This window comes from Cibotium barometz, chromosome 52, assembly GCF_041138505.1.
Source record: "Cibotium barometz isolate CiBa-2024 chromosome 52, ASM4113850v1, whole genome shotgun sequence".
Lineage (NCBI taxonomy): Eukaryota > Viridiplantae > Streptophyta > Polypodiopsida > Cyatheales > Cibotiaceae > Cibotium > Cibotium barometz.
Genome location: NC_141097.1, coordinates 28,094,132 through 28,166,220, shown reverse-complemented (window position 1 = coordinate 28,166,220; position 72,089 = coordinate 28,094,132). Strand labels below are relative to the sequence as shown.

At 42.8% G+C, this 72,089-nt stretch overlaps 1 protein-coding gene across 2 annotated transcripts; it reads right to left on the bottom strand.

Annotated features, from left to right (window-relative positions):
* Positions 1-18,804: 18,804 nt before the first annotated feature.
* On the bottom strand, positions 18,805-41,897 carry LOC147609005 (katanin p60 ATPase-containing subunit A1-like). 2 transcript variants are annotated; one of them, XM_086788513.1, is made up of 7 exons: positions 41,258-41,897; positions 38,162-38,660; positions 37,195-37,395; positions 20,413-20,657; positions 20,137-20,301; positions 19,864-19,955; positions 18,805-19,337 (listed from the first exon to the last, which is right to left on the bottom strand). In XM_086788513.1, exons 1-6 carry the CDS (start codon positions 41,374-41,376, stop codon positions 19,901-19,903), a joined length of 1,284 nt encoding a protein of 427 aa, XP_086644639.1. In that variant the 5' UTR covers positions 41,377-41,897; the 3' UTR covers positions 18,805-19,337; positions 19,864-19,900. The 2 variants fall into 2 exon arrangements, with proteins under 2 accessions (XP_086644639.1, XP_086644638.1); XM_086788512.1 differs by having other exon boundaries at positions 19,864-19,951; positions 41,258-41,894.
* Between the last annotated feature and the right edge of the window lie 30,192 nt (positions 41,898-72,089).

Here is a 72,089-nt window from a genome sequence, read left to right as displayed (position 1 = left end):
GTGCGAGCACTACTATTATGGGAGAGTGGTTCTCAAGTGGTGAAATTTGACAAGAATTGGGCTCCTTATCCATCATTAGGATAGTTACCTATCTGGCAGGGTAACAGTCCATGAGTTGCAATCGATTTGACATTGATTGTGTCCCATCCATCCGTGTCCAAAAAACACTTCTTCATGCATGGTACCTATAAGCATGATATAGAACTTCGCTTCCAAGGGGTTATTCCCAATGTAAAAAGTATAGTAGTCAGATGATCCTATGTATGGGGTTTGGACTGTTGTGTCTACACCTTCGATTCGTGCATTGGTGGGTGCCAGCAATGGTTGTTACAATGTGCACCAAGTTGCGTGGGACATTAGGTTATGATGGCTCACACCTGTGTCGACGAGGGAAAGCTTGTGTTCTAGGGTAGTTTCTATGGTCATGCCCAGTTAGAGTTTGGCGAGCTTCACCTCCTAGTCATCTTCTTCTAGATCAATAACTTGGGCATGCTTATTAAAATGTGGCGATTGCACAACTTTTCTAAGCGAGCCTTAGCCTCTCACTAGGCCTCTCATTTTGGTATGGCTTCTTTTATTTTCCCTTCTTTTTTATGATGAATTACCTTTAAGGTATTTTCAGTCAAGGGGCTATAGTAGCATCTAAGTTTGCTCCCGTTAAAGAAGCCTTATATTTCAACACCACGTTTCAATGTGTGCTGATCCTTGTGGGGTGAGTTCATAGATAAGGAATGGTCCCATTCCCTTATACTTGATCTTGCGCTTTTGGTTTTCTATGCTATACAGGAGAACCATGTCTTTGACTTTGATGTCTTTGTCCTTGAGATTTTCATCGAACCATTCTTTGTGCTGCAGCTTTTCAACTATTATTCCTAGAGAGCATGTAGTCAAGCTTCATCCAAGCATTCAAGTTCAAATAATCTATCTCGCGGTCAGCACATTCCCTATGAACCTCTCCTTGATGGCAACTCTTAAGCTTGGTACCAAGAATTCCATGGGCATGGCAATATGTGTTCCATATGTTAAGTGGAAAGGCACCGTGTTAATGATAACTTTATAGGCCATCCTATAAGCCTGAAGAGCAACGTGTAACCTCTATTCCTAGTCATCACATGAGGCTTCTATCATTTTGGTCAAGATCACACAGACAATCTTATTGGTGCTTTCCGGCTCACCATTATCTTAGGGGTAGTAGGGTGAGGATTTGCGATGTACAACCATGGATTCACTCAGTAATAACTTGATTACATAATTGATGAAGTGGGTTTCCCTATCGCTTACTAGTTTGAGCAGACACCCAAATCTAGCAACTATGTTCTACTAAAGGAATTTGGTATTTTTCCCTTGCATCTGCCTTTCGAGTCACATGGGCCTCTACCCACTTTGGTACAATAGTCTATGGCAATGATGATAAATTATGCTTAAGTACCTCAAGCATAAGTTGTCGGACTAATTGGTCCAACACAGTCAATGCCCCACTTTTCAAACGGTTGAAGAGACACTATAGAGTCTAGGGGAATTTTATCACGGTTGTGAACACAAGCAAATCATTGACATTCATCGCAGCCTTTTATAAATTTGGTTTCATCTCTAAACAAAGTGGGCTCCAGCAGCCTATCAACAATAAAACTTTTTTGGCAATGGTGTCTACAAAGAAATGTCCTCCAGCTACCTCAAATACCACATGATTCTGTCTTGGCCCAGCTTGTACAGTTGTCTGGCAAATTAGTTTTTGGTAAGGGACTGCCTTTTTGATAAGGCATCATGTTGGGTTCTCTCCTGGGGAAGGCCATTAGCCAAATAATGGGTGATCTCTTTAGCCCATTTTGGAACAACAAAGAGTCTAAAGAGCAAGGCATCATGAAGTTCGTCCTCTACTCATACCGACGGTTCACAGTTCTCCATTGGGGATGCATGACAAGTGATTAGCATACACATGCTATGAGCCTTTCAGCATAGTCACCCCAATGAAATCAAACTCTAGAAGGATTAAGAGTCATTGGGTTATCCTTCTCATGGTGCTATTTATTGTCTAGGTAGAGACCATGTAGAGAAGTGCATGATGGTCTACAAAGAATACAAATTTGTTGGCTAAAAGGAAATGGCAGTGCTTCTTCATAGCATAGGCCATCAAAAGGCCTTCTCATTATGTGGTAGTGTAGTTTTGTTGAGCATCATTCAACTGGTAGCTAGCAAAGCTAACAAGAAAATCCATGTTATGCTCTCATGGTTGTACCCAAACATAGTCAATTGTGAAAGCCAAGACATCTATGTGCACATGGAAAATGATATCTTAGTTTGGGAGATCATAGAATTAGTACACTTGCTAGGACTTTCTTGAGAGTGTCATAGGCCTTTTAATGCTCATTCATCCATTCAAGGTGATAAGTAGCTAGTACAAGGGTCTTGTTATGTCAGCATATCGGATGATAAATCATCTGTAGTATCCGACATGTCCCATGAAATATTGGATACCCTTGAAGTTAGTGGGTGGTGGAAGCTAAAGAATTATCTTCACCTTGTTGTCATCAGTTTGGAGATGCCATGTTCGAAAACAATGTGGCCTGATATTATTCCATGTCCACCCCAAATTTGACATTTAATCGGGTTGAGAGAGATTCAATATAATATGCATTTTTTAGTACCTTCTTAGACACCAGAGATGTGCTTTCCATTTGGGATTGACACAAATGTCATCCATGAAAACTTCAAGGAACTCTTCCTTAAGGTATTCCTTATATACTATGCATATAAAAGTGCCTGGGGTGTTGGATAGGCCGAAAGGCACAACTCTATATGCATAAGTGTCCCACTCTGTGGTAAATGCAGTTTTATGTTGATAATTTGAGTCTATTTCCACTTGGTTATAGCCCAAGAACCCCTTAGGGAAGCTGTAGGCCTCCTTGCCTGCTACTTGTTCTAGCACATGCTTAGTGAATGGTAATAGGTAATGGTCCTTCACTGTGGTTACATTAACTTTTTTGAGGTTAATGATGCAAACCTAGATCTTCCCATTTTTCTTAGGTACTATGAGACTGTTGGGGATAACCATTCCATGTGTAAATGAATCCAGCTTCAATGAGTTTGTCAATTTTGTTCTTGACCATTCTAGAATACTTGGGGATTCATTTGGTAGGTTCTATGCCTGGATGGCTATGTCCCTTTCATAATTGAAATGGTGTGCTTGACCAACTTCGGGTATACACCCTTCATGTCTGTATATTTCCAAGCAAAACATTATTGGAATTCTATGAGTAGGTCAACGAGGTCTTTTTTTCCTTTAAGAGATAGGTCCTTCCCAATGTATACAAGTTTGGGATCCTCATCGGGCCTTACTATGTTGACCTCTTTAACCTTAGCCAGTCAGTCCATTGTAAGATATCCCAAGCTTCTTGGAAAGGGTTCTCTTTGCCTTTTCAAAGTGTACAAAGCAATCACACTTGTATGTCTTAAAATGCTCAAGCACCTATCTAAGGTCTTCCGTGTAGGTGCTTATAGGGTGCGCTTAGCTTCTTTTTTAGCTTCGGGGGTAATGCTTTGTTCTTTACCCTTCTTATGTAGCATGAGATTTTAATAGAATCACTCAATCTCCTGGGGGGGTCATCTCTCGTGACCCAGGTTATTCATGTTATCACTCTTTTGAAGTAGTGACCCAGCTTATTTATCAGTACCTTTGGAAAGGCTTTGTGTGAACGACCTGTTCCTTAGCGGGTTCATGACTTTTTTACCCATCCGAGGAGTTTAGAATCGGTTGATGTTCCATTCTTGCTTTTAACTTCCCATCCATCCAATCCTTTAAGTCCTTCCTTAGGCTTGGACTTCCTTGGAGAGTAAGGAGATAATCAAAATTTGCACTCGGGAGAGGAAAGGAAGGTGGAGTCCAACTATGTCTCTAGGTGTGTCCATTATCTCTTACATAGCTTTTGGGCCAAAAATGGTGTATGGAGGAGTTTAGAATCGGTTGATGTTCCATTCTTGCTTTTAACTTCCCATCCATCCAATCCTTTAAGTCCTTCCTTAGGCTTGGACTTCCTTGGAGAGTAAGGAGATAATCAAAATTTGCACTCGGGAGAGGAAAGGAAGGTGGAGTCCAGCTATGTCTCTAGGTGTGTCCATTATCTCTTACATAGCTTTTGGGCCAAAAATGGTATATGGAATGTATATGGATGTTATGGATCACCCTAACCCTCCTTGAAACACATCCAAAAAGAGATTACCTGGTGAACTGCAAAACTGTTATAAGGATCTTTCCAATGGCTGAGCTCGTAACCCTTGAGGTCTCCAAGCTCTACAACTCTTTGAGAAGCAATTCCACCATGCCTCCCCTGCGAGCATTGTCACACCGTCGCATTGCACTGCGGGAACTTGTCCCTCCTCTCACCTCACTTCGTTCACACACACTCACTTAGCATGCGTTAGGGAGAGAGATTAGCAAGAGCAAGACTCAATTGCATAATGGGAGAGTGTGTTGTATTATGAGAGAGATTCACTTATATACTTGGCCATTAGTATTGACACTCACTTAAATTATGCCTGACCGAGCACTTTAGGCTCATAAGAGGCCTAATGCAATTACAATGATTGCTCTCATAATATATCCATGAATTACATCACTTAGGACTTCATCCTAACTTGCTACCACATGCGCTCTTGAAGTAGGAATCGCCATAAATACTCTTGAATGTATGACTCTTTGGTGTATCTAACATGACTCCTTGATGTAAGATAATGGCAGTAGATCTTGTTAACCCTAGAATTGGGTTAACATCTCCCCCTTGATGGCAATCGCGTCCTCGTGTGATCGCGTTGAAGACTTTTGTATGGAGACAATGGACAATTGATGTTGATTAATGCTTAATGGTCTTTGTCCCTCCGAAATGATTAAGAAAAGCTAGTTAGTGAATGAAAAGGTTAGTGGTTTATTGGGAATTCCTAATGGGGTGGGCGGTGGGGGGTGGGGTTTTTTGCGCGAATGATTGCATATTTGTGTGAGCCTTTTTTTCTTTTCTTTTTTTTTTTTGGCTTTTTGCTCACTTTGTTTTTGGCAATCATAAGCAATGTTACATGTGATTTATGTTAGTGGGGACACTAAGGGATGTTAATAATGGGAGAGAAGATAGGGAAGGATCCGGAGGAACGTAGACTTAATCATCAGAAGGAGATGGTGATTCTTCGTTCCTCATTTGATTCATTGAAGCGACATTCATCATTTGAAGTAATCGGCCTTTGAATGATGTTCCTTTGTGTGGCACGATTCTTGTTGAATGTTGTTGAGAAGGACATGTTCTTGCTTTCTTCTGGCCATGTGCATTTTATTTTTATTTTTTTTATGTATATTTAAGTGTTCTTATAAAGCAGTATACATGGAGTAGTATAAGAATTGAGTCATATAGACTCTTATTGAACTGCTTTGGGTGGAAGTAGCCACTTGTTGGTGGTGAGGATTAAAAGAATTACGTGGACTTGTGAGGCTAATAGAGATATCTTCACTAAGGATTGAAGATCATTGATTTGTGAAGATGGTAGCGTCGTTTGTAGAGGTTGGTAATTTGAAGGGAAATTCCAAGCGATGGGTTGTACCATTGACCAGAGGCTTTCGCCCACCATGGCCCCCCATCCAGGGATGTACCTGGAAGTTATCGATGGTGAGACTTTGGTGCAAATGTTCTCGAGTGCATGAGTATGGATATGTACTCATGGAGCAACTACTACATTAATTTAGCCAAAAGAATAGTAAGCAATAAGCTTAACAAATATATAATGGCTATTGAAGATTGTTCGTGATGAGGCTTAAATCGTGAAAGTGTAGATTCTTAAGCTATGAGACTATAATTCGTGAGAAACTTGAACTCATGAGATTGCAGGTTTTTTTTCTTGCCCATGAAGGGATGTTCCGTGAGATGGAATTCCGTGAAAGTTCAAGCCGTGAGGAGATGGAATTCCGTGAAGTGTAGGCCATGAGGTGGAATTCCGTGAAGTGTAATTTCATGAGAAACTTAAACTCGTGAGATTGCAGGTTTTTTTTCTTGCCCATGAAGGGATGTTCTGTGAGATGGAATTCCGTGAAAGTTCAAGCCGTGAGGAGATGGAATTCCGTGAAGTGTAGGCCATGAGATGGAATTCCATGAGAGTTCAGGCCCTGAGATGGAATTTCGTGAAGTGTAATTCCATGAGATGGAATTCCATGAAATTGCAGGTTTTGACCTTGATAGTTTTTTTTATTTTAATTGATTTTTTAGGTCATCTAGGTCATGACTTGCGAGCAACAGCTTCTTTTGCACTTATTTCTCACATCCAGAGGGGCAACAAGAGCATTGTTATTTTGTCCTTGATGGGCTCATAAGTTTGCAGACATGGGCATTGATTCTTGAATTTGTTGTTCAAATGTTGTTGAGGCAGTAGGTAAGACTAATTGTTTGCTTGAACACACAAGCTCTTGTATTGGTGCTAAATGCATGAGAGTGATTGAGTGATTTTCTTGTTGGTTGCTTGGGCCTCCATTCTTGTTGAACTTTAGTTGAAGCCATTGGCGTTGAATTCGGTGGTGAGGTTTTCTTCACATTGTTTGATTTTGGCAACCATATGATGAAATGACCATCATAGTATCCTTGTTGTTGAAGCACATGCACAGGCACCTATCTTTGATGAACATTATAGACTGGTGGGTTGATGTGCGTGGTGCTAAGGCTTCCTTCTTTGCAAGCTTAGGGGACTGTGTGATGCACTTGGGGACCTAAGCTTTGGTATTTCTTTGGTAGTACCCTTGTGCCTACAGCAGTGTTTTTGGTACCCACACTCAATGACTTGGTGGAGTTTTTTTAGGAACTCACATAGGCTTTTGTGGACTATGTTGTGGAGTACTTTTCTTTTCTCTGAGTGTTGTGTACTTTTCTTTTCTTTTCTCTTGGCCTCTGAGTGTTGTGTTGAGGAAGAGGCTTTGACTATCGAGGCACCCAAATTTGATTGGCATCTTCATAGTAGCCTTGAGCTACAAGTAGCTGCTTTGCCACCCACATCTTAATATTATTAAGATACCTTGATTGTGGTTGTCTTGGTGGAGTTTTCTTTTGGGTTGATGTGGGAGGTTTGGGGCCCTCTTGGACTTTGGTTGGCGCTGAGGTTGCAGGTTTGAGACTCATGGGAATTGTTGAATGATGATGAGGGTAGAGTCTCTTGTGGAATGGATGATGGGGCTTTCGAGCATGTGGTTGTCTCCTTTGGTGAGGTTTGCCCACCGATGAAGATGCATAGGCTTCGGGGCTTTTCCTTTGAGTTTCTTGTTAGAGAGCTCTCGGAACTTCAAGAATAGTTGTTGATTGCGAGGTTTTGGCATCGAACTTCATAGTGAGGATGGGGTTGAAGGAGTAGATGCTCTAACAGATCCGGTTGTTGACGCAGATGGTAGGTCATTGTGTAGAGGAGCTTTTGTGAAAGAGGCTTGTATCCTTTTGCATTCAGCATCATAGAAATCCATTAAAGTTGGATCCTTTTCCTTGCAGTATGGTATTGTCAACTTTTTGTCGTTGACCATCATCTCTATCGCTATAGCAAAGCACAGTGGTGCTTGGGTAGTAATAGTCCATTTATGCCCCCCAAGATCAAATCTACTTCCAACACATACTCAACCACCACAAAAAACTTGCAAGTGAGGGGGTTAGTTTCAATATACATTGTATGTTCAAAGTACCCCAAACATGGCATGTTCAAGTCTTGTGGAAAGGTAATCCTTTCAGGATGATGTGCTGTTAGTGTTGATTGACCTAACAAATCTCATAGCTCAAGGATCATGAGATTGTGTTCTCGTGTTGGATAACGTTGTGCTTGAGCTCTGGTGATTTTATTTTAAATTTCCAATCCAGCCAGAATCCTAGGGATCTTTTCAGTAAGATATGTTGGAAGTTCCAACTCCTGCAAGGTCTCTTCCTCCCGTAATAGCAATTGTACATTGCTTGCAGGAGTGTTCAAGGTGACTGTCTACATGGATTCATCTATTGAATACAATGATTCACTTATCCAAGTTCCACAAAGGACGACATCATACTCAAGGGAATCTAGGGTAACATGGAATGTAAATTCTATATCGCCCATCAATTGTTTGAATAGTGTATTTGAAGTAGCCTCGAACTTCAATGTTTTTTCCATTAGCTCCTCTTGCAAGACTATTGTCTGTAGGAATGAGTTTAGGTTGTCCCAAATGACACCCAAGTGTCTATTTCCATGATGTTATGACTAGCTCTCAAGAGCTAATCAATGCGCGTTTATGCTTAACATCATTGCCTGTAGGGAACTCCAACCACACCATGATAGAATCGTGGTAATCAATGCGCGTTTATGCTTAACATCATTGCCTGTAGGGAACTCCAACCATACCATGATAGAATCGTCCAAAGGAACAATGGATGTTTCAGCTTCAGATCCTGTTTCTGTTTCATATTCCCATTCACTTTCATCCCCTGTTTGGCTCTCAGCTTTTTCAAGAGTGCCCAATGCATACACGGGCACACGTCCCTCTAACAATTCTTATTGAGATCTATTTAGAAACTCGTGCAAAAAAAGGAAAAAAAATCAAACTTTATAAAACACGTGAAGTCCGTCGGCGTGAAAAGGGGTCCGTCGGCCAAAAAGAAAAGAAAAGAAAAGAAAAGAAAAAGAAAAAGACTCTGGAAAATGTTGAGATATCGAGCTCACCTGGGTGATAGCTTCCGCATCTACACCACTGGCATGGTTGGTGAGATTATGGGTGATATGCGGCTAGTGGGATGACAAGCTGTGTGACAGTCATTTTGGATTACTAGAGACTGGCATAGTTATAGTGCTAGGTCATTTAGTCAGGTTCACATTATGAACCGATCCTTGCATGTTGTAGTAGTTGAGTAGTAACCCATATAGTGTGTACTCTTACCTTTATGTTATGTTGGTTAAGTAGAGAAGAAGATAGAAGAAAATTTAGCTATCCATCTCTCTCGTGTCTTGCTCTCTCTTGTGTGTGTGTGTTTGCTTGCTAGGGTTTGAAGCTCTTCCTCTCCCCCACATTCTCTTTATGGTATCAGAGCATGGTTCGTGTGAGAGATAAGGAAGCAAGCAAGAGGCAAGAACAAGCAAGGAAGAAATTGGTACTACACGGGTAAGAGCACCATCATCTTTTTCCCCTTCTTGGTTTAGGTACAACACCCCCTCAGTAGCTCTGGGAGCTACACATCTCCGATTAAGGAGCTGTCTTCCTAGGAGCGGAGGTGTTGGGTAGGTATACTATCCTATTGGACAATGAGTCCTATTGGACTATGTTTTTCACCTAGATTTGCGTTTCGGATGCGTTACGAGCCCCGTTTCATCACTGCAAAGGGTATTTTTTTGATAATTTTCTGAAAGTTCTGGTAGAGAACTATTTCTACTCAAAATCTGGTTATTGCAGTGCATCAGTGCATTTTGGAAGTGCAGACAGGGTTTGCACATGTATTATTGATAATGGGTGTATGTACATGTACTCTGATCACATTTGGTGACACACAGGCTGTGCTGAAGTACCGCTACAACAGTTGGAGATACTGCTGTATGACAGGTTGCATACAGAAGTTGTATGTTTGATTGCTGCAGGAAAACATGTATGACGAAATTAATCAGATTGTTAGTGAGAAGCTGGATAAGAATAACTTCCATGCTTAGAAGTTCAAAATGACTAATTTCCTAATGGGTAAAGGATTTTGGGATTATGTAGAAGGAGATAATGAGGAGCCTCCAGAGTTATCTAAGGAGAATGCCACTCCTGCAGATTTAAAGGCATTCAAGGATTGGAATCAGGGTGCAAGAAAAGTCATGTACTGGCTTTCAATTAGTATCACAGACACTATGATAGGACACATATAGGATGCAAACACTCTAGCAGTTGCATGTCAGAATTTGGTCCAGATGTTCCAGGACGCCGACGAGGACGTGAACCTTTTGGGCATGAACTCTATTTCCGTGAAGTTGTAGAAAATGGTTCATGTCGTGAACCGGACTTCATGGAATATTAAATTCAAATTATTTTTTTACATGGTTCTCAAGGACGTGAACCTTTTGGGCATGAACCCAAGTTCCGTGAAGTTGCAGAAAATGGTTCATGCCGTCATCAACTCCGCGGACTTCACCTAACTATTAAATTCAAAAAAAATTAGTCTAGTGGAAAATACCAATTTTCCTTTTTGGAGGGGCGGTATTTTTAAAATTCAAAATAAAAGAGATATGGGTATTTTTCCAAAAAGGTAAGTGGGAATCAAAAAAGTCAACCTTTTAATGACACCCCTTACACCCTTCATAAATGACCCCCAAAATGGACAAATTGACAACTCAAGAGCATCTACTCATTGAATGCTCATTAGCCTTAACAAGTTATGTAAAAAAAATGATTAAAAATTAATCCTTTCACTAATCTTTTTCTCTTTACACTAATCAAGGACTCTAATTAACCACTAATCCCTAATTAATTCACACAATTGAGCACATCATTGGATAGAGCAAGGGGATGCTAATCTTTGTGCATCAACAAATGTGTAAATTAATCTAAAATAGGAGATTAATTAGACTCTTAATTATGGTCTCCTCTTTTAAGGTAAAATTAAGTAAAGAGAGTCAAATTTCTCTAATTAATGAAAAAGTGATGTAATTAGGTGTCTTGATGCATCTAGATGCTCTCAAAACACTCAAAAACATCAATTTTAACTACTCATATAATCAATTTAGACCCCCAATTAACACATTTTCTTTCTTTTTTTTACCTCTTGAGGAGCAAGATTAATCACCCTTAATGACAAAAACCAGTCCATTAAGAGAAATTAGTCAAATTCAAGGGTTTTTTTTATGGTTTTATAATTTTTTTTGAAAGATTAAGCTACTCCTAATGCTTTCTAACGCTCTAATCCAAACAATTTCAACAACAACAAACACACAATTAAACTAAAATTAATGATCTTAGTTCTATGTTTAACACTAAAGAGAGCTAACATTCACTAAAAATTGCATTCTATTGCATTATTTGATGCAATGGATGCAAACTAAGCCTAATACAAACTATGTGCAAGCCCTAAGAACATGAAAAACCACAAAAACAATAACAAAAACAACAAATTAATCTAAAAATTAAGTAAAAATCATTCTTTTCAAAAACAAAAACGAGAGCTATTTTATCCCAAATCTCACACAAATCACCATTCAATCCACATATTTTTCTTGGGAAACCATTAATCAAGATAATGGGCAATGGGTGATGCGTAGATTAGAGGAAAAACAATAGAAAAAGCCAAGGAATGGTTCCCCAACAGTGGCGCCAAAAATGTTATGGCTCACCCTAACCCTCCTTTTAAAACACATCCAAAAAGAGATTACCTGGTGAACCGCAACTGTCATGAGGATCTTTCCAATGACCGAGCTCGTAACCCTTGAGGTCTCCAAGCTCTACAACTCCTTGAGAAGCAATTTCACACCGCCCCTGCCGTGAGCGTTATCATACCACCGTTGCACTACGGGTACTCGTCCCTCCTCTCACCTCACTTCACTCACACACACTCACTAGCATGCATTAGGGAGAGATATTAAAAAAGAGGATTAGCAAGAGCAAGATTCAATTGCACAATGGGACAGTGTGTTGTATTATGAGAGATATTCACTTATATACTTGGCCATAAGTGTTCACACTTAAACTGTGGCCAGTCGAGCACTTTAGGCTCATAAGAGGCCTAATGCAATTACAATGACTACTCTCATAATATATCCATGAAGGATATCACTTAGAACTTCATCCTAACTTGCTACCACACGCTCTTGCGGGAATCGCCATAAATACTCCTTCGTCACACCATTACGGGCACCCGTCCAAGTTGTAGCTTTGGACACTATTGGTTCATATCTTGAATGTATGACCCTTCGGTGTATCTAACATAACTCCTTGATGTAAGATAATGGCGGTAGATCTTGTTAACCCTAGAATTGGGTTAACAATGGGCGCCTTGTTGAGAGTGGTACTCTTCGATCACTATCCCAAAGTTTGGAGGCCGTAGCCTTGAAGCTTTTATTCTCATCCCCTAATCCTTGTTTTGAGTTTTATTTGATCATGGGATGGATTGATTCTTTCCCCAGTCTTCTCCTAAGCAAGGTGAAACTAGTTGCTGCATATTGGCATCTTCTCTAATGGTGGGGAGCACTAGAGGTTTAGCCTCCATGTGAGCTTGGCATGCTCTTACCAGTTCTTGGGCTTCTTCAAGCTGGTTTTTTCCTTGATAGGATTGGGATACTATGCCAGCTTGTTAGGCTGGTTGCTAGGGTCTATTGTTCCTCTAGGTCTCTGCTAGCGTAGGTTGGGGATTTACTTCTTCCTCCGAAGAGAATGAAGAGATGTTGGAAATATTGTCCTCAGCTAATCCCTCTTGAATTGTCATGTGGTCTTCCCCTTGTCCTATCTTATTGGTTCTTTGTCTTCTGTTCTTAGGGGCAAACCTAGTGTGTTTTGAAACTTCATGTTGGCAAGACTCGGGATAGCTCTGATGCACCCTTTGAGTACGGGAATATCTAAAGCCTATCTAGCTTCATGAGTAGCAGCTCTCCTATTTTACATTCTAGTCACAACATTGAGAGGAACCGTTTATAATAGCCCAATCATGATGCTTAGCAAGTTAAGGCTCGTACGTGGTTTGTGGCCATGGGCTGTGAACCAGGATTGGATGCTCCTTGTACATGTGGCCAATTGCACATCCTGTGTGTAGCAAAGTGGTACTAAAGGCTGGGGGTTGGTTGGTGTAGACAACACCGTATCCTTTTTGATGGGACACTCGGTGGGGTCCCTTGCAATGATAGCACTGTGATGGCATGTGGGATCTTAGGACATTGATGTCCCTTCCCCTATTTGATTGTATAGCGCAATATATACAATGTAGAAACTATCACCATCTTGAACATAGTGGCTTAGAATCTGACTTGGGAGACTCTCAGCCTCTAGTGGTTTCTAGGTAGTTAACATCCCCCACTATTCCCTCATCCTACCTCTCAAGAATTTGGTTCATGGGGGTCAATTGAGGAATGGGTGGTTTTGTTGTGGTAATATCGGAGGTGATAGGGGTAGCTCTAGGACACTTAAGATTCCCCTTTGGGGCATATACTATCCCAGGTGAGATGTGTTAGCAAGCATGGGTCTTATCGATGGAGCTGGCAAGATCATGTGTTGGCCGACGGGTTGGAGCTAGTACAACCATTAGGTGTTTGCTGCCTTTGAGGTTGACTCTTATAGAAATGAATAGTGTCATGGTTTCCCATCCTCTTTAGTATGCGCACCAAATACCTCCTTGCATCAGTCTTAGATGGGGGCATTCTATGCTTGTGTACTTGGCACAACATATTGCACACCAGACCAACTCACGTTTGGGGTAAAAATGTGGTTGGCCTATGTTATCTTTCATTAACCTGATCTTCCACTGCTTAGTCATTTGCCGCATGAGCGCATCCGCTAAATCTTCTATGGGCTTATGTGATCTGCCTCTTTCCCTTTGACGTCTATCTTGGAAGGTACTATGTCAAAGGATGCTTGCAAAGGGGTTCCTTTAGGCAGATTCCTTGAAGAAGTTCCCATGAAGTTATCATCAAAGTCTATGGAACTCCTACAACATGGCTTAAAGTTCTTATGCTTTTCAAAGCACAAGGCATTATGAAAAGTCGATTCAAGGATTCCTTCAAAGGGATCTCTAGTTAATTGTTCATCAAAGAACTTGTCACACTATCTGAGCATGTGAGTGAAGGTATTTCACTTTGTTGATATAGTCTTTGATGGATTCTTTCTCTTGCTGTTTGACATGGTAAAGTTGATCGATTGGGTTCCTTGGTGGGAGTACCCATTTGTGAAAGTGGTCTTCAAGGATTCAAAGTTAGCTTTGTCTTCTGGTTTTAGTGATCGAAACCACTATCCTGCCTTTTCTTCCATGGTAAGGCCGAATGCACTTACATGTATAAGGTTATCAAGCCGTCCACATCATGTGACACACATATGACAACTTCTAGGTGTGTAATGGGGTCTCTAGACCCATTGAGCTTAGACATCAACTTCATAATTTAAATGGGTTTAATAGTGGTTTGGTGCCTAGGATTCGGCCCTGCCTCTACAACTGTAGAGCTTGTAGAGGTGTTGTCGCTACCCCCTCCCTATTTAAGCTAAAATCCTCAAGATATCTTCAGTGGTGGCTGTGGGTGGTAGTATGGGTATGGGTAGGTTGGCAGAGGCATGGTATATATGCTGGGTGTTGTCCTTGTTCTCTCGAGTCAAGTTTGGGTACAATGGAGGATATCCATGCAAGGTGTTAAAAGTATGGATCGAGCTCTCCTAAAAAACTTCCTAATAACAAGACATTTATCTAATCACAAACTAATCCTACACTAATGACAACACTAATCTAAGATGAATAAAAATGAAGAAAATTTAAAATGAGTGTGTGCTAATTAAGATGCACTCAAGTACAATTACACACCATGATGAATTAGCTTGGATACATAAAGTACAATTAAGATGCACTTAAGTACAATTAAGATATACTCAAGTACAATCAGACACCAAGATGAATTAGCTTGGATACATAAAGAGACTTGAGATAAGTGCAAGTGATATACTTCATTGCTTGAAATGGCCCCCTTTTATATGAGGATGTACACCCTTAGTCTTGTACATCAATGTGGGATAAATCCCTTTGCTCATGTAGCTTCATACTAGGCTTTGCACTTTCTTGGCTACTCATTCTCACTCCTTGCCTCTTCCTTGTGCTCTTTGGCACTACATTTCTCAACACCCCCCCTTGGTAACAAATCTTTGGGCTACTCTGTGGTTGGATGTCGGTTTTTACAATAGATTTTAACCCCCCGCCTCATTTCTAACTTGGTTGGTGGATAACTCAGAGACTCTTTGGTTACTCTCTATAAGGATATGTGCAATAGGGCTCCATCTAGCAAGAATCCCACTATGAAAGTGTCTCAAGACCTCAAAGTTGGTCTTTTCAAGTGGATTTAGTGACCTAACCTAGTAGCTTGCTTTGCGGGATCATCAATTATGGCATCACAAATTTGATCAAACTTCTCTAGGTACTGAATGGGATCTCCAATTCTATATCAAGCTTGGTCATCATCCTTAAGATGTGGATTAGCTTGGTTTTGCCAACTCTGAGCTTCTAGATGCTATGTTGGTCACAACCCCACTTCCCATTTCAAATGTCATCCTAATCATGTCTTATGCATATTCATGTGGCAGTGGGACGTAAGGAAGTGGTTGCATGAGACCCTCTATTTCAGGGTACACTATCTCTTGACCTATGGGGTTGAGCTACGTGGTTTCCAATGACACTTGTCCTCTGTCATCGCTTGGCCTTGACACTTGTGTTCTATTGATCCCTTTGTGAAGAGTAAGTCCTTGACATTAGCTCTTTGCTCTTCCTCGTATTCTGTGTTCCTCGTCCAAGGAAGTTGGTTCCGTGGGGAAAGGCACTTCTAATTTCTTTTGGATCTTGCGCTGTGTGTGCTTGCTGCTGTCGGGTGTATTGTGAAACATTTATCTCTGGTGGTACAGGAAAAGAGACGTGTCTCATTTGTTGTAACTACAATTATTGGGCTACTTATTGGTTATGGTCTGCGTGGGATAAACCTAGCTTGAGATCAAGCGGGACTCTACTTCTTGCATTGTGCCTGCTTGATGCTATCTATACTGTGGAACATTTGTCTCTCGTTGTACATCAAAAGAGACATGTCTCATTTGTCGTAACTGCAATTGTTGGGCTACTTTTTGGTCATGGTTTGCTTGGGATAAACCGAGCTCATGAACAATATCAAATGTTTGAAACATTGTGGCATCGGACATGGTTTGACCGCTTCCTATGGGAGCGAACCTTGAGGTTCCAAGTCTTCTCCTGCTCCTTCATTGGAGCTACGTCTTCTTCATAAAATTTAAGGCGTTATTTAAAGAGTCAATTAGTGAATTCAGAGTTTGAAGAGTAGGACTCCTACTTGCACTGTGCACTTGTTTTGGGTGTATTGTGGAACATTTGTCTCTGGGGATATAGCAAAAGAGACATGTCCCATTTTCCATATGTGTGCAGTTTTTGGGCTACTTGTTGGTCATTGTCTACTTGGGATAAACCCAGCTCAGGATCGATATCAAATGTTTGAAACATTGTGGTATCGAACATATTTTGACTGCTTCCTATGGAAACGAACCTTGAGGTTCCAGGGCCTGCTCCCACTCCTTCACTGGAGTTGCATCCAAAGATAAGGCCATTGAATGCCTTCTTCATGAAATTTAAAGCACTATTCAAAGAGCCAATTGGTGAATCCAAAGTTCAGATGACCGTGATGGCTCCTATTTCGAAGTGTTTCACTCTTCCTCCACTAACATCTATGTTTCGTTGGCTCATTTCTTCCCAAAGCTCCTCACTTGAGATGGATCCAAAGGAGTCTAGCGTTATTAACTTGGGAGCACTCTATTAAGTGTTGGTCGTTTGATGGGACCGAAGACTTGGTGGGTTTAAGGAGGTGGGATTTAATGCACTATAATTAGCTATATTATCATTTTCAACAATTAGTCTAGATCAAGTTTGCATCAAAGGTCCCTGGTGTTTTTGGATCAAGTGTGAGAATGATTTCATACATTTTTATTTTTATTTTGTTTCTTCACTCACGTATATAGGTTCACGCTCTAAGCTCACATCTACAAGTTTACACATGTCTGGGCTCGTGTATGCGGGTTCATGTCTCTAGGCTCACGAATACAAGCTCACGTCTCTATGCTCATGTATGCAAGTTGACGTGTCCAAGTTCATGCCTCCTGACTCATATCTCTTGGCTCATGTATGTAAGTTTGCGTGTCTAGGTTCACGTATGCAAGCTTGTGTCTCTTGGCTCACATATATAGGTTCATATGTCCAAGTTTATGTATACAAGCTTATGTCTTTAAACCTAATTAGGATACGAAAATTAAGGAATTGGAGTTATGACTAGGTTGGTGTACACAATAGATGTACTTAATTTTCCAATAATTGAAAAAGAATTTTTCTTGAAAATTATAGCTAATACACATTGTATGTAACAAGAATATCGTCCAAGAACATGAGTATGTGTGTCTGTACAAATCTTTATGGTTGTAATAATTGATCCCTACTATATCAAGTATACCTACCTCCATGCTCACATCTATAAGCTCACATATCCAAGCTCACAGCTCACATCTGCGGACTCATGTGTCCAGATTCACGTCTTTTTGCATAGAACTATGGGCTCACATCCTTAAGAGCTATTTTGGCCTGATTTTTATGATTTTGTTGTAATGCAACTAATTAAGTATTTTTCTATTGTTTTTAGTGATTTTGCATGCTTCTACTCTACCAACTCAATAAGGCATATCAAATTATGAAAAAATTATAAAACGCATGAACAAAAACTGACAACTTCGCTCGAATTCAATCTAATGGAGCTCAATGCTTATGTTTTTGAAGTAGATTCCACTCCTAACCACAATTGGTAAGGTAATTTTTGGACCAACACAATGAAATCTAAGAATCTTGAGCTCCAATTTCATGCAAATCATCAAAAAATCAAGGTTTTGCCGTACCAATAGATGAACATGAATGGCCTAATGCAAAATTAACTCTAAATGAAAATCAAAATCAACAACCAAATAAGTCTAATGCTCCAAAACCATAAGTTTTTCAAAGTATGACCTCTTATTCAATACCGAGCAATATTGAGTGATCCTAACAACTTAGAATGAACGAAAAAACACAACTTAATCTAAGGCTAGTCCTTGGCAACTGCACAAAATGCTCCAAAACCGTAAGTTTTTCAAAGTATGACCTCTTAATCAACACCAAGCAATATTGAGTGATCCCAATAGCTTAAAATGAACGAAAAAACAAAGCTTAGTCCAAGGCTAGTCCTTGGCAACTGTGCAAAATATATTCAAGAGCTTAGATTAGTCTAAGCACGTGTCATCGGATCTTACCTTCGAATACAAATGCAACTTCCCATTACGGATGCGCTAGCTTGTTCGTTACGTCCATTACTTTGTTGTCATACCGGAATGCTTCTTAGCCAATAGAATGCAAGAAGAGCTCTCAATGCCTCGATAGAGGCAATTGCAAGAGAATAATTATGTATTGCTTATTATAAAAATGACATAAGTGACTAGTTTTCACACTAGACTAACCAAACTTAAAAATAGTCCGAGCTCTATTACCAGTCTTAAGCAACTATGTACACCAAGTCCGTAGCCTTTTCTTATTTGACATTAAGCACGTGGTAAGATTGCTTTATATATTCCAACGCTACCCATTCACAAATGGCTAGATCAACAAGTTGAAGCGGATCAATAACAATATTATTAGAAAATAACACATTAAGAAAACGTTGTGGTTTTGAGACTGGACCACAATCAAGCAATCCTGAACGTCGCAAAAAGTCAATATCTTCTATTTATTTTTCAAGTTTGAATGCAATTAGATCTCTGAAGGTGAAGATCACATGCACAAACATGGAAAAGCATTCCTTTGTGTGATGAAAAAAACCTAGTATGGCCAAGAGTTTCATCTTGATAGTTAAGTGCACTTATGTGTTAATGCCAGGTGGCACTCATGAAAAGTTGCATCCCAGTTGTGGAGGGGTGTCCAAACCGGTTCAGTATTGTAATTGACCTATCTATGAGATCAAGTAACGGTGATCGTCGACAAAGTGCCATGAATTTTACACAACTTCTGAGTCGTATGGAATTGCTCGAAAAGAAAGGCAAGCTACTTAGGAAAAAATCACCAAGGTGTAGACGTGTCATATGGGCTCACATAAAAGCTTGGAGACATGTTTTGGCACAAATCAAGCTAATCGTGAACTACATGGGAACAAAGAACAAGATGATCAAGGTTCCTAGCGATTTTGTCAGATTGGTCATTGAGATGAAAATTGCAAGCAGGAAAAGGCCCATATTGTCTCTCACTTTGGGTTCATAATTAAAATTTAGAAGGGGACTAACCTTCATCCCCAAAAACAGGCATTAGCTCATGCACATACATCATAGGCTAAGCTGAGCCAAATTCAGCAAACCACTTCTCATGTCGTTCAATATCCGCAGCTGAGACGCTGCGCGAGATTTTGGACAGCGCTTCTTCGAAGTCGCACATGGCAACAGGCTCCTGCATTGCATCCTTCGTCATGTTCTTGATCTCATCCCGAGTTTTCCCGGCAATTTTCCTTCTCATCCCATTCATGGAAGCATCTCTGCATATATTAGTCAAATCATCTCCACTGAATCCCTCAGTTCGACAAGCCACCTCATCAATAGCCACATCAGCTGCTACCTGTCCAATACAGGAGATATTTAGCAAGAGAAACTGAGCTTTAAACAAAAATAAAAGGATGTCAACATAACATGCATGCAAACCCATCCAAAGTTTATGCTCAACATTGACCCACCACCCTCTCTCAGGCATGTAAAAGGTGTTGTCCTTTCTTTGAACAACGTGAAGTCATTAATATGGACTACTTTAAAATCAAACATAGCACGTTGCATTCATAGGTACCATAGGTTGCCTTGGACATAGTAAATGAGACAAGCCAAGGGTGTTCCTTTACATCATTGCACAACTTTGGTGCCTAAGGACACTATAGTGGCTTATCTTGGCTAACAGCTTGGATCAATGCCATCATTATTTTGTTTGAGAGCATCCAAAAGATATCAGTCTTTTGCACAGCTTGCCTCTTCAAGTCTTAATAAGCATCCAGTATTTCGGTTGCTTCTTGCGTTAACGGGTGCAAAACTTCTTTTCAAAGGAAAAAGATGCACGTCGCCATGCTTAGACTTGGTCAAATAGGGAAAATGAATACCTCGACACCTCTGAGGTTGATACGAATCAATTCGCGTCTACTCTCCTCGTTTGGAAGAGGTATATAGATCCTCTTTTCTAGCCTTCGCCTGCCTAGTCAAAAGCCAACATTAGAACCCAACGCTAAAAAAAATTTGGTACAACCATCATCACCCTAGGACTCAGCACGGCATCGCAAATAGCAGTCAGCATTTTATCCACCTCAAAAGGCAAGCTATATGAAGGCTTCCGTCTTAGTTCAAAGCCAAAATAGAACATTTAAGGGATTCCTTGCCTAAGTGCTTCATCGATATCCCATGGGAAGTTTGTTGCTGCCAACACCATGACTGTTTTCTTCTCTACGTCCTCGCCACTGCTACTTGAACTGTTATTGACACCATCCACTTGCACAAGCAGCTCAGACTTCACACGTCGTGAAGACTCGTGCTCTCCAGAGGCCCTGCAAACCATCACTTGCAAGTTATGTGAGCCAGAAGGCAAGTATATACAATGAATAAGGAACAACATACTGCCATGGCAATCCCTGGCTACAGCAGCAACGTGCACATACCCACGAGCATTACATAAGGAGTCGATCTCATCAATAAATATTGTGCTTGGAGCGTATGCCCTTGCTAGATCAAACAGACAGCGGACCATGCGTTCACTCTCCCCTCGCCATTTCGAAGCCAATGTTGCTGAAGAGACATTGAAGAAAGTGGTACCACACTCTGTTGCAACAGCTTTGGCCAGGAGAGTTTTCCCAGTTCCAGGAGGGCCAAACATGAGGACACCTTTCCAAGGCCGACGTATGCCCTGCAAGAAACAGGACACGTCAGTTACAACTCGGGACCCTCATACAAAAGCTCAGCCAATATAATACATCAATGAGAGCGAGAGAGCGAGAGAGAGAGAGAGAGAGAGAGAGAAGAGAGATTTTATTAATGTCATACATCAAAAGTCCAGCTACCATGCAAATTGGCATGGAAAGAAAATAAGAACTAAACCCAAACGTACACAGACCTAGGTATGTGGACTGATACTAATAAGACGGTAAGCCCTTATAAATGCATTCAATATCAGTCTAGAGCAAGCTGGAGTTCGCCCCTGCAAACGCTGGTCGCCCTCCCCTCCCTGCACGTTTCTGCACCAGCCCCCATCTCCTCTTTGCACTCCCCTGCCCTCCGCCTTGCCTTCACTCCCCCCAACTCCGCCTCTGCCCAACTTTCCTTTGCGCCCTCTGAGCCCGCCACCCTCCTCTTCCCTCGTTTCGCTGCCCTCATTTTCACCGCCTGCCGCCGCGTCCTGCTCTCCGCCCTGCTGCCCCTGCTCCTATGCGCCCTAGCCGCCTCTTCGTTCCGCCACCTCCTTCGCCCCCCTTTGAAGCCATTCCACTCTGCCTTCTCCCACTTCTGCCCCCCCCACCCCCCGGGCCCGTGGCGCCCGTTCCCCCTTTCTCCGAAGTGGACCTCCAGCTCCTAGCATCAACAGTAGCCTCCCTCGAAGCCTCAACATTGGTTTGCAAGATTGTGGGTGCACAGCCAGCTTCATGACTTCCAGGCCAGCCTCCTTGGCGAGCCAGGCAAGATCATAGATATCTATACCCTCAGGCGTGGCTACTACCAGGTGGAGTTCGACACCCCAGCATGGTTCAGCTGAGCCTCGATGCGTCATTCTTCGCATGTTGGCAGCACGGTTTTGCTCCCACCTCTGACCCTCTTGCTGGAGTATCTGGATTCCCGATCACAATCTGTTTTCCAGGCCTCAGGAAGGAGTACCTTCCGCTTCTCCCCATCATTGGGAGAATGATAGGGCAAGTGTTGGAATCCCCGGTGACAACCGTGTCAATGCTTGCGTGGGTGGCTGGGATTCCTTAACTCCATATCAGCATTTCCTCTCCAAAGACAGTATTGCGTGTCCTCTCTCTCCAATGCCTCCGAGGGGAACCCATTCCCCAGCGGGTGGACCTCCTCCCTCTGGTGATCCAGCTCTCCAGCACCCTACCCCTGATGACAGGGATGGGAGTAGGTGGCAGACGATTGGGTGGAGGCAACACAGACGTCTGGCTAGAGCAACGCCCGCCGGTCCCCCTCCCCCCCTCCTACATATACCTTTATTGTGATAGCTGGAGCCCAGTTTATGCATATAGCCAAGGAAGAGCGCAATGGGCCCACGCCGCTCTAGGCGAGTCGTCCTTTGTGAGTTGTAGAGAGCCTTAGTGGGAGGCACTATCGACATCGTCTTTCTTCAGCATTTGTCAACTAGTCGTCCCCGCAAATGCGAGAGATTTTGCAGGGCAGCAGTTACACCTTTCAGTCACCCGCCTTCAGCCCATCTGGGATCCAAGGTGGAGTGTATCTTTGTTAGTGAGCAGCTTCTTCTAGTGGTGGTGGATTCCAGCACCATAGTTCCAAGCAGAGCGCAATGGGTGATTATAAGACTTGGGGAGGACCGTACAGGCCTCCTCAACATCTGTCCTTAACTCCATGGCAGGTCGAGCAGACTTCTGGAGCACAATTAGGCAGGGCCTCCCTCAGGCTGATTTCTGGTGTATGGAGGGAGACTTCAATATGCTCGAGACCACAGAGGATAGACTAGGTGGTAGATAGGATACCGTCTTTGAAGCAAAGCTTGTGGCTTCGGAGAAGCTTGTCTTCACCATTAGTGGACAGGACGCTTGGCACCTCCCAAAGTTTGGGCATAGTCAAGGGAGCCTATATTCTCCAGATCTGACAAGCGGAGCACAGGCCTCAACCTCTCTCAGTTGTGGTCCTGTGGACGGGCGGTTTGGTTGGTATTTTAGCCGACACTAACTTTTTCAACCATTCGCACATCATCCTCTCTCTAGAGGACCCCTGGAGATGATAGTCAGCAGTGCCTCTGCATACCCTAGAGCTTGATACAAGACCTGAAAATTACACGAGGATTGAGGAGCTCTAGGAGAGCTTGACCTTTCATGAGGACACAGTAGTGGCGACTTTGGATACTGGGCTCAGTGAGATCAATGCCATTCTACAGGAGAGGCAACTCAGACCAAGCTCGCAGAGTTTAGAGAGCAGGAGAGGAGTTTCCGCCGGAGCCTTGCCTCCCACTAGTGCTTGCACAAGCTCACCCCAGACAAGTCGTGGATTGAGGCTGAGATGGCCACAGCCCACACTGAGATCAGCTCCATAGAGGAGAGGAGAGTGGAATACAGATTCCATGCCCTCGCATCTATCTAGACTCAGGCTGGAGAAAAAGGCATAGGGGACTTCTTCGAGCGGACAAGGCATCATCATCGGAGAGATGGCATCCGGAGGCTTACAGGATTGAACAGCACCATTGTGTCCAAACCGCCCAAGGTTCGAGCCATAGCCACCACTGGCTTCTTCACTTCCCAGCTCACTAGAGAGCCCCCTTCTCTGCCAAGGAGACTGCACTCCCTAGGGGCAAGTGCCCACATGAGGATGGGCTTCCGGTTCCCCAGATTCTTCATCTCACTGGGAACTCATGGAGGGTGGATTCTGCACGACCTTCAATGAGATTATGAGTTCAAGATCTATGCCAGAGAGACCAGCGGAGGGTTTGATTCGTTTGATCCCCGAGGGAGGTGACAGATCGGAGATTCGCCAATGCAGACCGATCACCATCTTGGGGACCGCCTACAAAATCCTAGCCAAAACCATCAGCCATCGACTACAGCACCACCTCCCAGATTTGATCCATGGCATGCAGACAGGTTTCCAGGATAAGAGCATCTTGGACATTATCTTCACCTTTTGGGAGGCATCCGCCACCGCCCATCTACAACAGCAAGACTTGGCCATTCTTTTGCTCGATTTCAAGAAAGCCTATGACAAGGTGGATTGGGGCTTTCACAAGGGAACTTTGTGCAATATGGGTTTCCCCCGCCACCTAGATGAAAGCCTATGACAAGGTGGATTGGGGCTTTCACAAGGAAACTTTGTGCAATATGGGTTTCCCCTGCCACCTAGATTCGAGGTGTCATCATTCAACCTTGCCACAAAAGCCGCATGGGCATTATTGATTCTTCTATGAAGAGTTGTGAGGGCTCCATACAACTTAATATGCTTAAAAAGTAGAATTGACTATTCACAATCACTTACTTGACTCAAATTGTCAAATCCCCAAGGATCTCCTCGTGATCGTTCCTGGTACGAGACTCGAATCCTGCAAACAAACAAATAAACAAACAAACAAACAACAAGGGGGTGCAGGCCTGACTCACCTCCCAACCATGACAGCCGTGGGCAAGCCCACAGTCTTGGCTGTCCCCACCGAGCCACGAGCTGAGCTAACTAGGTTGACGTACCGACCAATCTCCTCCTCGCGACGTCCCATACCACCACGAAGCTACCCTCGCGGGCCTCGAGATTGCTGCCGGCCTCGGCTACATAAAGCAGGTGCACGTCTGCACTAGATCCAGGCTCCAAAACCATAGAGCTCTCACAAACTCGCGAGACTCTCTATATCTAAATAACTAACCTTGGCCACCCTTTTATAGGCTCTTGGCCGGTCATCGAGCGTCCACACTTGGGCGCCCGCCCGTCCATACTTGGGTGCCTGCCCGTTAGTCTATCCCTAACTCAACTCGTCAATAAGCCTGCCTAGCTCCAAGCTTCCCCAAACCTCGAAGCTAGTCTTGCGTGCGTGTACAACACGGTAGATACACACTGTGCACATGACATACTCCCCTTCCTCTAAGAGCTCACTCCTGAGCTCACTAAAAAGCCAGGATGATCTCTCTGAAGAGTAGTCAATGTCTCCCATGTAGCGTCCTCCTCAGCTCCAAGCTTCCCCAAACCTCGAAGCTAGTCTTGCGTGCGTGTACAACACGGTAGATACACACTATGCACATGACATACTCCCCTTCCTCTAAGAGCTCACTCCTGAGCTCACTAAAAAGCCAGGATGATCTCTCTGAAGAGTAGTCAATGTCTCCCATGTAGCGTCCTCCTCAACACGATCCTTCCACTTGATCTTGTATTCCGTGATAAGCGTATTACGCAATCTTCTTTCACGAAATCCAAGAATCTTTTCAGGATCGTGTGGAACAAATGTCATGTCCTCGACATCTATAATTTCTTGAGGAGTAACTAACTGATCTGTCCCACCCAGTACTTCCTTAAGTCTACTGACATGAAATATAGAATGAACTTTCACATGAGAAGGCAAATCCAATTCATATGCAACTGAACCAATCCGTCGTGTAACACGAAATGGTCCACAGTATCTAGGGGATAATTTCGGAGATCGACCTGTTCGTAAAGTCTCAGAATCTTTGGGAACTCGCAAATACACCATCGTTCCTTCAGAGAACTCTCTGGGTGAACGATGTCTATTAGAATAAAATCTGTCTCGGTCTTGAGCACTTCTAATATTCCTTTGCAACTTGTAACATTTTTTGCATATCTTGCAAAAAATTACGTGCTGCATCATGCTGAAGTCCTGAGAATCCTACTGTAACAGGTGATCTAGGTTGAAAACCATACATAAGCATGAAAGGACTAAAACCTGTACTCGTATGCTTAGTACTGTTATATGCAAATTCTAACATAGGAAGATAATCCTCCCATGAACTCTGTCTTTTGGATACATATGCTCGAAGCATATCCTCCAAAATCTAATTCACTCTTTCAGTCTGGCCATCAGATTGAGGATGATCAAAGGAACTCAAATTCAAAGTTGTTTCCAACATCTCAAAAACAAGTTTCCAAAAATCACTCGTAAACTTAGAGTCCCTATCACTGACTATGTTTTGCGGTAACCCGTACAGTCTAAACAATTGCTCGATAAACTGCCGTGCTATTTGCGTAGCTGTAATAGTCTTCCGGGTCGGTAAAAATCTAGCCATTTTTGTCAAGCGATCTACCACAACCCAAATAGAATCGTGGCCTTGATGTGTTCTTGGCAATCCGGTAATAAAATTCATGGAAATACTTTCCCATTTATTACCTGGGATTTGCAAAGAATGCAACAACCCAGCCTGTCTAAAGCGTTCAGCTTTATTTGCCTGACAAATTTGAGACTTGAGAACATAATCTTCTACATACCCTTTCATCTTTGGCCAATAAAAAGTGTGTTTCACTAACGATAGTGTCCTGTGTACCCCAGGGTGTCCAGCAAAAGGAGCGTCGTGACACTCCTTAAGAATCTTGGACCTAATGTCCGGGATCTGTGGTACACAAATTTTGTCATTACGGAATAGTAAACCATTCCGAATCATCCACTGGCCTCCTGCAGCCTCAATGGTAGACTGCTCAGTCATTGAGTCTTGGTCAATCAATGAGCTCCCGTCCTGGATCTTTTGCCAAAATGGACCAAAATAACTATCAGTCTTGCAAAGCCCTCTCAATGACTGAAATAAGTCAGTAGAAATCTCGGTGAACGACAAAGTATTCACCTCTCGAATTCGACTAAGCGCATCTGCAACACTATTCATGGACCCTTTCCGATAACGGATCTCAAAATCAAAATCTTGCATTAACTCCGCCCAACGAGCTTTCCTTCCTCTCAAATCATCCGCATCACATACATACTTGATTGACTGATGATCAATCAATACCACAAACTTTGAGCCATATAAATAATGTCTCCAAACCTTGAGAGCATGAATCACAGCATAAAGCTCCTTCTCAAGGAGCATTGGTTAACCCAAAAGATAATACGAGATACCACCTTTCGATCACAGCATAAAGCTCCTTCTCAAGGAGCATTGGTTAACCCAAAAGATAATACGAGATACCACCTTTCGATCCCATACTTGCCTTCCCGCAGGTAAGCGTACCTCATAGGTATGATCGCTAGGTGTCGTATCAAAACTCAATTTCTGCACAAGTTTGTAGTTAACAAAGTTGTGTGAGCTGCCAAGGTCTAAAAGAATGTGAATCTTATGGCCATTCACTTCTCCATAAACTCAGAGAAGATCATGCAAGCCAAATACTTTAGAATTGAACAGACAATCAGAACAAGTACTAGGGCAAGAAAGTACAGTAATTGACGTACCTGTCAAAGACAACTGGTTAGCCGCCTTTGGCTTGGGTCTTGCGTTTGTCTTTGCACCCTTTTGCTTCGGGCACTCGTTACGCATGTGTCCTTTTTCTTCGCAGATAAAACAACGTCGTTCCTTCTTGAGCTTTAAAGCCCTAAGGAGTCGTTTCTTCTTCGCTGGTGTCAAACTTAAATTCATCGAAGGTTGGTTGGAAGACTTTCCTTCTGTCGTGTTAGCCATAGGTGCGGAGAACTTTCTTTTATGCTTGTTCCCCTACTCGGTAACGGGTTTCGACTTGGAAGAGACTACGAGCTGAATGAATGGCTTCGTCCAATGTTTGAGTCTGGTAAACCAGCTACGAAAAATCCCAAAAGAGTAGTGGGATCCATCTTTGTAGCCATAGGTGCGGAGAACTTTCTTTTATGCTTGTTCCCCTGCTCAGTAACGGGTTTCGACTTGGAAGAGACCATTGTATCATCATAGATACGAGCTGAATGAATGGCTTCGTCCAATGTTTTGCATTTGTTATTTTTAACCTATAAACGGTATGAGTCTGGTAAACCAGCTACGAAAAATCCCAAAAGAGTAGTGGGATCCATCTTTGTAGCTTTCATCTGCAAGTCCCTAAACTTCTGGAGGTAGACCTCATAAGTGAGGTGCTGCAAGGTCATGGTCAAAGCTGAAAACCGGGCAACAACATCATAATCATCCTCTTTCTTGAGAAATTCCTTCTTGAAGACGTCTTCGAATTGTGCCCAAGTCGTTGGCTTAGGATTGAGTTCCTTCCACCAAAGCAAAGCTTTGTCAGACAGGAAACCTGCTGCTAACTGGATCTTTTTTCCATCATCATATGGATGAAACTGAAGTGAACTTGCCACTTATGTAGCCAAGTGTCCACGATCTCCTTAGTGCGCTGCTTTTGCTCGCCCCCGAACGGTTCCGGAGTAATGTTGAGGCCTAAAGCAGAGGCCAAGGTATCCATACCCGATAAAGTAGAGAGAGTAGTGGTCAATAGAGCGATGGAGTTTTGCAAAGCTTGCATCTGGGCTGCGATTTGTGTCTGACGTTCCGTTGAAGAAGCTTCGAGAGTTACTTTGAACTCTCGGAAATCTGATTTTGACACATAATCCTCAAAAAGATCGGCATCGGTATCTTCCGTAGCCGGCAAGTCTTCGCGTTCAACAAGGGGCTCCAACTCTGATTCTTGGGTCGACATCGTGAAGTGGGTAAGGGGAGATAAAATTCGATCTTTGCACAATAAAAGTGCAAGGGAACTTGAGAGCTTGAGAGCTTGAAAACTTGAGAGATGTGTGGCAAGAAGCCCACTTAAGCGATTTATAAAGATAGCCCCAAAAGCTTCTTGAGCTTTTGCTTTTGTGTTTATATATATATATATATATATATATATATATATATATATATAAGTTCTGTTTTCTTTTTCTTTTTTTTTTTTAACACATTGAACCTTAGGGACTCTTAAACTTTTGTTTTAAAAAAAAGTTTAATAAAAAACCAAAAAAAAACAAAACGCCGAATCGGACTGGACGCATGCTTTTGCTATTTTGCTTTTTTTTTTCCCCCTATCCCGTCAGAAATAGCACTGCCGGCTGCCTACGAACGCCCCCATGCTGCTGCCGGTGCTGCCTGAACTGTCGGTGCTGTCTGCGCCAACCTCGTGTAGGCTTGGCCACAAGGCGGCGTGGACCTGGGCGCCTGCCTAGCCTGGCCTAGGCGCTTGCACTAGGCTACGTAGACCTGGCTACGTAGGCCTACGCGCCTGGCCGCCTGGCTACGCAGGCCTATGCACCCGCTAGCAAGGCTGCCTACATAGGCCTAGCCGACTGCAAGCCTGACCTCTCTATCTCGTTCGCGTTCAACCAAAAGCAACGAACATGCTTTTTGTTTCTGTTTTCTCTCTCCAGTTCGTGCTGAAGGCACTCAAGGGTTAGGGTTAGGGTTTACACAGGTTCAAGCAAGCGTGGAAACCAAGATGAGAGAGAACACGACTTCAGTATGCTTCAATGATCAGAAAAGTGAAGTACAATAGCCACATGATCGTGCCCTAAAAGATAAGTGTTCACATGTTCGGCCATAAATGTGCCGGGTGGACCAAAACAGTTATAAACTGCATATAAGTGAAACTGAACTAAACTGGGGAAAAAACCTCCACTAATTGAAGTAAAAAGTGCCCCAGTAATCTACTGATGATCACTAGCACTCCTCTGGGTGCATACACAGCATAAAACCCAACAAACCCCCCTGGAGTGATATGTGATCACTGTACATCATCCACCAAAAGGAAACAAATTCAAAGCATTGCGGAATGCTTCAAATTTCGGACGTGGTAATGCCTTGGTGAAGATGTCTGCCACATTCTGATCTGTAGGACAGTATATCAGACTGATATCTCCTGCCTGGAGTCTCTCCCGAACAAAATGATAGTGAATCTCAATGTGTTTCGTGCGAGCATGAAACACAGGATTCCTGGCCTGGCCACAGCAATGGCACTCTGACTATCAGTATAGATAGGTGTAGGCTCCTCCACTGAAATATCCATATCAGTCATAAGACGACGCAGCCAAACACACTCAACAGTAGTAGTGTAGGCTGCTCTGTACTCTGCCTCACAAGACGAAGTGGCCACTGTGGTCTGTTTCTTGCTTAGCCAAGAAATGCATGAAGCGCCAAGGAAGAAACAATTTCCACTAGTGGAATGTCTGGTATCAAAATCACCAGCCCAATCTGAATCACTGTAAGTGTGTAACTGCATGTCACCCCCCTCAGGATAAAGCAACCCAAGAGACAAGGTACCCTGCAAATAACGGAATACACGCTTCACAGCTTGCCAATGTGACAACCGTGGGCTGTGCATGAATCTGCTCAACTAAGAGACTGCATACTGAATATCTGGCCTTGTATTACACAAGTAAATGAGGCACCCAACAGCCTGAGCATATGTAGTGGCATCAAAGGAAACACTGTCATCTTGTAGTGACAGTTTCATCCCAGGCTCCATAGGAGTACTAATAGGCTTGCAATCCTGAAATTTAAACTTCTCCAGAAGTTTAGCAACATAGCGTGATTGCAACAACCCAATGCCTCTGTTATCCTGCACAAACTGTATGCCCAAATAGTAATGTACAAGGCCCAAGTCAGACATGTCAAATGTCTGTTGCAGTATCTCCTTAAAAGCTGCAATTTTGTCATCATTTGATCCCATGAGCAAGAGATCATCCACATAAAGACTGATGACCAGCAAATCTGTCTCTTCTTTCTTTACATACAGAGTGGCCTCTGATGGACTGTTCACAAATCCCTGAGTGAGTAGAAAAGCATCTATTTTTGCATACCAAGCTCGTGGAGCTTGTTTCAAACCATACAAGGCTTTTTTCAGCTTGCAAACTTTCCCCTCATGACCATGTTCTGCAAATCCCATGGGCTGAAATACATAAACTTCCTGCTCGAGGTCCCCATGTAAGAATGCAGTCTTTATGTCCAACTGGTGAACAACCCAACCACGATGTGCAGCCAATGCAATGACACACCTAAGTGTCGACATACGGGATGTAGGAGCAAATGTCTCCTCATAATCAATGCCCTTTTTCTGTGCATAGCCCTTTGCAACTAGACGGGCTTTGTACCTGTCAATGGATCCATCTGCATGTCTTTTCAACTTATAGACCCATTTAGTACCAATGGCTTTCTTGCCTTTGGGCAGATCAACCAAATCCCATGTTTGATTCTTTTTAATAGAATCAAACTCATCCTGCATGGCTTTGTTCCAATGCACATTATCTCGTGCATCCACAAATGAATCAGGCTCATCATCATCCTGTAAACTGGCTGCCATAACCAGATTCAAATCCATGATGTGTGCATGCTCATTGGTCCTTGTCTCCCTACGAGTACGACCAGCAAGAGGACCCTCTAAATGGCTGTCCTGTAATGTCCTCAAATACCATCTAGGTATATGTCTGACCTGTGGTGCCTGCTGTCCCATATTTGGTTCAGCTTCTGGCTCATTTGGCTGCTGAATTTCTGCACCACCTACATCATTTGCTGGCTGTCCAGTACCCTCATGAGTTGGATCACCAACTGTGGAATGAAACTCCATGGGTAGTAGACCTTCAAACACATCATTTTCAGCCTGATTTGCCTCATAACCAGCCATGGATATTTCTGATTTTTCATCAAAAATCACATCCCGACTGATGAATATCTTCCTGGATAGTGGGTCATATAACCTGTAGCCCTTGCTCTCACGGCTATACCCAACAAAAATGCATTTTGTGGCTTTATCATCCAGCTTCCTCCTCAACTCTTTGGGTATGTGTGCATATGCAAGACACCCAAAGATACGAAAATGCGATACAGAAGGCTTGCGGCCATGCCAAGCCTCAAAAGGAGTAACAGAGACCAATGCCTTTGTGGGACATCGATTCAAAATATGACAAGCACACATTACTGCTTCCACCCAAAAGATATGTGGTAGCCTTTTTGCCTTTAGCATACATCTGGCCATCTCCATGAGTGACCGATTCTTCCTTTCTGCAACCCCATTCTGCTGTGGAGTGTAAGGAGTAGTATACTGATGTTTTATACCTCTACTCCCAAGAAAAGAATTCAGCACATGTGACATATATTCCCCCCCTCGGTCAGAACAGAGAGTCTTCACCTTGCATCCTGACTCTGTCTCAGCAAGTGCTACAAAGGCCAAAAATGCATCATATACCTGTGATTTCTGTGTCAAAGGATAGACCCAGCATATACGAGAGAAGTCATCAATAAATGTTGCAAAATAAAAGCAACCACCTAATGACTTTGTCTGCATGGGACCACAAAGATCACTATGTATAAGTTGCAACTTTGCAGTTGCTCTTAGAGTCTGATCACGTGGGAAGGAAAACCTGTGCATTTTTCCCAAAATACATCCTTCACAAATATGATCTGGAGGCTTCTCCATGAGAGGTAGATCTATAAACATATTATGTCGCTGCATAAGCATAAGACTCCCAAAATTTACATGCCCCATGCGAGCATGCCATAACTCCGCATCAACCATAGCTGGAGTAAGAGTGAATGCATGATAAGCAGACTGATCCACTGGCTGAAATGCATCCAACTAATAAAGTCCATGACATAATGTACCAGTAAGCATCAAGGTCAAGGCATTAGCTTTGTCTCTGACCATGCATTTATCATCATCAAAGTGGACCTGCATTCCACAATGTGCTAAAGAAGAAATGGACAACAAATTCTTCTTTATCCCTGGTACATATAAGGCATCTGTAAGGCGGAGAATGGAGCCATCAATGGCTGTGAGCTGAATCTCCCCAATGCCACGAACTGGATATGAAGCATTGTTGGCACACTGAACAGTTTTGCCAACAGGGGCAGGGCCAACATGACTAAACAAATCTTTGCGAGATGTGATATGCTTTGAGGCACCACTATCAAAATACCAAGTACATGCATGCTCTGTCAAACTGAGTGCCTGTGAAGACCAAGAGGCATCATAGCTGCATGTATAAAAACAGTAATCCCTGTCCTCAACAAAAGAAGCAGTCTCTGGAGGAGCTTTAGAAGTATCATTAACTAACATCCCAGCTTCCTTTGCCTTCTCTTTGGCAATCCTCTTCCTACATTCCGTGATGTAGTGACCTGGCTTCTTACAGTAATGACATTTGCCCTTCTTCTTGGGCTGTCCATCACCTTTCTTGGTATCCTGTGAAGAACCACCATCACCTGAATTTTGATTTGCACTCTTTGGCTGAGTTTTTCCTTTCCCCTTTTGACCTGTAGTAAATGCTTGTTCAGCATTTGTGTTCATATTCATATTCTTCCTCATTTGCTCCTCTTGTAGTAAGAGAGCAACAAGTTCCTGATACTTGAGGGGTTCAACAGCATTCCTCATGCTAAGGTTCAAAGAGGTATGGAAAGCCAAGTAAGATCTTGGCAAAGAGTGCAAGATGGTGGACACAAGCTGTGTTTCAGGAATAATCTCATCCACATTGATGAGTTGCTCTCTCAAATCCTGCAGCTTGTTTAAGTGGCTAGACATATCATCTCCTTCATTCATTTTCTGATTTTCCAGCTCTCTTTTCAAAAATGAGATCCTAGCCTCATTACGAGCAGCATACATCTGCTCCAAAGTCACCCATGCATTCTGTGAAGAGCCAGCTGAACGAATATGAGGTATAATGGACCTCTGTACTGACAATGCAATGAGTGACAAAGCTTGTGCATCCCTGGCATCCCATGTCTTTTGAGCATTTGTTCTCTGAACAGGCAATGGCTGTCCTGGAGCCTGTACCTGTTGTCCTCGTCCACGAGCACCCCCTTGGGGAGGAGTCTCTGGAGCCAATGGACCTGGACGTGGTTCATCACCACTAACAAAATCCCAAAGACCTTTTGCCACAAGCACATTTTTCAGCATAAAACTCCACAAGGAGTAGTTCGTGCCATCCAATTTGTCTTCCTTAGACAAATATGTGAATACATCACTTTGCTGTTGATTTGCCATTATGCTTTACGCACAATGTTGTACCTGTTTACCAAAAAACCAATAACAGAAACCCTGATAATAACTGTACTCCACTAAATACAGTTCACCCAAATCTGCCTGCACTCTCAATCCTCTGAATGTGCAGCTCAATGCACCAATGACTGAGTAGAGCAGCAAATGGCGTACACAATGCCAAAATGCCCCAAAAATCCCAAATTTGCTACACCCAAACTGTGCAAAAAACCTGTATTGTTCTTTGCTAGAAAATCTGCCTGTTGTGCCTGTATATTTTTCACAGAGAAAATAAAAATGCCCAAAAACTGAATTTTAATGCTTACCACCGAATGACTGTGAAGGTTGTGGTATTTCTGCAGGTACTGATCACCAAAGTGCAAGTACAAATGACTGTACTTCACAAGACTGATGTAGGTGGAAGTACTGTGCAGGTAGCACTTACTGTACAGGCAGATACAGTTCTGTGTTGGGCGAGCAAGTACACGTCAGGTACAGAATGCGCACAGAAGGTACACTCGCCAGGTGTGTACAGTCGCCAGATACAGTCGTCAGGTACAGTCGCCAGGTACGGAAGGTGTGTACGGGGCAGTAGGCGCAAAGGTGTAGTTGAAGGCGCACAGGTGATGATGGCTGCGCTTGACTGTACGGTGGCAGCGCTTGACTGTACGGGCAGGTACAGTTACGTAACTGTAGGCGACGCCTGTTGTAGTACCCGACTGAAGGCGACGTGCAGTACTGAATGTACGGGCAGCTAGCGCACACGTACAGCTGAAGACGGCGCTGGCTGGGTGTACGTATGCTGTACGGGCAGCAGCAACAAGTGTACGGGCAGAGCAATGCAGAGCTTCAATGCTCTGATACCAATTGAAGGCACTCAAGGGTTAGGGTTAGGGTTTACACAGGTTCAAGCAAGCGTGGAAACCAAGATGAGAGAGAACACGACTTCAGTATGCTTCAATGATCAGAAAAGTGAAGTACAATAGCCACATGATAGTGACCCTAAAAGATAAGTGTTCACATGTCCGGCCATAAATGTGCCGGGTGGACCAAAACACTTATAAACTGCATATAAGTGAAACTGAACTAAACTGGGAGAAAAAACCTCCACTAACTGAAGTAAAAAGTGCCCCAGTAATCTACTGATGATCACTAGCACTCCTCTGGGTGCATACACAGCATAAAACCCAACACGTGCGACTGCACAAACAAATCTTTACCTTTTCTCTGCTAAGCAAACAACCCTTCTTAGACTACCATCCCCATCAACATGGGTTTCTTTGATGAAAAAAAACACATACCAATCTGAAAACAGCAGTATGCACAAAAAAAACAGCAAGCTTTTTTAACACATACCTTTCTTCGACCTCATCTTTCTCTACCTACCGACTTGCTCGTTCACAAGGTATGCTCTGATACCATTGTCAAATCCCCAAGGATCTCCTCGTGATCGTTCCTGTTACGAGACTCGAATCCTGCAAACAAACAAATAAACAAACAAACAAACAAACAAACAACAAGGGGGTGCAGGCCTGACTCACCTCCCAACCATGACAGCTGTGGGCAAGCCCATAGTCTTGGCTGTCCCCACCGAGCCACGAGCTGAGCTAACTAGGTTGACGTACCGACCAATCTCCTCCTCGCGACGTCCCATACCGCCACGAAGCTACCCTCGCGGGCCTCGAGATTGCTGCCGGCCTCGGCTACGTAAAGCAGGTGCACATCTGCACTAGATCCAGGCTCCAAGACCATACAGCTCTCACAAACTCGCGAGACTCTCTATATCTCAATAACTAACCTTGGCCACCCTTTTATAGGCTCTTGGCCGGTTATCGAGCGTCCACACTTGGGCGCCCGCCCGTCCATACTTGGGTGCCCGCCCGTTAGTCTATCCCTAACTCAACTCGTCAATCAACCTGCCTAGCTCCAAGCTTCCCCAAACCTCGAAGCTAGTCTTGCGTGCGTGTAGCACACGGTAGATACACACTGTGCACATGACACAAATATACAAGAATAAGAGATCAATTATAGTCATGTACATGTTATCTTTACGAAATCTAAAAATTATTATAACATATATATTAAATAATTTGTGTAAGATAGAGGTAAGAGAAAGAGAGAAATAAGAGACATATTGGCATCCAAGAGATCTCACATATGCAAATATGGAGGATGAAATATCATCATCATGGTGGAGTGTGTAGAATAGAGATGAAGCAAGGAGAGAGGAGGTTTAAGCCATGGCAATGGTTGTACAAGATGAAGAGTTAGAGAGAAAGTAATAGAGAGAGAGAGAGAGAGAGAGAGAGAGAGAGAGAATCAAGCCAAGAGAGAGCAAGTTTGCAGAACTCAAATGATACTCATTATGATAATGAATCCACCACAATACATGCATTTATAGGCACCAAGGCCTTATCTTTTGACCCTTAATAAGAGGGTGTTCGCACCTCCAGACTAACTTCGAAATACCCAACAAGACATGCATAGAGGATTAAAGATGAAGCAACCCCCCCATAAAAGAATTATTCAATCCAAATACTATAGGATGAGCTTAATTACAATCAACCTAAGGTGAGAAAAATAATTCCCACTCTCACAGGTTATGCAAGACATGTACAACTATTCATGCTAATAACACACATGCAAAATATGAAATTAAAATATGCAATATATACAATACTCCATTAAGCTTGAGGTTCAGAGAAGAGGGAGAGAAAAATAGCCTTCATTTGATTCCATAGTGATAGCATATCTTCCGCAATGGAGAGGATTCATCTTATAGAAGACGGTGAGAGTTATGAGAACTGATTACAAGTTAAAGAAATATTTATGAGATGGTGTACAGCCGAGTAGAGCTTGAGAGAAAGAGAAGACAAGACTCTAATTTACAAGAAAAGAGAGTTCTCAAGGCAAGGGCTGAGAATGACAGTGAAGAGACACTTGTAGATTTTATGGACAAGTGGAGGCACACTTGTTGCAACAAAGGAAAGTGGACAGACACTTATTGAAAAAAGTGGAAAAGTGATAGGACACTTGTAGACTTGATGGACAAGGATTACTTGTCCCTCTTCTCGATCTTTCTTTCTAGAGGTGTGTACTACATAAATAGAAACATCAAAATTTAGAAAATTATGTCAATCCTCAAAAAGTTCCCAAATGCTGAACACAGGCAATAAAACCATTATGTGACTCTGTGATGCCAGCCTCTCCCACTGCTCATCACCAACTGGATGGAAGAAGAAAGCACACCATAGGACATTGGGTCTGCTGCAAGGGCCCACATGATGAAGATAACACCCACCTCTACAGGTGCAGCTCCTATTTCAGACAATACTTCCATTGGTGTTGAGGACTAGTCCTGATAAGTACGTCAAGCATCATGATCCATAGTCTCTCCATCCTTGTCCAATCTTTCCTCCAAAGGTCTGGCCCCCAATGAAGAACCCAGACATGGCTGCAATTTCTTTTTGGTGCTTGCCGCCGGAAAGGGGAGGGGGGGGGGGTGAGGGAGGAGGAGAGAGAGAGATGAGTCTTTTAATGTCATGGCAAAGAAGCCAGCGAACATCTACAAAAAAGAGATGATATGTGTGCGCGCGCATGCACGCGCATGTGTGAGTATAGTTCATCATAGAGTACATACATTCCTTACATTCTCCTGAGACAAATTTGCACAACCAGTGCAGGGAAGTAGCCATTTTCTTTGAGACAACTAATGTGAAGTGCACAGTTTCACTACTTTATCGGCAACTAGTGCTGGCATTTGGTGATGTGCCAGAAAATGTACCACAGTTACTGTACACCTCTATAGTATGGCATTAAGGATAAAATTATGATGTATTTATTACCTGGAAGTATTCTGGCATCCATAGTGGCAGCACCACAGCTTCTTCCAACAACCTCTTTGCCTCAGCAAGCCCAGCAATATCATCCCACCTTACCCCAGGACTTGTTTCCAGAACATCCCTCTCAAGCATTTCTGCCAACTCTTGATCAGGCCCCTCATAACGTCCTTTCCTTTGTTTTCCATCTTCATCATCAGCCCCACCCTACACACACATGAAGACAGAAAAAACAGCAGTAAGAAATGGGCACAATGATACAATATATACACAATGGGCATTTAAGGTTAGAAAAACAGATTACCAGCCTTAGAAAACAGTCTTTCACTTGCATATGGTCTAAATCATCATATCAGCAAAACAATTTTCTACATAAAGTGGTTATAGCCCAAAAGGTTAACAAGAGAAATCTACACAGACGAAGATAACATATCATCAAGGGCCGCCTCCTATTATAATCCACAAGCCCCCTGCCAGAAAGTTATCCACCCTGAAAAAACCAAGTTCATCTATGTCTGCTAAAAAATGCCATAGAAACAGGCAGATAGTCATTTCTTGGAGCTTTGATGTCGATTCCAGGGCATCCTTGTGTCATCCTTCTTATCTCCTTGCCAGTTAGCTTGGGACACCCATGGCCTCTGTCTCATTATCAATACGGCTCACGATGGTCTGAAACACTCTGCTACACCCTTATCCCAGTGTTCCACGGTAGACAAGACACTTGCATTTGATGTCCAGGGCTGATGCATGTGGCACATTGTTTTGACCCACCTATGCTGAGGAAAAATGAAACTTGCTACACAGACCAAGCTGCACCAGAAAATATATGCTGTAAACTTGCTGCATGTTTATTAAAATGTTGATCTTCTTCACCAAAAACAACGAAAATATTCACTTACAACAACCGACACCACAAAAAAAGCCATGCGGTGCATCGAAATCTGAGAAAGCAACTTGATCTGAGGAAGCATACCAATGAGTCCCTCTTGTTTGGAGTCTTGCCAGAAGGCTTTTTCCCTCCTTGGCTGGAGCTGTTCCCTGATCGGGAACCTGGTCTGCCAGAAGGGCCAGGGGCGTTTTTTGGACCCCGCCCTGAGCCTGCAGCACCGCCTCTACGAGCCCATGAAGGTCCCTTACTGTCTCCATCTTGAATACCACGCCTTCCGGTAGTCATCTGCCCTGCTTTCGTTGGCCTTCGACTGCCATATTGTTGTTGAGGATCTCTACCAGGAGCTCTCCACACATCAGGATCATCAGAAACCTCAGCCGAAGTTGGAAATTCATCTACTGGTGTGAACATAAAAGGCTTAGAGGAGATGTGAGGCGAAATAGGGCGGAACGCGCCAGAGCCATCCTTGAAGGCTTGCCTCTCAGCATCTAACTGTTTTACAGCCTCAACTTCCTCTGCAAGGTCCTTCTTGCATTTAAGCCATTTTGTGCGTATCAAAGCGTCTTCCACTGTAATTAAATGCCTGTAGTAAAAAAGCAATAGTTCAAGACTTCTTCTAAACAGTCTTTTCTAGCATGAAACCTCAAACAGCAAAATTAAGTTACCCTTATAAAGGCACTTTATTAAAATTAAGTTGTTCCATTAAAGGCAAGATTAAGATTTAACATTTCAAGCAGTTTATTACGCCATTAAAGGCACCTGGAAATATTGCATGTAAAAAGCACAGCAATACTTAGTAAGACTTCTATACAAATATTGGTATACAAACATTGGATTCCCCCTCAACCTATCTTGTTCAGACTCCTATGCACAATTGTATAGTTTTGAATGTGACTGCTTGCAATCAGATCAATGCCAAGGACACACACATGGTACCACCCCAGCCTAGATCTACTAAGGCCAGTCCATTTGTTAAATTGCTTGTTAAACACCTCTATGGCATGGGATGAACGATAAGTAACTTAGGCCTATATCTGACTCCCTATGTGTTGTAGTGCCTGTGGAAAGATCCTAAATCTTCAATGGAAGCGATCAAACAATAGGATGCTGTACATGAGCTCTCTCTCTCTCTCTCTCTCTCTCTCTCTCTCTCTCTCTCTCAGAGGATAGGTATGCAAGGGATTTAAACTAGGTGCACACTTGTGAGGATTTCTCAAGGCTATTATAAGAGTGCCGGCCGAGAAGTCAGAACACCTCAACCAAGATCAAGGAGAGCAAGAAATGTGGGAGAGTAGATTTGAGCGATCATATTTACGCATGTATGAGACACTTAAAACAACCCTCACCAGGCAACCAAGTCAAGGGCTGGCCACGTTTGGCTTCCCGAAACGAAAATAAGAGAGCTGAATAGCTTTTCTTGCTGGTCATAGGCAGGCCAACAACAAGCTGACCAGCCAACCAGCAGAAAGGGGGGGATTTCAGAATATAATACTAGTCTGACTGTGCAAATCCGTTTTTTCATATTTTCAAAGAACTAGGGATTACCCTGCTGCTTTGGCCACTGAGCTTGAGCTTTAGAGCATGAAACATTTGTTGGGCATTCATACACCTAATGATGTGATAGCTGAGCTGTGTGATATTCTCATTCTCCATTCTCACCCACGGCAAGTGGCAGATCAAGAACTCATGCCATCCTCAAGCCTTAAGCTTATTGTTGCCATCTGAGAAGAGTGGCCATGAAACTCGATGCTAGCATTCATCATGGCTTTGTCTTTCTTTCCCCTCTAGAGAGGTAATAAAAACTCAGTATAATGGTTTATCCATGAAGAGTGGTCCTTTAAATATGGACATATCTTTAGGGAAGAACCTGCAACCTGGGTGCTGATGAGGTGAGTGAGGATGTCAATACATGTAGTCTGCTATGCATGATGGAGTTGACGATTTGAAGCTTTGTGGATAGACTCGCATGCGCTTGAGATTGCGCTTCAGTTTTTGTTCGTGCCATGCTATGAAATTGAACATGTCATAGTGTCATGGAGTGTGAGATGATACTCACATGATGATGCCTGAAACTTTCAGCCTTACTTGGGTTGTGTCACATCGATGCCATCCTCAGATCAGAGGCTGCTAGTAAACTTCGTAGTGTTCATTGACAACATCCTGGATAAATAGCAGTTCCAAGGGGGTAGACTAGCAGGAAAGGAAAGTGCATACCTCTTGAAGATGGTTTTCCACCAGAAACACCCAACCCAGAGAGGAAGCAACAAAGAAAGACAGCCAGACCCACTTCAGAAAACTCCCAAGAAGCCCTTAGAGCAGAAAAAGAGTGAACAAACAGAAGTATCACAGGTGACAGGTCAGAGAAACAACACAAGACAGGAAAGGGGCCATAATTGAAACCAAACACCCAAACCCCAGCAATAGAGACTTGGAGAACTCTCTCTCTCTCTCTCTCTCTCTCTCTCTCTCTCTCTCTCTCTCTCTCTCACGCAGACACAAATCTCAAAAACAGATAATCCAAAAGCCACCATCGCCATCAAATTCAGAGTATTGCAGCTATCAATGGGCTATAAGCCAGAATTCAAAAGGCTTTCATCCATTTTCCAATGACCCTGTGATCTAGTGTCTAATGTATGAACAAAATGATAAAATCTTCAGGCATCTGTGCATACACTTTCATGGACAGCATAGACAATGTCCTCTAATTTCATCAAAACCCAAGAGTTAAATCTTTATACATAAATTGATCTGCTGAATTTCTGTTTATGCAGCTCCGACCAGATGCTAGCACAGAAGGCATATCCAAATCCATGTAACCATTTCATTGATAGTTTCTGCATTAGAATTAGTAAGCTCTAGCACTAACAGAAAAACCAAACAATGTAGTCCGAATTACTGGATCAGAAAAGAATTTCCAGCACAAGCTAGCACTGAAAAGCTTGGCCAAACAAATGCAGTGTTTACATTTTTTATTGATCCCATGAGCATATACTAATCAATATGCTCATAGCTAGCACAAAAGAGCACAGCCACATAAATTTTCATGGAACTGCCATCAGCATAACCATTTTGATGTGATTGTGGTTACTATGAGCATAACCATGGATTGACAAAAAACCCAGCATGGTTCCAAGCAATGCAGATTTCAAACGGGCTCAAGATCCACAGACAGATGCATACTTGTTAATCTGCGCAATGGCACCATCAAAGAAGATGATGGAGGTATCGTACAGCCCTTCCAAGGCATATTCCCGAGCCAACTTCAGATGCTCCTGCAATCCGGCTATGGCTCCGACCATCCTCCTGTTTTTCACTGTACCCCAGAAACAAAAATGCGCAGGCAAGTTCTGGAGCAATTCATAACACGATGCGAAACGAGAAGGCACCAGTCCAAGGCTTCGGTAACCCTGAAATCGATGCAGAGAAGGAGACACCGTTCATGGAGACCAAAACTTCAGAAACCCTTATATCAATGCAGCGGAAGAGGCCCTGTTTAAGGAGTCTCGAGCCTCAGAAACCCTATAAACGCTGCAGAGGGAACGCTTTTCACTGTGATGCAGAAGCAAGGCAAAACAATTTATGCCGAGGGCTCATGGAGAGGCGATGGCTCCTGTTTTTCCACTGTATTAAAGAGCAGGTACTGAGGAAACTTGCAGAAACCCTAAAATCGCCGCACGGGAGGTAGAGAAAGAAGAGTTTCTGCGAGGGAAGAGGGGGCTGAGGGGAGGCGAGGGCCAATGCAGGAAGAGAGAACGGAGGAGACGGTGAAGCTCAGAGAGGAATGCGGGATTAGAAATGAAGAAATGCAAACCTTTTCAAGCAGATACTGGCGAGTGAAGGGTCCCCCGCCTTGTAAACGACCCCCCTTCTCCCTCCTCGATGTTGTGATGTTTTAACGTTGGGGACTGTGAAAGCTACATGTGAACCCAAAATTTTGTGTTTTGAATTTTCTGTTACCTCCACAGTGGAACATGATACCCCACCCCAATGTGCCATTTCTTTCAAATACCAATTTTTTTTAAAAAAATTTGCGAGAGGTTCAATTTATTTACCCACACCTTATAGTGTGAGAGGGTGGTCCGTGGGGTTTGAACCCCCCACCTAAGTGGCCAGGGACAAGAGCACCTTATAGTGTGAGGGGGTGGTCCATGGGGTTTGAACCCCCCACCTGAGTGGCCAGGGGGACAAGAGCACCTTATAGTGTGAGGGGGTGGTCCGTGGGGTTTGAACCCCCCACCTGAGTGGCCAGGGACAAGAGCACCTTATGGTGTGAAGACGTGGTCCCTGGGGTTTGAACCCCCCACCTGAGTGGCCAGGGACAAGAGCACCTTATGGTGTGAGGGGGTGGTCCGTGGGGTTTGAACCCCCCACCTAAGTGGCCAGGGACAAGAGCCTTAACCACTGAGACATCTCCCCCAACCCCCTCTCCTCCAAATTGCGATGCAACACAGTTGTTGCAGGTTCAACACCTCTTCTTCTTTTTTACACGATCCACCCTTTCAAATTAGATACAATAACCTACTCCCACTCAAAGGACTTGGGCAAGCATGATGCAACAAAAACACAAGATTCTCTTCACTTTTTTCACATTTTTCAGCCCCGGCGAAGATGTGTAATGGCCCTAAAATTTCCTTGGCATAACCCAAACCAAGGAAGATTTATACAAATCGCATGCTTTGTCTCCTGTCACGTTCCCATATTCACATGAGAGCTAAGAGTAATGCAAGCATTGCTATCAACATTGTCAAAGTCATTGTACATATGCCCATGAACACAAAAATAGAAGCCTTAAATCAGCATGCAAAACACATAATATGCTCGCATAGCACACCAAGGGAGTGGAATAGTCAAATAAACTCAGATCACGCAAGTTGCATTGCACGCGTTGCATCTGAAAGGAATCCTATATCTCACTCATTTGCTTCCTGGAACTTATAGACCATGTTCTATGTGTGAAGGAGCTAGCCCACTTGGCCAAAGCAAAGAAGGGCTTATGTTCCAACACTAGAGTTCCATGTGAAGGGGGGCTTATGTCAAAGTGCTGATAAAAGCATAAGTTCCAAGTTTTAGCACTACCCTCTAATGGACCCCATACATAGACTACGCATGAAATGAACTTGCATGCCCAAGACTCACTGGACAATCATAATGGTTCGCATGCAATGGAGTAAGGGGTCATTAAGAGAACACTTCCCAAAACCAAACCTCCTAAATCACCAATATAAGGACACAAACCAAACAAGTGGTTGAACAATTTCATTGATACATTGAATGGTGATTTGTAGAAACCTAGGCTTTTGCTCATCATCAATCTTGTTCTAGTGAGTTACAAAATATCTATGAGGTCTAGTTAACCATTTTGAAAGCAATGAATGTGAAATTGTTTGCTCCACATGACTGTGGGGATTGTAAGGATGAAAAGATTTATTGAAAACTATATCATATTGCCTTCCATCAATTACAATTTTTAAATAAAAATGTCATTCTTGTAGTGGCTCCCTTACCCTATCTCCTGTCCATATAGATCATCTTTTGCAAGTTTGTGCATCTAAATAGACATGCAAGCCCCCTCTTTACGTGCCACAATAATAAATTTGAGAATTCTATAATAAAAGTGAGGCTACATTTTTACACTTGCTCATGAGTATGTCCAATGAGAATGTGTTATTTTTGGTATGGCGTAATTTTCAACTTTCAAAACAACCATCACACATGTTCTACTAAGATTGTAACATTGATTGGGCAACTTTCAATTACTATGATGGAAAAAATTGCATTCCCTTTGTTTATAATTCTTGCTCATTGTCCTTTGTCTTCTTGAAATATAATAAAGTAGTTTGCACCTATCAAGTTTCGCGCAAATAAAAGCCCTTTCCTTTCATGTCAGAGTACACATTGTGTCATATCCCATGGGCCATATAAAAATTTAGACTAGGCAAATAAAATCCCTTTCCCTTCATGTCAAAGAATACACATTGTGTCATATCCCATGGGCCATGTATTATGTATGCATGCAATTATGTTATGTATACGTTATCATGTTGTGTTATGGAAGTTTTGTTACTATATTCACACATTCATTAACAAATTAAATAAATAACAAATAATCAACATAAAATACGTCAACAAAATTTTAACAAGTATTTTTGTGTAGAGGGTTGTCCCCTTTTGTCCTCTAGCATCGAGTAATGTGAGTGCATGTGAAAAAAAGAGATAAGCATCTTTCTTCTTAGTGAGAACTGTAGGTGAGGTTGTCGAGAATGTTCTAGAGGTTGTGTTGTTATTACAAGAAAATATAAGAAAGAATGGTCATACTAAAATTGTAGCAAAAAGTGGGTAAACTTGTGAGATAATACAAACATAGTTAAGATATGTTTGTCATGTATGGGTAAAGATATGTTTATTATGTGTTAGGGTGTTACCTTAGATTTGTGTAACAATAGTGTGTCAAAGTGAATGTGTGAAGCATGGCTATTGGCATTTTGTTGGATTGCTTATTTGGAAAAAAAAATGTGCATGATGTGTTCTATTCAAAATTACCAATCTTATGGATGACATCAGGCTAAGGGTCATGAGTTTTTACATATGGATGGAAAAACATTACACCCATATGGATGACATAAGGCTAAGGGTCATGAGTTTTTACATATGGATGGAAAAACATTACACCCATTCATGCCAAGCTTTTCAATATAGCAATTTATTAAGGCTTTTCCCAAACGTGGACCTCCAATACCATCATCGCTATCCATAAAGATAGCGACCGAATGGAATTGAGTAACATTAAGACAATCTACGCCTATGTGAGGAGCTTTGCTGAAGTAGGGAATATGAATGCAAAAGGGCATGCTAGTTTACAAGCACCCATTTATATTAGTCATATCTTCATCCATCATCAAAGGAAGCACACTAGGTCTATGAATTTAATGATGTGTGGTAGAATCTTTTTCATAGACTCCAAGTTCTTGGTTTCTCCCCTTAATGTGTGCATCTTCTAAAAAAAAGGACTTCTACAAACACAATTTCTTACATATTTCACCATATAATTTCATCCACATGGAAGGCACATGCTATAATCCATCCAAAATGTCTATGAATTATAGTGGGGCCTCTTTAGTGATTGGATAACTTGTAGCATTTTTTTGCTTTGTGAGATAGAGGTGGTTGAGTCCAAGGAGCACATCCTTTTCAAATGCCAAGTCTATTATGGGACCATAAGTACATGGCATTCCAATTTTTACAAGGGCTTTGGGCCCCTCCCTCTCTTTATGAATTATAGTGGGGCCTCTTTAGTGATTGGATAACTTGTAGCATTTTTTTGCTTTGTGAGATAGAGGTGGTTGAGTCCAAGGAGCACATCCTATAATCCATCCAAAATGTCTATGAATTATAGTGGGGCCTCTTTAGTGATTGGATAACTTGTAGCATTTTTTTGCTTTGTGAGATAGAGGTGGTTGAGTCCAAGGAGCACATCCTTTTCAAATGCCAAGTCTATTATGGGACCATAAGTACATGGCATTCCAATTTTTACAAGGGCTTTGGGCCCCTCCCCCTCTTTATTTAGTTCTCTTTCTCCTTGAGACTAGATAGCTTTGAAAGGAGCTGTTGAGAAACTAGCAACTTTTAGACTAGCCACTGTTATGCTAAACCACACCTCCAAGATAGAACTCTACACATTCACCTAATGGATGAGCAACGAAACACAACTATCATGGGGTACTTACCAATGCTTCGAGCTCGTGTCTCTTGAAGCCTCCAAGCTTGCATATATGCTCCAAACTCCAAGCTCCACCTCCTCACTGTCATCATGGAGTTGCTCACACCATCACATAGGCCAATCACACTCTCTCTCACTCTCTCATACAAGCATAAACACACAAGCATGAGAGAGGCACAATGCTAGAATGCTCTCACTCCTCACTCTCTCACAACTACAAAGGAAGAGCTCTCAATAGCACAAGGGGATTGTGTCCTTTCATTATGAGAAAATACCTTATGTACAATTGGCCCTTATTCACACTTGGGCACCCAAAACTTACTAACTAGGCCTTGGGTGGCCAATATCTCATAATGTACAACCTTTATAGTGCCTTTACATAACACTTATTAATGTCCTCAATTGAGGATCATGGTGTTAATCCAAATGGGATTACCATTCTCCCTTTTCTGAAGTAGGGTCTGTCCTCAGAACCTATTATTACCAAGGTCTGAAGACCTGGTCATGGCGATAGAAATTGTGGCACGATTGGAGTTTCTTGAGTGTGTGCCGGAATGCCGAATGGGACTTCTAGAACCCGGGTGTCGATCATGTCTTCAAATGTTATGTGCATATAACCTGGAAGACATCTTAGACAAGGGTAATATAACATTATACCTCTGTCTGTTGACCCTTCTTGGTTCATGTCGAACTGTAGATGCTGAGCTATAGCCATCATAAGGTTCTCTAGGTTGGTCTATCAGAACCACTACTTTGTGCCTGAATACTGGCAAATGTTGCTAGGTTAAATGTTGGAAAATTGTAGCAGATATGAGAATCCCTCTCTTTTGCTGCTTGAAACTCCAGCGGTGTCCACCTCCTCTTGATAGGCATGTAGAGTGGATCCACTCGTAATGTGGGTGGCACACTCATGTAAATGCTACTGTATTCAGTGTGACTGTCTAAATGCTAATAGATATTAGTATATAGCTTAAGGATGCCCACTGGGTGATATAAGGTAGACCCACAAAGATTTAAATGCTAGTGGGTATTATATACTTCTAGCCACCCGTGACTAATCACCCATTGATAAGTATTAGCCACAACCTTGTAGTTAGTTGGTGTTGCTGGTATGTCATCTGGAACAAACAGGTCGAGTTGGTCGGCCCTGTTGTCCAGAATTTCTGAATTTTGTAACACACGACACCAACTATGAAGGTTGAGGACTATTGGATGCAAAGGATAAAAGAAGATATCTTGTGGGTTAGTTAATATCAAATCCATAATGATGGTTGGGTCAACATCATGCTCGGTATTTTGTTTAATAAGGGTTAATTCTCCTAAACCTATATCTTGAGCTAAGTTAATGTCGTATTGAAGTAATGAGAGTGTTACTGTAGACAAAAACAAGGTAAGAGTTTGAGAAGGGGCTCGAGGAATTACTAGCAATTGTTCCAATTCCGAGGCGTGCTCAAGGAGGGTACATAAGTCATCTATGGGCTCCGATCTTTGACTCCTTTCCTGTGTGGCTAGTTGGCAGGCAAGTTCTTGCATGCGGATATCAGCATTGCTGAGCTCTATAGAAATGGTTGTTTCTATGGTCATCCGTTCAGCATCCATCGCTTCGAATCTTCTTGTGCTCTTTTGGCAGTAGCTTCTCTTTGATTGGTGTCAGTAATTTGAACTACCTGTTGTGTTGCCAATCTTTGTGCATCCTGTAATTGGCTTTCTAGTTGTGATATTGTTTCTTGGCTTCTTTGCGCCGCTGTTTGGTTTGTGATGATTATTTCATTGAGAGCCTTTAGTTTTTCTGCATGTGCTTTGTTAACCTACTCTCATTCTTGTTGCAGTCCTTGTACTCTTTCTTGTTCTTCTTTGAGGCTGGTTGTGAGGAGTTGTATCTGTTGTCGAAGCATATCCGCAAATATGCTTTACGCTCTCTTAGTACTCCTCCATTTCCTTGGCATGTCTAGTTGTTAGGTCCTTTATGTGAGCTTTCTCCTTTTGTATCTGCTCCTTTGCTTGCTCCAGCCTTGCATTTAAGTCAATGTTCTCATTTATTTTTTGTACAATGGTTTAACTCAAAACCAAGTTGTTGCCCTCTAATGCGCTGTATCTTGTTTCCTGTTGTTCTACATCTTGTAAACTCCTTATGATTACTTCTTAATGACTTTCCTCTGCTGCCGCCAAGGTATCTTTCACACTTTGTGTTTGGGAATTGGCCTCTTGTTGATTCCATAGGCTGGCGTTCCTGTTGTGCAGCATGTGTGTTGTCAAGAAATGGCAACGCCATACCTTCTGACATCCACTAGTAGTCCTCTCATCCTTTTGTCAGTCTTCTTCTTCCGATCTTTCTTGATTGACTTTATGAGCTGTTCTGTCTCTATTAACACTGCTTGTCCTTCATCCACCCTTCCACAGTAGCTTCGGTAGGTTGATTGGGGATTAGTTAGGGCTAGCCATAGGTTTTCCTCTGGTTCATCTTTTATTGGCCGTTATGCCACATGGTTAAGTATTTGTGTTAATAGGTATGGGTTGCTGACCTTGGACTGATGTGCCTTGAGATAATTTTCCATTTCTTTATGCATAAAAAAGGCCCAATCGTCCTCCTTTTCTTCATGTGCTTTGGCAATTCTGTTAAGGCTGACCCTGTTATACCTATCAACTAGTTTGATTTGCATCATCAAAGACATTGCCCTGCAAGCTTTCTCCGTGGATTCATCCTTGATGTTCTTGTACTCTGTCCCATTGGAGTTATAAGAATCTCTCTTTAGTATCTCCTTGATGGGCATTTTATCTATTGTGTGTCTGTGGGCCCTGATTGCCACTGCGGGGAGCTGTAAGGCGTCTCTGATAAGGTCTTCTGTTAGGAGCAGTTCTTTCGTGTTACCATCTGCCTTTGTAATTTTTCCTCTCTTTGTCTGCTTGTCATATGTACGGAGATATTCTGTGCAGAGGTCTGTGTCAATCCCTCTGGGTAGCATTGTGCCATTCTACCGAGGCTGACTTTTTCCAGCTTATCCTTTACTTCTGTATCTTCCAACAGATGGAAGCATTCCTTACTAGGGCACTGCAAAGTGATTTTCCCATGTGGTGTAATGACTTGTCTTCTGATGAGTTTTCCCTGGAAGGACTTGGCGTAAGGGCCCAAGAATTTGCTCCTCAACTTGTTGGCACTCTGGGACCCTATGGCACTGCTAGCTTGTGTTGAAGGTGGTTGCTCTCAGGACTTGGATTCTGACATATACATCTGTACAAGCATATATTGTCACTCTGGGACCCTGTGGCACTGCTAGCTTGTGTTGAAGGTGGTTGCTCTCAGGACTGAGATTCTGACATATACATCTGTACAAGCATATATTGTCAGTTGAATGATTGGTGGAAGCCACCCCCCTTTTTTTTTCTTTTTTTTTGTTAGTATGTTAGTGAAAGATTCGTGATGGCCTTCCCATATAGTAAAATGTGTGAATTTGAAGGTGTGAAAAGTTTCCGTGAAGTTGCAGACTCGGGGACGTGAAGTTCCCCTGTGAAGTTGCAGTCTTGTGGAGGTGAAGTTCCCCCGTGAAGGTCTCCCGTAAAGTTCCACCGTGAAGGTCTCCTGTGAAGTTCCCCCATGAAGGTCTCTCGTGAAGGTCTCCTGTGAAGTTCTCCTGTGAAGGTCTCTCGTGAAGGTCTCCCGTGAAGGTCTCCCGTGAAGTTCCCCCGTGAAAGTCCCCCGTGAAGGTCTCCTGTGAAGGTCCCCCGTGAAGCCCCTCGTGAAGGTCTCCCGTGAAGTTCTCCCATGAAGTCCTCCCGTGAAGTTCCCCCCGTGAAGTTGCAGTCTTGGGGTCGTGAAGTTCCCTCGTGAAGTTGCAGACTTGGAAACGTGAAGTACTCCCCCATGAATTACTCCCATGAAGTTGCAGATTTGGGAACATGTGAAGGTCTCCCGTGAAGTTCTCCTGTGAAGTTGCAGTCTTGGGGACGTGAAGTTCCCCCGTGAAGTTGCAGACTTGGGAACGTGAAGTACTATCATGAAGTTACACATTTTTACATATTTGCGTGACAATGAAGCTTGTTTTTATTTGTTTCTATACCTTATGTTTTCATGCAATTTTTTCGTGGAAGGCAGATTTGCATTTTACGTTTTCATTTGTTTTTCAGTCCATGAATCGGCAATCAAAAGAGATATACTTTTAACACCCGTCCCAAAAACTTTATACATTCAAAAGAAACAACAACAAAAACAAAGGATCAAAAAAGGAAGGAAAGGAAGGGTATAGCTCCCACCTTGAGAAGTCGCGAAGGCAATGTTGGGAGCAAAGAGTTGAAAGCTCGCAAGGAATCGATGAAAGAGAACGCGTAATCACAAGTGAAAATGATAAAATTAAGAGAACAATCGCTTTTATAGTGTAGCCGTCGGACAGGGCGGCTACGTTAATGATCAATCCATGTGTCAGTTTGTGATTGGTTCCGCATTTTTATCGTTTCACGGTGTGAACTTCTTGTACTTTTTCACGGCGTGAAACACTAAAATGATTCACGTCGTGAAACAGTTTGGGGTTCTTCACGGCGTGAAACATAAAAAATAGTTCACGTCGTGAAGCATTTTGGGTACTTCACATCGTGAAGTATTTTTCTGCTGTTTCACGTGAAGTTTATAAAATCGAATTTTTGTACTCAAACACACCGCATGCACATGATGATGCATTGATTTTTTTTCTTTTAATTTTACCATGGAAACCAAATGTTTTCTTTGATATTTTTAGGCATTGTTTGATGAAATTTTTTTAATTCTAATCGGGAGATTCTTAGTGTTCCTTCCACCCAATTAAATATTTTTGTTGCGGTGTCTAGTTGTGTATTGCTTATACTAGGGACACCCTTGTTTTTTCCTTCACACATATTGTTCCATTCTTTATTTACTGTGGGTAATGTTGTTGCTTGAGTCATTATCAACTCAGGTTGCTAAATTTGTTTTCTTCTCCACACAAGTGCAGGTGGGGGTTTTGTCCTTTTGGGGAGTTGATGCTGAAAGCTCTTACCTTCTTTTATATATTGATCCAAACTTGTTGTGGCATCTGTCTCATCGATTTTCTTTTAGGTAACCACATTGTTGTATTGCCTTGATAGTAGCCTTGTGCTCACACAGTAGGTCCTTTCCGATCCATTGCTGACAGCAATCATGAGGCTTCTGCAAGTTCTTGACCTTCTGCCACTTTGTAGGCGGTGTCAATGGTTGACTTTTGAACCGGGTTCTCTTATGAGAATGTTCATCATTCATTAGTTCCTTCCTCTCAGGTTGACCCTTTGGGTGAATCTTGGGTACCCATTTGTATGTACTCTTGTATGTTGGGCTTTGTGTAAGCAATTTGAACACGGTGGGTGTAGATTCTGGTTTCTGAGGTATCGCTTCCTCAGCGATTTGTTTGTCTTGATTTGTTGAGGTCCATAATGGTATGGATAGTACTTTTGTACCGATGGTTAATGATGTTGTTCTGTCTTTCTATTGGATATTGCACTTGTTGGCACAGATCCAGGATCGTCCTAAGATCATTTCCTCTTCCATTGTACCTACAGGCATTACAAACACCTTTCCAACCAAGGGATTATTATTACTGATGGAAATGTTAACATTTAAATACCCAACGGCCTTTGTGGTTGTTAAGTGTGTAAACCTAGGGTTTTACAGGATAGTATTAAGTATTATTAGGTTTTAAACCTTTACCAGAGATGTTAGGAGTCATGAGTTGAAGAGTCGTGTTATGTTATGTCTCTTGGGATCTTCATGGGGTGAAAGGCGGTTAAGCTTCGAATGCCATGCGCAGATATAGGAATGTGTGTAGCTATTGGGAAAAACATCTGTTATCTTGGAAGGAGTTTTTTTAAACTATTTTTACTATTGTGTTATGTCCGACATGTTTGCCTTCAATTGAAAAGATATCAATTAATGCTTAGGAATTACCAATGAATGAAGTGCTGTAAATGTTCAGATTGTGTAGAAGACAAAATACTTGAAATGACAGGAAGAATTAATGTAAAGATTATTTGGTGCTGAGTTAACCCTCAACACTTTTGGCGATCTTGCGGCATCAAACCTAGGGTCCTTGTTCATGGGAAAGGGACATGACAACAGGAATTTATAGAAGAATTGTTAAGATGGATGAATGGAGACAAGAGTTCAGTAAAACTGGGTGACAGAAGAAGAAGAATAATTCTTGCAGGAACAATTTCCTTCCTTACCTACAGACGTGGTGAGGTGCATACAAACCTGGGTGTGGAACAAACAAAAGCAGGAGTTTTTGCTTTTGGGGTGGTTAACGGTCCATGAAGGGTTAGAAGAATTCTCTAGGAGTCCTATTATTAGCAATTTCATGCATGTGGGGTTTGTGGTGGTCACAAGCTTTACATTAGAAAAACTAGTGAATGAGTGGGGAAGATTACAATCTCAGAAGACCTACTCATGGGTATGATACGAGATTAAGGGGTAGATTAGGAGAAAGGTTTGCATTAGATGCAAAAAATATCCACCTAGAAAATAACCCACCAAATAGCCCCTGAAAATGACAATTCAGATGAAGAAGCACTTGCACCTGACTTTGCACACCTGACTTTGCAAGAGGGACAGCAGAGACATCAACAACTAATGCTGAAGATTATAGAAGAATTTCAAATCTCATTGGCTTAAGAGCACTGGGAGCTCATTTGCTGAGACTAAGGAGACCTTTAACTTTTAACCCATTGCCCAGAGTACCTATCATAATAAGAAGACCCCAACCAATAATGGCTTTGAATCCTCCACTTCCCGGTCCCCCAATAAACCCAAAGGTTGGCCTAGCCAAGTTCAATGGCTCAAAGAAAGCCAATGTTGACAGCCATGTTGGTCAGTTCGAAACCAGATGGCAGGCTAGTGGTTATGGCGTGTTCTCGGGTGCTATGAAGAAGGAGCATTTTATAGCTACATTGGAAGGTCGAGCTGTGAGTTGGTTCTCTCAATATGGATTAGCACATTTTGTAGATTATGTTGCTCTCAAAGCAGCGTTCTTGGCCAGGTTCAGAAAAGAGAAAACACCTAAGGATGTGCTCAAGAAGCTCAGAGAGTTAAACCAAAAAAAACTTGGAGTAGAGGATCATATTGGGAAGGGTTGGTGAAGTGGCTTATCAATTGCTACTTCCATCTACTATAACGGATACATGATGTCTTTCACTTATCACATTTAAAGGCAGATGTTGGGCTAGAGGTGCAAGTATTAGACAAGCTTCCACCCATGAGTGAAGATGGCATGGTGGAGTACATTCCTGAGAAGGTGTTGGGAGAAATAGAGGTGGTGTTATGCAACCATACTTTGCGTGAATACCTTGTCAAGTGGAAAGGTTTACCTCAAGATGAAGCAACATGGCAGACCGCCTCTATGTTGGAGGGGATGGAACACCTTTTTGATGCATCCGAGGTGGCTTTTTGAGTCAAAAAACATTAAAAAATAGCTTTTTGTAATTTACTATGGTGAGGCATAAGAGATGCTCAAACGGATGCAATTGACATATACACTTCTTAGCCATGATTAAAAATGAGTTGGGGAGCATTATATGAAGTTTTGGAGGTTTCAAAGGCTCAAATAATACTCTTTTAGATAGCTTTGACAAAGAAGTGTGAAGTGGTTCATTTTGATGCTTATGCAAATCATCCATACTATGGTTTTACTCTGTGCATGTTTTGAGGATGAAACATATTTGGGTGGGGATGGTTTGTAATGAAGCGGTGGACACATGAGTGTGGACACAAATTTTACATAAGAGGCCAAGGGCCAAACATAAGTTATATTATGCCAAGGGGCCAAGTGTAAGTGAGGGACATAGGCTTATGGGCCAAAGGCCAAGTAGGGTGGACATTCATAAGTGTGTGAAAAGGGGGCCATGATATATAGGCCAATGTGAATTATTAATCACAATTAACTCATACTAAACCAAATTACAAGCTAACAAGATTTCATGGCAATCTTGCCCTTCTCCTTGCTCATGGATGGTGCTCCTACACCCATGTTATCACTCCATGCTTTGAGTGATCAATCTTAGTTCATTGCACCTAGGTGTACATAGAGCTAGAGAACCAATTTTGGACCCCTAATTGTTAAATGGGCAGTTAGCCACCATTGTAAAAAGAGAGCTCATGTATATAAGTGACATGAAATATGAAAAGAATATAATCCCATTATCACAATTGAGTCTTCTCCTTCTTACCTCTTGCTCTCTTATGGCTATGATGATGAGCTTGTGTATTTATGCATGCTTGCTTGCTTGATTGTATGCATGTGCTTATATGTGTGTGCTTGTAGAGGTGATGCTCCCTACCTTCTCCCTACCTTCTCTCCCTTCTCTCTCTCTCTCTCTCTCTCTCTCTCTCTCTCTCTATTACCTAAATTCTCCCTTCTTGATTGTATGTGTGTGCTTGCTTGCTTGCTTTTATGTGTGTGCTTGTAGAGGTGATGCTCCCTACCTTCTCCCTTCTTCTTCTCTCTCTTTCTCTCTCTCTCTCTCTCTCTCTCTCTCTCTCTCTCTCTCTCTCTCTCTCTCTCTCTCTCTCTTGTCTCCCTCTCTCTTCCCCTCTTGCACACATGATGGCATTGAGATAGGATTAGAGCCCTCCATAGCTCCTTCTCTCATTGCTCCCTACCTACTAGGAAAGCTCCACTTGGGTGACACGTGGTGTTGGAGTGAGCCCCTAGTAGCTCCACATCGAGGAGTCAACCCTCTTTAGGGTTGGCTAAGTGCATTTTTCCAAACCAATCCTTGCATCTTCTCTCCTCTCTTCTCTTATTCTTCTTCTCTCATACAAGGAGAATGCTCATTTATGTGAATATCTTTGGTGTTGTTGCCAAGGATAGCACATCTTAGGGTCCTCCATAATTTATTCCTAAGCTTGTGAGATCCCTATCCCCACCGTGCAACGAATTCAAGGGTGCTAGCAGCGAAAGTAGCACTTCTTGCGCGGGGCAGGGTCCCATACTTGGAGCCTCGCCCACGGATATCCGGACAAGAGACTAATCCATCGGTTTATCCAAAACTGAACCCGGAAAAACTTCTCTTGCCCGGAAAGCACGGGCGATTCCTCTAGAATAACTTTTCTCTAACGTAATCAAAAGCCTTATCTAACAGAACTGATCTGATCGAACCTGTAAGTCCCATAGTCAGATTAGGGAAAAGATTGCACTTGGATCATAGAGACCAACGCTTTTTTTCTCATTGAGAGGCATAGCCGTTGATTCTTTTCCATAGAACAATTTTTGTCCGAGATTTACTTCATCTATCGTACCATAACAGAATTAAGTCTCAAATTAGGGATCCATCAGTCCAGCCATCCAGTCCCATGGGTTAGCCAACCGCCCAACCACTGTAGTGATGGGATTCAATTAAGAATTTGGTTAGGTTTTGTCCCGAGTACCAGGGAAAAGAATTCCCAGGCCCCCTAGTCGGATATTCAAACTTAAAACTAGTCACACCACTTACACACCCAATATGAAAAGAATTCCCAGGCCCCCTAGTCGGATATTCCCAGGCCCCCTAGTCGGATATTCATGCAAACTTAAAACTAGTCACACCACTTACACACCCAATATGAAATTGCCTTTTTCTCAGCATCATCTATCTTTAAAAACAATCATTTAAAGAAACCATTGTCTCACTGATCATAATCCTCAAAATCTCCAGTTGAATCCTTATTTCCAATCATTCCTTCATCGGTGTATCTATATCATCATTGGCAACCAGAATGCTCACCACCACCACAGGCCTTTTCGATAGTTCCTAGCTCACAGTAACCGGCAATATATTCACATATCAAAATGGAAACTCTGTTGAAGATCAGCAAGATCAACCAACGAATCCATATAACAGAGCCATGGACTCATCCATTGAGGACCAGAAAGGCCAATCAACCAGATCCATGCCCGAGTTCAGAAAACAAATCTAACACCTTGTTCCAATATCTTCCACGACGCACGTGTGGGTATCGTCGGCGACCCAGAGCCCGAGCACCATATGGTCAACACCCTCTAGGATCCTTCGTAGGTGACCTAGCGCTTCACTCATAGGCCGCTTCCTTGGTCCCTCATCCACCATACCGGAAGCCCGACCTTGCTACGCGAGACGTCCTTTATTGACTCTCCGTCAGCTGTTGCAACTTTATTAGCTAGGTCTCCACGACCTTAATCATCACAAGACAGTCAAAACGCCTTCCTAGCATTCTTGACATAAAACAGTCATTAAAAAACAGGCCATAGATACAGTTTCTATAACGAACTCTCACCTTTCCACAATAATCAACATTGCTTAATCCACATTCATTTCATATAAATTCCCATTCTCATTCAATCGCATCATTTTCCATCTCATCACTTCTTTCCTCAAATATTCTCATCAAATCTCATCTCATCGCATTTACCCATATCCACATCTCATCACATCATATTCATTCACATCTCATCCATTCATATTTATCCGATTCGCATCACATCACATCACATTCATCACATCTCAATTCACATGATATCACATCCATTCTCATCCCATATCATTCATTCACATCCCGATTCACATGACATCACATCCATTCACATCTCATATCATTCATTCACATCCTGATTCACATGACATCACTTCCATTCACATCCAATATCATTCATTCCCATCCCGATTCACATGACATCACATCTATTCACATCTCATATCATTCATTCACATCCCGATTCACATGTGTTGCGTGACGAGTGGTGATCAATGCAAGGATGCAACACAAAGATGGAAGCAGGAAAACAAGAGACTTGACATTCTTATTTAGGGCTCTTGTAGAGAGTTCCAAGTTGTAGGTGAGTGTGGGAGTGGGCTTGAGAATAATCCCACATAGGAAGTTTTGGGAGTTTTAGGAGTTTTAGTATAAATAGTGGCTCATTTGAGAGCTCACACACATTGGGCTAAACTCATGCTTGAGCTCTCTTGAGACTAGCTCTCCCTCTTGTTCACAGAGGTGCAAGCTCTTCTCTCTCCCCATCTACACTATTGTATGAGCAATGCTCTTCTAATTCAATGCAATGAGATGATGTTTTTCTCTCTTCTCATCTCTATTCTCTAGTGTGCATGCTTCTTTGTTGATGCTTGTGGATTCTCGATTAGGCTTTGTGTGGTAGTGGATTCAAGCTTAAGCTTCTCCATAGCTTGTAGCTTATCCATGGGCAAGGCATTACTTGAGTAGTGAATGAGAATGCATGTTTATTTCAAGTTCCATTAAGCTTCAAGGTTTGTGTGCATGCTAGGGAAGTAAATGTTTGAGAATGAAGTGTGCTTTGAGCTTGTGTGCTTATGAGTGAGCTTGTGTGTGCATTAGCTTAGCTTTCTTCTAGTGAATGAGCTATGGCAAGATTGAGCTTGTGTGTGTAAAGTCTATATCAAGGTGGTGGTGTTCATAGCATTCTCTCCCGAAAGGGATAAGCTTCCATGCACCTAACTGGGTTGAATCCCCTAGCGATGAAAGGAGTGTTTATCATTCCATTGGTGAGCTAGGAGTGTAGTCTACTTGCCTATATTGCATACGTAGGGAGACGACCGTCTTTCCATTGGCACCGCTGCTGCCGGGGAGGAGAACCTACGGTTGGTTGAGGATCTTTGGCAGCCATTACATTCTAAACATTCTAAACATTCACTGGATAACCTCCGAATCCCACCTTGCGGGCGAAGGTGCTTCAGCCTGCTGCTGGCCGCTGCTGAAGGGCCACAAGAGAGGAGGAGGAAGAGAAGGCGAAGGTGCTTCAGCTGGTGGCTGAGAGGAGGCGAAGGCAGCCACAAGAAAGGAGGAGAGGCCTGTAATAAGCGACCGTCTCTGCCTCACCTGCAGACAGCAGAGAGGAGGTGAGGCCGTTGGCGTCAGCAGAGGAGGCGACCGCAGCTGAGGAGGCGAAGGTGAGGAGGCGACTGCAGCTGAGATACGTGGCTGCTGCTGCAGCAGCAGCAGCAGAGCAAAGGAGGCGATCAGATAAGGCGCATACGTGGCTACAGAGGAGGCGACCGGATAAGGCGCAGAGAGGAGGAGAGCGGACGTGGCCGCGCAGAGGAGGAGAGGCGATAAGGTGCCAGTGCAAAAAGGTTAGTGTTTTATTTTTTTATTATTTATTATTTATTTTATTTTTGTAGTCTTTGATTTTTTAAAATCTGTAATTTCTGCATACTAGGTAATTTTCAGGTTTTTTGCATTAAATAATAATAATAATAATAAATAATAGTAATAAAAAAATCTATAAATTATGTGTTTTCTTTGAAGTCCATATTTTTTGCATATTCTGTATTTTTTTAAATTTCTATAATTTTTTACATAATTAGTGTAATATGCATAATTAGTATTTTTAGCATAATTTGTATTTTTGTGTAATTATTTAAAAAAAATAAAAAAAATAAAAAAATAAAAAAAAATAAAAAATGTATTTACACACATATTCATGTTAGTTGCATTTAGTGGTTAGGTAGGGTTTATAAAAAATAAAAAATATATATATATATATATATATATATATAAATAAATAAAAAAAATATTTTTTTTCAAAACTGGACACTGCAACGTGCTAAAAATAGCGGATGCATCTAGGCTTGGGAACAATACTAGGGGGACGTAACACTAGTGCACCATCTAGGGTAACCACTCAAGGGAGCGGCACTCAATCAGTTGTTGGTAACTTGGAGAGCATTCTTGAGACATCTTCGGAGTCTCAAACAGAGAGCCTCTCAAGAATCGAGAGTGATATTTCAATGGACATAAACGAGTCATTTGGCATGAATAGACCATCCACACCCACCATTGGTATGGTAGATTCTGCTTATCCATTTGAAATCCCAGATGGGGAGTTGATTGACAACATGAGAGTCCATTTCTTGTATACAAACGCGCATGGCGGTGAGATCTACAAAGATCCAATGAGCCGGTTTGTTGTTAAAATTACAGACATTCATTCTGCGTTTGAACCAACACCATGGATAAACTACCAAGACGATATGTACATGGGCAGAAATGGAGTACGCTATGAGGTCACCAAAAATCCTGAACGAGTGGATGCTTTGGGTGTACTTAAACCTAGCGCGCTCAAGCAAAGCAGAAGAAGGAGCTTCCATCGGCCCAAATGTGCCAGGAACATCGCGCAGACCTGGTACGCCCATTTCTTTACTTGAAGAATTGTTTTTCGACAGGAATTGGGAGGATAGAGAAAGAACGGGAAAAGAAAAAGAGACCAAGAAAAACCCATGGGACATAGTAAAAGAAATTCCAGTAGTTAAAGTAGAATTCTCGAATAAAAGGGTTCAAGAATTAGATGCTTTATCTCTACCAGATGATGCTCAGACTGTTGTCTTAGCTCGGAGCAACAAGCTCACATGCAAGACACTACCCTCATATTTAGGACTATACGAAGCACATAGCCAAATCATGCGAGTACCATCAATGACACGACAACCTCATCAGGAACGAGACATAGGGAGTTTGCAAGCTTTAATGTCGGCACCAGTTACGTGTACCATTCCACTCGTCGCAGAGTTCTTAAAGCTTAGGCCAAGATTGTGGGGAGAAGTGGCTACACAATTAACTGAGCAAGGATTGTGAAACCAGAACATCCAGGTTAAGGAGTTGTTGAAGGCAAAGGCTTCTGAGCTAATGCTTAAGCAAACAATTCCGGTTCCTGTGAACAAAGTTGGCAAGCATTGTGAGGACGATGAAGGAAATACTACGCTTCCTGTGGAGATCAACAAGATTGAATCTATAGCTATTCTAGATAGCGGAGCAGGGGTGAGTATAGAAACAAAAACTGTATGGGAAATGTGGAAAAACCTGCAATTAGAAATACAAGGATGAGTTTGACGGAAATCTAGAGAGTCCCATAGGATTGCTTGAGAACGTTATAGTCAAGTCATGTGGCATTGAGTACGGACATACCTTTGCTATCGTAGAATTTGGCAAGAACACAAATTACGAAGTGATCCTAGGAAGGCCATTCATGCACCAATTCAAAATGATTCAAGACTGGGGTTACAATTACCTTAACCTCAGACATGAGAATGTAACCACGAGGGTGAATTTGAAAAACCATGCTTATCGAGATGTGACGCACTCTCCTGTGGGGATGAGTTTGATTCCGCTTCTTCAGAAGCATCGGGAGCAACTATGTCTGAAGGAAGAGCTGATCTATGGATCTGTGGAGCATCTTGTCGAGACTGGCAACCTGGAAATGTTACCATAGACAAAAGTGTGACGGATGAGGCGTATATCCCTATACCTTTTCCTGAGAACTTGATAGATCCCTTAGAATGGAACCATGTTTTAGCTACCATAGACACTTGTGCATTGCCAAGGCAAACACAGTTCTGTGATCCAGATGGGTATGACATTATTCCCGTAAGAATGCTAAGACCGATCTATGCAAAGGAACCTCAAGAAGCCCCTAGGTATGAAGCAAACAAATCATTATTGCTAGGAGATATGGTATCTATAGAGGAAGTATCCCCTCTTGAGTACAGCTCACATGACAAAGGAGATGAGGATAGATGCTTAGAATCCTCTGATGGGAAGGATTCTGATGACGATGCCATAGTCCCTGAATCAGAGTTAGAGAAGATAAGATTGTTGTTAAAGGGCAGAGAGGTCTTGCTGAGTATTCCTAGTGACAAACCGAAACGTAAGTTTTGCAAGAGTCACTGGAAGTTTCACAAACAGGAAGTCAAGGAAAAGAGACAACAACAACAAAAAGAAAGAGGATGTGGATAAAGAAGACTTTATTCCACCTCCAACCTTTGTAGGTAAGAACGAGTACTTGTACTACTTGGGAGCTGATGATTGCATCAAAGACGAGATGAAATGGAGATACGACTTTCAATTAGTGTAAAAGCTAAACGAGAAGGAGAGTGACAACCCAAAGAAGAAGAGGAAACGGAAACCGAAGCTAAAATCTAAGGCTTCAGAGCATTCAGTCAAGACTGAACAAAGCACCATGACGAGAGTGGAGTGTAAAGCTCTAGTGCAAGAAAGGAAGAGAATGCTAAAAGTAGCATGGTCTTCCATGAGTGACGACTCGGAGGAAAAAGAGGATACCACAAATATCCCCTCAAACTTCAAGAAATTCACCATACAAGATCGGAAAATAGTCTTGCAACAACCTATTCGACAGAAACCTGAGGAACCAGGAGTTTCCTATGATGGCCCTGAGGACACTAAGAAAATAGACCTGGCAGAACCAAGCGAAGAGCCACGTAACGTGTGGATTGCCATAGACTTAACCCAAGTGGAGGAAGAATTGCTAATCTCTACTCTGAGAGAGTATCGAGATATATTTGCTTGGAGTTACAACGACCTTAAGGGGGTAGATCCAAAGATCTGCCAACATACAATTCCCATGCGAGAGGATGCCAAGCCGTCCAAGCAGCGTCCTTACATGTATAACGATAATTTTGCCAAAAAGATCAAAGAAGAGATTGACAAGCTGTTAGCGGCTGAATTTATTTATGAGATTGAATATACAGAATGGGTTTCACCGATTGTGGTAGTACCTAAGAAGAATGGAAAACTACAAGTATGTGTCAATCTAAAGAAAGTAAATGCTGCTACTGTTTGGGACCACTATCCGCTTCCACTCACTGATCATGTATTGGAGAGGGTAGCTGGTAAGAAGGCATACAGTTTTCTTGATGGATTTTCGGGCTACAACCAGGTATCTATTGATCCCAAGGATCAACACAAAACCACATTTGCTACAGAATGGGGAGTGTTTGCATATAGAGTCATGCCTTTTGGTTTGACTAATGCTCCAGCCACCTTTCAGAGGTTGATGAGCCATGCGTTCAAAGAATACCTACGATTATTTCTTGAAATATTCATGGATGACTTGTGTGTGCATTCCATAAACAGAGAAGAACACATAGAGCATCTCAAAAAAATCTTTGAGAAATGCAGAGTGTATCGCATATGCCTTAACCCTGATAAATGCAAGTTTATGGTTAGGCAAGGGAAGATTCTAGGCCACATTGTGTCTAGGAATGGTATATCCACGAATGCAGAAAAGATAGCTGTTATTGTTGAGCTACCTAGACCTTACAATGCAAAAGGGGTATAAGTTTTCATGGGTCATTGCGGCTACTATCGTAGATTTATCTACATGTACGCTGAAATAGCACGGCCATTGTACGCACTCCTTGTTGTATTTGAATGGACAGAGGAGTGTGAAGAAGCCTTTGAAAAGCTGAAGAAAGCAGTTGTGACGGCACCTATTCTCAGGTCGCCGGATTGGGATAATTTATTCCTCGTACATATAGATGCTTCGGCTTTTGCAATTGGCTGTATTTTAGCTCAACCAGGCGAGAACAAAATGGACTTTCCAGTCTCATATGCTAGCCGCCAGTTGAACAGTGCTGAAAAGAATTACACCACCACAGAAAGAGAAGGCTTAGCTATGATCTATGCTGTGAAGAAGTTTCGGCATTACCTTTTGGCCAACAAATTTACATTCTTCGTAGATCATCAAGCTTTGCTTTACCTTGTGAACAAGCCATGTGCAACCGGAAGGATTGTACGTTGGTTTGTTATTCTACTTGAATTTGAATTTGAAGTAGCGGTAAAGAAGGGAAAAATGCATCAGCGGGCTGATCATCTTTCTAGGATAACTTCAGGAGAAGCACCCATTGGTACAGATGATGATATTCCTGACGCTACTCTATTCTTGGTTGAGACAGCACCAAGATGGGCAGAACCCATCATTCAAGTTTTAACGACAGGATTTGTTAACTCCATTAGTCCCACCAATGAAAAGATAATGATCTTAGAGCATTGTGCTCCTTATAAGCTTCTTTCTAGATGATCGTATAAATTAGGAAAAGATGGAATACTTCGTCTATGCCTTGACCCTCATCAATATGATGAGATTATCTCACATGTCCACGTGAGCATAGGAGGCAGACATGTCTCTGGGAAGGATACGGTTAAAAGAGTTTTGTGGGAAGGATATTGGTGGCCAACACTTCATGCTGATACAGAAGAGTACGTACGGAATTGTAAAATTTGTCAACAAAGGAAACCCATTCCTCATGTGACTCTATTTTATATTTCAACAACACTCAATTGGAGTTCGTACATTGTGAAGTATTTGACGCAGGGTCATACGGACGATAAGATGCCTAGGCATAGAAAGAGAGCCATAGAGGTAGAAGCAGCGAGTTTTCAGATTATTGAAGGCCAACTGTACAAAAGGGGCAAAGATGGAAACCTATGGACTTGTGTTTGTGAGAGTGACTAGCGTATTGACTCATGCACATTCAGGAGTTGGGGGTGGACATTTCTGTGGAGAAACAACTGCCAAACTTATACTATGGTCAGGACTATGGTGGCCTACGCTTTTTCATGATGCAACAGAGTATGTCAAACGATGTGATCAATGTCAAAGAGCCAAACCTCCTACCAAGTATGAGGACATGCCATTGAGACCAATTATGGGAGTTAGAGCTTTTGCCAAATGGGGAATTGATTTTGTGGGACCGATTAAACCACCAGCACGCCATACACATGCTGAGTATATCATTGTAGCCACAGATTATCTTACGAAGTGGGTAGAAGCAAAAGCCATAGTAAAAAACGATGCTAGGACCACTACAAAGTTTTTATACGAACATGTGTTTACACGCTATGATTTACCTATTGAGATTGTGAGTGACCAAGGTGTGCATTTTATCAATGAAGTCATTACCTTTCTTTTGGAAGACTTTATGGTCATCCATAAGAGGTCAGCGCCTTATCACCCGCAAGAAGCTAATGGTCAAGCTGAGAGCACAAACAAGACTCTTTGCACTGCGCTTACAAAGATTGTTGAGGGACATAGAACAGATTGGGAACAGAAACTTCACTCAGTTCTATGGGCTTACCGAATTGCTTACAGAACGTCCATAGGCATGACACCTTTCAATCTAGTTTTTGGATTGGACGCTATCCTTCCGATAGAATTTATTGTACCTACACTTTGAGTTGCGAAACAACTTGAGTGGACGGATCATGAATTCTCTTCACGGTGATGGCACGGAAGCGGTAAAGCTGTTTACGCCCTTATAGGATGCCACACTTCCATACACGCACATAAACACACCAGAACACCAGACCAAAGAGCATGAACAAGACTTGTATTTCAGATCTGGCTCTCTCAACTTGTATCCAAACAAACAAAGAAACAAAAAGAACTCTCTAGCATCACCAAACACCAGCCACCACAACTAATCAAGAGAATTTACAACTCTGGCCTGAGTCTCCAGAAGAGGTAGAAATCCACAAAAACCACACACACACACCTTCTCTCTCTGGCTCTCTATGCCTGCAGACCACTAGCCCGTCAACTGTTTTTCTCTTCCAGGCAGCCCCCTCTTGCACTTTGGTCACCACCAGCCAAAAACCATACTTGCAGCCACAGCCTCTTCTCTGTTGCAGCACATCACTCACGTCCAGTAGTCCACCAGCCCTACCAGTTTCCCTAGGCGGCCTCTCCTTGACTTGTCTCTGTCAGCCTGACCTCCACGCCAATCTTGCTCATAGGCGCCAACCTTGCCCATAGGCGGCCTCTACACGCCTTGCACCTTGACGCTAGCACCTCTACGCTCCTTGTGTCTCGAGTCGCCCTTTCTGCCAGCCACTTGTCTGCTGTACCAACCCTTCCACTTAACGCTAGCAGCTGCACTGCATAGCCCCTCTATCACCAGTCATCACAAGGCTTCACCTAGCCCGTTAGTTTTCAAGCTACGCTCCTGACCCACACACGGTTGCACTCCACATTGCGCCAGTTAGCTCTTGCCAGCTTCACTGCACCAACCAGCCCACATACCTTCTCTTCTCGCACCTGTAGGCAGCAGCCTTGCATCTCCACGCTCACTAGCCACCTGTCACACGTTGGCGTCCACAGCTGGTGCCCTCCAGCCTCTTCGTTGCACTTCACAAGTCCCCAGCTTGGCTCTGTCTGCTTGGTTGCAGCCCACGAGTTGCCCTCCTCTGCACGCGCTAGTGGCTGCACACACCCGAGAACCCCCCAGAACAAGGACCTTTCCTTGCTTTTGTCTTCGCCAGCTTTCTTCGCTCCCAGTTTCGCCAACTTTCCAGAACTTGTGCTGGCAGCAGCTCACACCTCCATGTGTTTTTCAATAGTGCAGGCCACGTAAATATTATTATTATTATTATTTTTTGTAAGGCCTACAAGATGGCCACCATATACTTTTCACACCTATGCTTTTGGCTACCTTGGCCCACTTTATCATTAATTGCCCTTATGCTTTCCACACACATTCAAATGCAGCTTACGAGTGCCATTAGTTTTCTAGGACGCCCACACAATTCAAATGGCCGAACAGCTGAAATCAACCCCAGCGAACCTCCAGTAGACCACGTTCGGATAGGCCTGTACATGCTCACATCAATTCCATGTACTCTGTACACCTGGCAACGCTCTCAAAAGCAAAACCTTCACACGCCATGCACATGTATGTACACATTACCAGCTCCTATTTTATCCACACATATTTAGAAACCCCCTACTTCTGCTGAGACATTCATGTCTAGCAGCTGTACAAACAGGGATGAAATATTCAGATCTTCCTCTGTACTCTCCACAACCTCCTGACATGCATCACAAGCTTCTTGATCTTCTTCTTTTATGGCTAACATCAATCGAGCAAAATGTTTCTTCAGTCGTAAACCATTCACTCTCCTTTTATGCTTTTTTCCATTCAAATCAGCAAGCTGATAACTCCCATTATCAAATTTTCTCTCAACTTTATACGGACCTTCCCACTTTGTCTGGAATGCAGTATGAAAAGTACTATCCAGCTTGCTATTATACCTGAGAACCAGATCACCCTCTTCAATTTCTTTCTGCTCCACCTTCTCATTCTCCCTCTCTTGTCTTTTCAATTGCATAGCTGCATAATGATCAAATGCTAGCTCTCTGTCCAACTGGACTATTTGCAAGGCCAGTAATCTTTCTCTGTAACAATTAATAGGCTCATGTCCTTCCTCAAGCAGGAACTTCAAAGCTGGAATTTCCACATCAATAGGCATGAGTGCTTCTTTTCCATAAACTAAATGAAAAGGTGAGAATTGTGTACCAGATTTTACTACAACACTGTATGCCCATATTACACGATTCATCTCTATATCCCAATTCTTGATATGGCCTTCTGTCATTTTGGCTTAAATTCACCATTGAATCTTTCATTCAAGCCATTGCATTGAGGGTAATAAGGAGTGGAGTACTTGTGGTTGATATTCAATCTTTTGCATAAATGGTCAACTACCTCTCCTCGGAATTCAGGACCATTATCTGATAATATCTCCAGAGGAATACCAAATCTGCAGCATATATGTTCATACACAAAATCAGCCACCTCTTTACTATCCACTCTCTTCACTGCCTTCACTTCTGCCCATTTTGATAGGTAATCCACTGCAGAAAGTAAGCACATAACACTTTCCTCTGGCTGTCCTGGGAAGTGGTCCAACTGCATCCACTCCCCATCTTTCAAAAATGTCATATACCAGCATGATATTTCTCGGCTCCATTTTTAAGATTCTCTTCCCCATTCTCTGGCACTCATGGCAAGACCTGCACCAGTGCTGAATATCCTTCTGAATGGAAGGCCATACATAACCCTCCAGTAATATCTTCTGCAAGGTGATCTTAAATGCATAATGACCCCCACATGCTCCCTCATGATTTGAAGATAGAATATAATAAATCTCTTCCCTCCAGGGAATTCTTCTTAATACCTGATCAGCTCCTTGCATGTATAATTCATCCCCAATCATGACATAATGCTTACTTTTCCTGATAAAATGATACTTTTGACCTTTTTTGAGCTCTTCAGGCAAGCGTCCTGAGAGTAAGTAATCCACCACTCTGGACAGGTGTTCCCTCCCTCTGTATAATGGCTCTTCGATTTTTGCAATTACTGGATCCTGATTAATTGCCTCCTGAACCAACTTATGTGCCATATGATTTTCCTCCCGCCGCACATGTTGAATACTCCATGCTGTAAATTGATGTAGCAGTCTTCTAACATCAGCCAGACATTCTTTTAATCTCGGATTCTTTACTCGCCAGCTACCCAAGACCTGCTTTACTACTAATAGAGAATCTCCCTTTATGTGCCATATGATTTTCCTCCCGCCGCACATGTTGAATACTCCATGCTGTAAATTGATGTAGCAGTCTTCTAACATCAGCCAGACATTCTTTTAATCTCGGATTCTTTACTCGCCAGCTACCCAAGACCTGCTTTACTACTAATAGAGAATCTCCCTTTATGATTAGCTTTTGAATTTTCTGTTTTAAAGCAGCCTGCAACCCTTGAAACAATGCTGTGTATTCAGCCTCATTGTTACTTTCAGCTTCTAGAAGTATCCCATCCTTTAGAATCAGCCTGCCTTCTGAATCCTGGATTATATATCCCCCGGTGGCTTGATGTATACTCCTCTTATATGAACCGTCAAAGAATAAAATATGAGCTCCAGGAATGATAATTTGTTCCTCTTTTTCTATCTTTGAATCCACTTCCTTCACCAGTATCGGGCCGTCCTTGTATGTTATAAGATCTGCCAGAGTTGCCTTGCAAGTATAAAAAATGAGAAATCATATTCTTGAAGCTCCACTAAGCATCGCATCATACCTTTTGAGAGTGAAGTACCATTCACCAGCTGAGGGAGTAGAGTATAGTTTGTCAGCACCACAAATGGTCTCATCAGGAGATATGACCTGAATTTCCTGCAAGCATACACCAGACTTGACAAAACCATTTCAGCCTCAATATATTTCCTCTTGTTAACCTATGAACGGACATTCACATGTACTATGTTTTACGTCATTAATTTAAATATTCTGAGTCATGGGCCGGGCTTGTCGGCACGATATGTTAAGGATGAAGGGATTGGGTGATCGCCGATGAGAGGCGCACCTTGAATATCAGTAGGATAAGGGTTAGGGTCGGCCGGCCATGTATGGGCGCCCAAGTGTGAACGGCCAAGTCACCTATAAGAGTCAAATGTAACCCTAAAATCCTCATTCTCATGTGTTGTGAATACAAGAGTGCTCTTGCCTTATCTCTTTGGTTTCCTTCTCCTGCGTGTGTGTGAGAGAGAGAGAGAGAGAGAGAGAGAGAGAGAGAGAGTGAGAGAGCGATCGAGCACTGTGTAGCGGCACGGCGGCGGTGGAGAGGCGGTAGAGCGGCGATGGCGGCTCCTTCTTCATTGCGACGCGGGAATCCTTCAAGGCGGTAGTTGAGCGGTGAGTGACACACCCTTTGCATTCTGTTTGAGCTTCCTTCCCTGGTTGTATGCTTGCAGCCATTTGTGGCTCGCATACGGTGTCCGCCGGCAAGTCCCCAGCTACGACTTGTGCGGCAAAAGCGCACATTTTTGGCGCCGCTGCCGGGGAGTTGCCCTGCACTAAGCTCCAGTTTGCAGCTCGGCTGTTGCGTGAAGTTTAATCTACACTGTAGGAAAGCGACTGTGTGTTTGTTGTTGAGGTGTTTCTGTGTTTTGCAATCTGTTTCGGCAATTTGTCTTCTGCATTTCTGCTTCTTTTGTTATTTTTTCGCTCCGCGTGTGGGCGTGCGTTCTGTTATCTGGTTAATCTGCGTGCGGGGGGGGGGATTTCGAAATCCCCAGATCTGTGCTGTGTGCGAACTGTGCCGCGGCCAAGGCTGAACCCTAAAGAAACCCTAGAAAACTTATCTTAAAAAAAAACAAAAAATATAAATAAAAAAAATAAAAAAAATAAAAAATAAAAAATAAAATTTTATTTTTAAAGAAAGAACCAAACGTGTGGAGAGGAAAGATTTTCTAATTGGAGAAAAATTTTTTGAAAAGAAAGAACCCCAATTGACCCACGACCCCGGCCTCGGTCTCGGTCTCGGTCTTTTGATATATATATATAGGAGAGTGAGCCTCCATAGCTTTCTTTCAAGTGAGAGCTTATGGGAAGTTGTGCCCTATATGTAGCCCACTCCCCAAGGAGTAAAGTGAGCATGTGGGATAAAGTCCTCACCCTTTCCTCCACAAGCAAATAGGCTTTTACCCCTTCCCCCCAAGGGAAACGGATTGTTTTGAGGACTACATGAGCTCTAGATAGGCGAACACGGTGCTGTAAAGCACACTAGGACCTTTGAACGATACGCTCGTTTCGAGATATCACACGTCCTAGTCCAAGTTCGACCGTAAGTAAGGGGGTCAAAAACGGGTTAAAAACAATCTAAAAACAAGTAAAAACGGGGTGCGAAACACCTAAGAAACCACTTGTGTGAGTTTCAAGGGTAGTTACCAACGCACGTAGGGTACTCACGTCACATGCATCTACGTTCTGGTCGGGTGCTAGAGCCTGAACCACTAGAAAGTGTTTCAGTTTACGCAAGCTCACACCATCCCTCCACGTTAGCATCTTGGCCTTCGGCTGGAACCCAAGGGAGTGCAACCCAAGATCCACGAATAGTGGATAGTGACTCGTCCTCTCTGACTCAGAAGCCATGGAAGGACACCCTACCAAGAACCCTGAGGAGACAAGCCAAAACATGCCAGGTTGGGCCCCACAACCCGGATCTAGCATGTTTAGTCGTCTAATAGAGACCTTTAGTAGAGCTACACGCTCTGAACATGCGACAAGCGAAGTAAATGAAGAAGGTGGGGTAGTGGATTCGCCATTCACATCTCATGTAGACCCTACCCTCCCAAAGAGTGTCCATGTGGATATTCTACCGACTTCGTTTAATGAGGGCCCTACTGAGCTACCACATTCCGATGCTCTTCCTAAAGTAGAGGTCCCTAGAAGCCAATCCACAAGAAGTGACATTGCGTCCACTTCAAGAGAACCGTTTGGCACACCAAGTCTAGATGGGATATTTTTCAATGAAAATTGGGAATATGATGTACACACAGAGACTCTAACGGACCTATACACGGGTTACACATACCATGTGGGTTGGTTAGAAGTCCTACGATCTACATCTAGCGCCACTAATCTAGAAGAGCAACAACAAATGATATGTGAGGTCATTCATAGAATTATCCAATTTGAGAGGCAAAATAGGGGAGTGAACCTAGTTTCCACTGGCCCTATGAGATTTTTGGATACGGGCAAGGCCAAACAACCAACCCTATCACAATTGGAGACTCCCTCAGTGAGTCCCATAGACCCTTCGTATGTTGTTTCGCCTGGAGTCTCAATGCAGGTTGAGCCCACGAGTAGTAACTTTAGCTTTCCAACCTTGGCTCAACTTTCCATTTAGGAATCCACAATGCCTACCCCAATGATGAGCATAGCGAAAAATGCACCTGTTACCGCTGTAGTTAGTATGACACCGCTACCTAGTGGAACAGTACCTACAACAGTGCGTGCCAGTGCCTATCAACCATATGTACCTATCGCTACTCATGCTCATGTAGCTCCTACGCCTCTTAGTATGCCAATGGCGTATGCTCCATGACCACCTTATCATAACCATTATCCAAGGGGAGCTAGGCCTAGTCACATATCATATCCTACGTCGTTTGCCAACATACTCAGACCAACGCCAACTCCTATCAGCCAGGCTATCCCAGAAGTGCCTCCACCAACTATGCTTGCTCACTTAGGTGATCTCGCAGCATTTGCTCAGACGATCGGACGATCCATTGCGGAAAACATGCGGGGCATGCCTGAGAGAGAACCTAGAAGCAAGGCAGTACAAGTGGCTAAGCTCACTCAAAACTTCAGTGGTAACGAGGATGTTAGGAAGCACATTGAAGTCTTTGAACACGTGTGTGATTCCTTGGAAGAGCACAATGAGTTGCATAAGTGTAAAGCCTTAGGCTTAACCTTGAGTGGGAAGGCCGGAGATTGGTATCGAACCTTAAGGGTTGAAGAGCGCACTCACTACCCCACTCTCAAGAGATTGTTCTTGAAAGAATACATACGTGAGGGTGTGCTTTGGGGAGTAGCATCTCAACTCCAAAAAGCTGAACGTGAGGAAGGGGAGTCAGTGAGAGACTTTATAAGTCGATTGAAGCATCTAAATTCTCACTGCACTCCCGATGAGCGCTTCAATAATAACTAACTGCTCGATAGATTCATTCGAGGATTGCGCCACGAGGACATTTACAATGGCCTAGTCATTAGAGGTCTTACAACGTGGGAAGCAGTCACTGCCAATGCAATCCAGTTAGAAGACAACTTAATGATTGCAGGTAAAAAGGTGTCTTCAGAAACAAAATCCGTTAGTTCGCAAGTATCTGGGCACGAGCCAATGACGGTGAAACCTATTGCCAATGAGCCCAAGATATCTGAAATGTTTGTGACCGACCTTACTAAGGCTCTCCAAGAATACTTTAGGGGTAATCGAGCTCCTCAGAATAGCCATATGTACCCAAGGAGAGAGCAACAATGGTGTTCGATGTGCTTAGGACCACATAGCACGAGTGAATGTCCCACATTTAGAGTCAAATTCAATGGGAATTGCAATGCATGTGGTAAGTACGGCCATCAATCTAAGGATTGCCTAGTACTTAAGCGGATGTTAGCAAATCAGGCACCACTAGCCTGGTCAAACACACCTCAAGTACCCGCGCTAATGCCTGCACAACCTGTCGAGCAACCGTCACAGCACATAGTTCCAAGGAATCTGAATGTAGTCCAGTCTGTGCCGTTACTACCGCCAGTGCTAGGACCACAACCTCCACATCCAAGATTACCCCTGTAAACCAGATGGGTTGTGAGTCACATAGTGCATGTGGGGATTATGAAGAGGAGATAGACCCCACTGCTCCATACGGGATTGATACGTTTGAAATGATTCCCCAGTACTACATGGAGGATCATTTCGGGCAAGTCAAGCCTGTATATCAAGCGGTTGCTCTCGCCACAAGAGGGCAAAACCTTAATACCTTGGCGAGGAGACCACCTCTTCAATGCTACGAGTGTGGTGGACCGTATCGTGTAGCGGAGTGCCCTAATAGGCTACAGAAGATCGCTACTCAGATGCAACCAAATCAAGGGAGCACATCGGGAATGCCGGTACTTACATGTAATCGTTGTGGCATAGATCATTTGATTGCTCAATGTCCACATAATCCTAATGCACCCAAGATTACGCCATTGAATTTGGTTGAGGTCACCAACCAAGCACGAGGGACCACACCCGTTGTACCCGCGAATGTAGTTACACGGTCAATGCTTCAAAATCAAAACTACATTCTTGAAGAGAGGGATACTGCATCAATCGCTCAGGCAAAGAAAAAGAAAACACGACGGAAGAGATCGCTTAATGCCA

What these genes read in the sequence shown, in the direction of transcription:
- LOC147609005 (XM_086788512.1), bottom strand. Translation starts at nt 41,376, where the DNA reads ATGGTCGGAGCCATAGCCGGATTGCAGGAGCATCTGAAGTTGGCTCGG. An exon ending in CAAACAAGAGGGACTCATTG is followed by an intron (nt 37,396 to 38,161) that starts GTATGCTTCCTC and finishes ATGTGTGTGTAG; the next exon opens with GGTGGGGCTGATGATGAAGA. An exon ending in GATATCGATGAAGCACTTAG is followed by an intron (nt 19,952 to 20,136) that starts GCAAGGAATCCC and finishes TTGACTAGGCAG; the next exon opens with GCGAAGGCTAGAAAAGAGGA.